General features: G+C 35.2%; 1 protein-coding gene and 1 non-coding gene across 2 annotated transcripts; one reads left to right on the top strand and one right to left on the bottom strand.

Annotated features, from left to right (window-relative positions):
• The first annotated feature begins 33,157 nt into the window (after nucleotides 1–33,157).
• LOC128282308 (small nucleolar RNA R71) lies at nucleotides 33,158–33,263 on the top strand. Its single transcript, XR_008272535.1, has one exon. It is a non-coding gene; the product is annotated as a small nucleolar RNA R71 (small nucleolar RNA).
• A 22,841-nt stretch (nucleotides 33,264–56,104) lies between these two features.
• On the bottom strand, nucleotides 56,105–59,591 carry LOC108464621 (zinc transporter 1-like). Its single transcript, XM_017764992.2, has 3 exons — nucleotides 58,856–59,591; nucleotides 58,527–58,676; nucleotides 56,105–56,641 (listed from the first exon to the last, which is right to left on the bottom strand). Exons 1-3 carry the CDS (start codon nucleotides 59,459–59,461, stop codon nucleotides 56,336–56,338), a joined length of 1,062 nt encoding a protein of 353 aa, XP_017620481.1. The 5' UTR covers nucleotides 59,462–59,591; the 3' UTR covers nucleotides 56,105–56,335.
• Between the last annotated feature and the right edge of the window lie 12,498 nt (nucleotides 59,592–72,089).

Here is a 72,089-nt window from a genome sequence, read left to right as displayed (position 1 = left end):
CGGTGAAATATTATAAGTCTATGCCTAAAATACTTTATGTTGATGTGATAAATGAATACAATGAACGAGCTAAAATGATCAGGTACGTGATAGTTGGAATACCTATTTGAAAACATGATGAATTGATTGCTTGATATGTGATGAAAAACAATACATGAAATTGATGTAGTACATGTGCTAATATGATAAATAAATTTGATCTTATAATTGTACATGAATGTAATGTTAAACTTTGAGTGATGAATATATGTCTTAAAATATATATGTATATTCGATTATATAAGTCAATGTGGTTTCGAAATTTGAGAACATATTGGTGATGTATACTTGTATATTCAACCAAAGAGAAATTGCCTAATGAAAGTATATGTTATATATATGTGTGGAATTAAAAGTTTGAAAATAAAGGTGATTAAAAATGCATAAGTTGATTTATTTAATTGAAATGATTACTAATTGAAATGTTATTATGCATTAATTGTTTAATTTGCTTAAGGCTTACTAAGCTAAGTTAGCTTACTTTGTGTGTATAGGCTGAATGGTGTTTTGACATGATGAACCTTGGTTTTGTATAAAAGCCATGTGAAAATGGCTTATTTAAACGCTTGAATTTAGTTTTGGTATAATGATGGTTTGAGTCCATTTTTGTTATTATGCAATGTGTCAAGGATGAATGATACTTGTGATATCTATTTGAGCGTTGTACTTGCTTGGTAAATTTGGATGTGTGCATTGGATTGATTCGGTTATGGTATGCATAGATAAGAGACTAATTAAATTTTTGGTTGTTGTATTTGGTCAAAGTGTTAAATATGATTTTGCATTAAAGGTTGTTTGGCTATGTCCGAGCATGATATAAGTTTTTCTTGATATGTTCATTATATGATATGGAAGATTCATGTTTTGTATATATAAATATATCTATTTGTAGTTAATGGCTTACTCTTGAGAGGTATAAATTGTAATATGAGTTGGTTTGAAAATTATACAATAATGTATTGTGAATTCGGATATAAGATAAAGGTATATGAGATGGTTATGACTAACTTGTGATTCGGCATTAGCTTATATACATATTGATGCATATGATGAATTGACTTGATATGTATCTCATCTAAAGGTATTCTACGTAATAGGTACGTAATATGTAAAATTATTTGCGTCCTAGGCAAAGTTTAGATGACCAAATTGATGACAAATAGGTTAGTTGTGTATCTGCATTTTTGGCATGTGAAATGAGTGCATTTCAAATCGTTACTTGTGTTATAAAATGGTTAATTATAAATAAATGATTGAGTATGATTTTAGTTTGTGAATTAAACTTGATAAGTTTCATTTTTAATGTTCAATTATAGTTCATGTTTAATATGGTTAAAATGTATATAAGGTTTATTTGTTTATTGAAACATATTTGGCTATTTGTGAAGATATGAACGTTGTATATGCTGATGATTAAATTGTCATGTGTTAGATCTTTATTTGATTTAATTTGTACATGTTTTGAAAAATGTCTTAATATGATTTGATGTTTATTAGATATCCGAATTTGACTTGTATTTGTATTTTATGTAATGATAAAATTTCAATTAATATTTAGTTGGACATTCGTATATACATATGAATATGACTTGTGTGAATATTCAGAGTTGTGCTTTTGTTTAGTAATGCCTCCGGACCCTAATCCGGCGACGGATATGGATTAGAGGTGTTACAACTAATATCATACAAGCATTCCATTCTTCATGATAGCATACTTTCACTCAGATAAAATCATCATTCATACTTGCATGCAAACTATCTCCTTAACAAAAAAATGTCTCTAAACATTCATTTATTAAAACATACTTATGAAAGAAATGATTGAAACATACTTGAAAATTTTAAAAATTACCCCCTTTAAAACTGAACAAAGTAATGAATGAAAACTGAACACCAGGTACGGTTGAAAAGAAAGAGAGGTGATCCATTAAGACTGCTTAAATACCAAGTCTTTCCTAATAACCCAATCCTAGACATGTTCATTCCCATTACCACATCACTTAGTATTTTTCTTTCTAAAGAAGTGTTAAGTTTATTCATGCTTGCTATGTTTTATTCTGCAGAAATGAAATCCTAATTACGAAAGAAATAAATTCCTAAAGACCTAAAAATAATTGAATAAATAACAAGACAAGAATCCCCCTTTTATTTTTCTGACTCATTCCCCTTGTCTTTTTCAGCTCCATCTCCGCTTGCATAGTCAGTACCTTTCGTCCATGTCTCAAAGATAGTATCTGGGAACTTAGGAACAAAAGTATTAGAGATATTCTTAAAATTATTTTGAATTAAGTCATCTATAATTTTTGCATATTTCTAGTAAGTTTGTTGTTGATTGTGCATGAACTTGCACATATCCATCAAAATTGATAACTCTGATTTCTTTGAAGCACTTGCAAAAGTCGGCATAGGAGTTCTAGATTCAGGTTCAACATTTAGCTTGACTGGTTCTTCTTCTGGCTCAACCCTTGGTTCAGAGGTTGCAGATCCTTCAACTGGTTTAGGACTGTTTGGTTCCTTATCAGATTCTTCTGCTTCAGTGTCTGTAACTGAATTACCTTTAGTTTCTGTTTCATTTGTTGGCTCCTTGGTATCTAGCTCAATTTTCTCTTCTTGCTCACCTTGATCCATCTCATGCACCTTCTCTTCTATCCTTTCAAGATTATGATTTGTAATGCACCCTTGAACATGTTGCCCCTTCAGATTTTCTTGTGTTTTAACATGGGCCCTTAAGCAAAGTGAAGTGATTAATTATGGGAAATAAGCACTTACTGTCTACTTTTTAGCACAATCAGGAATCTCTTTGAGGATAATTTTCCCAACATTAATGGACTTTTCTGTCAAAATTGCATAGAAAAAGCATCCGTTCCATCGATATGGTGGAACTATCTGAGATAGGCATAAAACTGTAGCGAACGAAATAAAACCATACCATTGCTACTGGTTTTAGGTATTCCCATCGGCAAGAATGGCTCCCATACTTTCTTATAATCCATTGGGATCCCGAATTTGTCACAACATCAAGCACTTGTTGAAGAAAATCCCAATTGATATTGTTCATCATAGGGTAGTACTCATCTTCTTCAACATCAGGTAAGTTAAACAAATTATTGATGGACTTAGAAGTAAGAGGTACCTTTTCTTTTGAATGATCACCTTAATAGCATCTTGCATAGTCAAACTACCATAGAATTCTAGAACTAGTTCATCATCGGGAAGTGAACAAGCATCACAAAATCGTTCCCACTTGAGAGCATTGATTGTAACACCCTTAACCTGTATCTGTTGCTGAACTAGGGTTAAAGGCATTACCAGACAAATCAGAACATTTTATGAACAATTCATATACATCTTTACCAATCATAGTCAAACAATACCATAGAGTCCCTTATTTAGGTCATCGAGACCTTAAGCATGCATTAGAAAGAGGTCGGGACTAAACTGAGCTCATACAAAATTTTTCAAAACTTAAACATTTTTCAAAGTTGTACAAGTCATACGCCCATGTGAACAGACCGTGTACCTCACACGGCATTAGACATGCCTGTGTGTCTAGGCCGTGTCTAAACAGGGCATACATACTGACTTCTCCACACGGCCATAAGACAAGCCCGTGCGCCAAGCCATGTGAAAATTAGGGAGGCTACTGACTTGGGACACACGACCAGTCACACGCCCGCATGTCTTGCCCGTGTTTGAAATTGACTTGGCCACACGGCCTAGCACACGCTTGTGTGTACGACCGTGTCGTCTACCCAGGCTCATTTTGAAATGGCCCTCGAGCAACATGACTGAGACACACGCCTATGTCCCTGCCCGTGTGGGCAAAAGTAGGCCGTTTGCAAGGCCAAATTGCCATCCATTAAGGGTCCTCCCTACAAGCGTCAAATAGGAATCTAAAGCATCATATTTTCAACCAATTTCAAACCCAAAATCGTACATCATTCATATCATATATTCGCCAACCTATTTCATTCATAATTCACAAATCAAAACATAACATTCATAAGCCAAAGACATACAAAAACATATGATTTGTACCATCAATTTACCTCATTCATTCTCATGCCAAATTCTTACCAAATCCAAAATCAAACATATACCAAAAACTTACCAATTTGACCATTTCTTTTGGCCAACCAAAAACACCTCATAATAGCAACATTACATCACATATCATATACCAAATTCAAACCATAAATTTAACTATAATCTAGCCATATCACATGGCATGATATACACAATACAAAACATATTCTAATGCTTCTAGCCTACACATGCCATACTCCAATAATTACACTTTCAAAAGGTATGAAAATATAGTTCGATAGTGTGGTGATGATCCTCGATGATTCTCGAGCTTTTGGTAGCTTTGATATCTATAAAACAGTTGAAAGACACACAAAGTAAGCTTTCAAAAGCTTAGTAAGCCATATACAAATAAAATTAACAATATAAATATATAAGCATCATAATATACATATACTCCTTAGCCAAATGCTATCATAAACCACATAGCTCAATTACATTTCATATATTCCCCCACCATTTACACATATAGCTTATTTTCCCATACTTTTGTCACATATAATCATTTGATCACAAAGATTCATATACTTACCTTTCAACATCAAATATGACATACAATTTCAAACGTACCTGAATCGAATACACATTTTATATAATCATTTGTTTCTCGGAATGCCCCTTGAACCATTCAGAATCATAAGGATACACAGATAGCTCGGAAAGCTCATACAATGCCAACAACCCAGACGTGGTCTTAGATGTAATCAAATATTGATGCCACTGTCCAGATAGGGCCTTACATGAAATCAAATACGATGCCGATGTCCTGGACATGATCTTACACGTAAATCATAAGTCGATGCCAATGTCCCAGATGTGGTCTTACACGAGAACACATATCGGATCCTATGTCATGACATAAGTATCCTAATTATTCCTAAGGTTCGTACGGGGCTTTTCGGATGTCAAAACTTTGTCTATACTTCCTCGGATGTCTCATATTTCTCAACTCATATTGTCATTCATCATAGTTCAATAACATATAATCAATAGTAATTCAATTCATACCACATCTATTTGTATATAGACTTACCTCGTACGGATTCGAATAGACAAAATCAGCTACTCGACGACTCTCGACTTTCCCCGATCTAATTTTGTTTTCTTTGGTTCTTGATCTAAATAAATTCAAACTTAACTTATTCAAACTCACATTCATTCAAATCAATCCAAAAACACATATTTAGGGCATTTTACAAATTATCCCTCACATTTTTACATTTTAACACTTTAGTCCCTCTTTCACAAAATCACAAAATACACATGTCAATTTTAGAAATTGTTAAACCAACATCAAACTTCCATGTACTATATCATCAAACTTCCATGTACTATCATCAAACTTCATAAAACTCATAGTTCCATCAATGGCTCAACTCAAAATCATTAACAATTTTAGAAATTCAAATATGGGCTTGATAGAACTCTAAGCAACGATCACAAAAACGTAAAAATTATCAAAAACCGAGCAAAATACATGCCTAAATCACCAAATCTCTTATCCGAACCCTAAGCTTGAGTTATCTTTCTTTTTCCTTCGATATATTTGGCCAAATGATGAATAAATGAAGCCAATATTATGTTTTGTTTAATTAATAAACATTAATACACAATTTACTATTATAACCTTATAATATACATTTAAAATTCCACCAATTAATGTCCATTAATGCCGTTCAATACATTCCATAGTCAAATAACCACATAAGCACCTCACAATTAAAGAGACCTAGCAATTAGGCACTTTAACAAATAGAATGCAAATTTTGCATTTTACACGATTAGGTCCTTTTATCAAATTAAGCATACAAACGATTAAATTTTCATACAAAACTTTACACATGTCAATTCACATATTATGAGCATGGAAAATAATATTAAAATATTTTTTTGACTCAGATTTGTGGTCTCTAAACCTTTATTCTGACTAGGGTCTAAACCAGACTGTTACAACTCTCCCCCTTTAGGGATTTTCATCCCCGAAAATCTGACCATTGAACAGATTCGGATATTGTCATTTCATAACATCTTCAGGCTCCCACGTAGGCTCTTCAACTCCGTGTCAATGCCACATTACTTTTACTAACGGAATTTTCTTATTTCTCAATTCTTTAATCTCACGAGCTAAGATACAGACCGATTCTTCTTCATAGGTCATATCGGATTGAATCTCAATCTCAGACGAAGAAATCACATGTGATGGATCAAATCTATACCTTTGAAGCATCGATATGGAAACAATAATCTATAAGCAACCGGCCCGATACGCTCGATAATCTCATACGGCCCGATGAACCTTAGACTCAATTTGCCTTTTCTGCCAAATCGAAGTACTTTCTTCCATGGGGATACTTTTAGAAACACTTTGTCACCAATCTCAAATTCAATATCTTTTTGTTTCAAATCTACATAAGATTTCTGACGATCGGAAGCTATTTTCAAATTTTCTCGGATCACTTTTATTTTATGTTTAGTCTTTTTTATCAAATCGACCCCGTGTATCTTATTCTCACTGAGTTCAGTCCAATACAAAGGTGTACGGCATTTGCGACCATATAAGGCTTCGTACGGTGCCATTTAATACTCGATTGAAAACTACTATTAGAAGCGAATTCAATCAAAGGAAAATATTGTTCCCACGTACCTTCAAACTCAAGAACGTAAGATCTCAACATATATTCAATAATCTGAATAATCCACTCCGATTGACCATCCGTTTGTTCTTTGAAAAGCAGTACTGAAGTGCAATTTTGTACCCAAAGCATCTTGCAATTTCTTCCCAAATCGCGATGTGAATCTCGGATCTCTATCTGACACAATAGACAATGGCACACCGTGCAATCTCACAATATCGGAAATGTATAACTCAGCTAATTTATCAAGCGAGTAATTGGATCGTACTGGAATAAAATGAGCTTCTATCAACCACAACCCAGTTAGCATCTTTCTTTCGTGGAGATAGGGGCAAACCCAAAACAAAATCCATCATTACTTTATCCTATTTCCACTCAGGAATCATAATCGGCTGAAGTAACCCAGATGGAACTTGATGTTCAGCTTTAAATTGCTGACAGATCGAACATTTTGCAACAAATTTAGAGATATCATGCTTCATACTAAGCCACCAATAAAGCTATTTTAGATCGTTATACATTTTTGTACTACCCGGATGCACAGATAAACAACTGTCGTGAGCTTCGTTCAAAATTATCTGAATCAATTCTGGATTTCTCGAAACATAAATCTGATCTCAGAATCTCAAAAAATCATCTTTATCAACTCTAAATTCTGAATTAAAATCTAAATCACACCGGGCTCGTTTTGCTAAAAATCTCATTATCAAGTTTCTAAGCTTCATAAATCTGTTGTAAGAACAAAGGTATCGCTTTCAATTTAGCTAAAACCAAACCACCATCAGATAAAACTAAATGAGCATTCATTACACGTAAAGCAAACAATGATTTTCGGCTCAAAGCATCAACAACAACATTGGCCTTTCTTGGATGGTAACCAATAACAAGCTCGTAGTCTTTTAGCAGTTCTAGCCATCTTCTCTGATGTAGATACAAATATTTCTGAGTCATTAGATATTTCAAGCTTTTGTGATTGGAATAAACGTGACATTTCTCACCAAACAGATAGTGGTGCCAAAATTTCAAAGCAAACACAATAGCTGCTAACTCCAGATCGCGCTTTGCATAGTTCTTTTCATGCGACTTTAACTGTCTCAAAGCATAAGCAATGACTTTGCCTTCCTACATCAAAACACATCCCAGACCATTCAACGAAGCATCATTGTAGATCACAAATTCTTTACCCGATTTGTTTTGTACTAACACTAGAGCTTCAGTCAATAGGGCTTTCAACTGATCAAAGCTTTTCTGACACTTTTCAAACCATTCAAATTTCACATCTTTCTGAAGTAGTTTCGTTAATGAAGTTGCAATCATCAAAAAGCCTTTTACAAACCATCAGTGATAATCGGCAAGTCCTAGAAAACTACGGACTTCAGAAACATTTCTCGGAGGCTTCCAATCTAAAATAGCTGAAATTTTGCTTGGATCAACTCGGATACTTGATGCTGACACTATATGGCCCAAAAAATCGACTTCTCGTAACCAAAATTCACATTTGCTAAAATTCGCATACAGTCGCTTTTCTCGCAAAGTCTATAGCACTATTCTCAAACGCTTGGTATTCTCAGATTCATCACGCGAATAAATCAATATGTCATCAATGAATACGACAACAAATTGATCTAAATATGGTCTGAAAATTTTGTTTATCAAGTCCATAAAGATAGCAAGTGCATTCGTTAATCCGAAAGGCATAACTAAGAACTCATAGTGTCCGTACCTTGTTCGAAAAGCAATTTTCAAAATGTCTAAATCTTTTACTCTCAACTGATAATATCCCAATCTCAAATCTATCTTCAAAAATACTGTAGCTCCTTTCAACTGATCAAACAAATCATCAATTCGAGGCAGAGGGTATTTACTCTTGATAGTCACTTTGTTCAACTGACGATAATCAATGCACATTCTCATCGTACTGTCTTTCTTTTTCATAAACAGAACAGATGCACCCCAAGGCGAGAAACTTGGTCTTGCAAATCCTCTATCAGTCAACTCTTGTAACTGAGACTTTAATTCTTTTAACTCGGTCAGAGCCATTTTATACGGAGCTATCGAAATTGGAGTAGTTCCCAATACTATCTCAATACCAAATTCAACTTCTCGAATCGGAGGTAATCCTGAAAGTTCTTCAGGAAACACATCAGGGAATTCACAGACAACAGGCACTGATTCAACTTTCTTTTCTGTTACTTTCGAATCAATCACATAAGCAAAGTAAGCTTCACCACCTTTTCTGACAATACTTAGAGCTTTCATTGAAGATATCACAGCTGGCAACCCATTTAAGTCATTAGATTTAATTCGGACTATCTCATCATTGTTGCATCTCAAATCTATAGTTTTTCGTTTGCAATTCACAATAGCATCATGCAAAGTTAACCAATCCATACTCAGAATTATATCAAACTCATCAAAAGGTAATAACATTAGATCAGCCAGAAAACAAATGTCTCTAAACATTAATGGACAATTCTTGCAGACTTTGTCAACCAAAACACTTTTACCTAGGAGGTTCAATACTCTAATCACAAATTCAGTAGACTCTATAGGCAAAGTTTTACTATTCACCAAGTTCATGCATATATAAGAATGGGTCGATCCTGGATCTATCAAAGCAATCACAGAAGTATCGTAAAGAGTAAAAGTACCTGTAATCACATCTGGAGACGAAGCTTCTTCACGAGCTCGAATGGCGTAGGCTCTGGCAGGTGTGCGAGCCTCAGATTGAACAGCCACTCACATTTCCAGTATTTTTGGGTGGTCTAGCTCGAGTTAAGGTGTTACACAGTCTCAGATTTTGTGCTATCTCTTGTTCAACAGGCTTAGGACAAACTCGGATAAAGTGATCTAAAGATCCACATTTGAAACAAGCCCAATCATACAGTCTACAATTGCCAGGATGTCTTTTACCGCAGTGTTTACACTCAGGTCGACCAGATCTAGCATTTCCAACACTAGCAACAGAAGCAGCTGGAACTCTGAAGCTCGATTGCGATCTAGCACGATCTCTACTCGGATGTCCCATATTAGTCTTTAAACGGCTATAATCAACTCAGAATTTCTTTGATGCAGACTAAAATGGTTTACTTGCAGATCTCTTTCTCACATCTCTAGCTTCAGAATCGGCTTTTCTTTTCTCTTTCCCGAGTTCTTCAGCTTTACATGCCCGCCCAACAAGCACAACAAACTCTTTTATCTCTAAAATCCCGACTAGAAAACGAATGTCTTCATTCAAACCATCTTCGAATCTTTTACACATTATTGCTTTGGTCGAGACACATTCTCGTGTATACTGGCTCAATCTTATAAATTCTCACTTGTATTCTGTAACAGACATACAGCCTTGTTTCAATTCAAGAAACTCTTTACATTTTTAGTCGATAAATCTCAGACTGATGTATTTCTTCCAGAATTCAGCTTGGAAGAAATCCCAGGTTACCCAATCTCTCGAAACCACTGATATCAGTGTTTTCCACCAATGATAAGTCGTATCTCTCAGAAGTGAAATGACACACTTTCGGCATTCATCCAAAGTCAATGACAATTCATCAAATACTCTTATCGTATTCTCTAGCCAAAACTCAACTCTCTCAGCATCATCATTCGTAGAAGCATGAAACTCTTCAGCCCCATATTTTTTAATCTTATCAACCGGTGGCTTGCTTAACTGAATCGGATTCGCTTGTGGCATAGCAAGGACTTGCGGAGGATTAGGCGGGGTTGAGGGTTGTTGAACAGCCGGATTAGTTCAGATATATTGGGTGAACCAATCGTTCATCATCTAATAGAGGGCTTCTCTAGCCTCTCCATCATGGCCACTCATAAGCGATCTTGAATCGGATGGCGCTGTCCCTTGTACGGGAGCAAACGCATTACTCTCGACATAGTTAGCTACGGCTCGTTCGGGATACATTTACTATATAAAAACATATTTTCATTGTTAGAATTCATCACACTATCACAGTTCGTAAATATGGCATGTATAACTAGACTCACATACCTACGTTAGTCCTAGAATTGACTAAATCGTTGCTCTGATACCAACCAAATGTAACACCCCTAACCCATATCCATCGTCGAACTAGGGTTAAAGGTGTTACCGGACAAATCAAAACATTTTACAAACAATTTATAGACACCATTATCAATCATAGTCAAACAATACCATAGAGTCCCTTATTTAGGTTATCGAGACCTTAAGCATGCACTAGAAAAGGGTCGGGACTAAACTGAGCTCGTACAAAATTTTTCACAACTTAAAAATTTTTCAAAGTTGTACAGGTCACATGCACGTGTGAATAGGCCGTGTACCTCACACGGCATTAGACATGCTCTTGTGTCTATGCCATGTCAAAAATAGGGCATACATACTGACTTGTCCACACGGCCACAAGACACGCCCTTGTGTCAGACCATGTAAAAATTAGGGAAGCTACTGACTTGGGTCACACAGCCAGTCACACGCCCGTATTTCTTGCCCGTGTTCTAAATTGACTTGGCCACATGGCCTAGCATACACCTGTGTGTGCGACCGTATGGTTTGCCCAGGCTCATTTTGAAATGGCCCTCGAGCAACACTGCTGAGACACACGCCCATGTCCCCTCCTGTGTGGGCAAAAAATATTCCATTTACAAGGCCAAATTGCCACCCATCAAGGGTCCTCCATACAAGCATCAAATAGGCATCTAAAGTATCATATTTTCAACCAATTTCAAACCCAAAATCATACATCATTCATATCATATATTCGTCAACCTATTTCATTCATAATTCACAAATCAAAACATAACATTCATAAGCCAAAGACATACAAAAACATATGATTTGTAACATCAATTTACCTCATTCATTCTCATGCCAAATTCTTACCAAATGCACAGACAAATATATACCAAAAACTTTCCAATTTGACCATTTCTTTTGGCAAACCAAAAACACCTCATAATAGTAACATTACATCACATATCATATACCAAATTCAAACCATAAGTTTAACCATAATCTATCAATATTACATGGCATGATATACACAATACAAAACATATTCTAATACTTCTAGCCTACACATGCCATACTCCAATAATTACACTTTCAAAAGGTACCAAAATATAGTTCGATAGTGTGGTGATGATCCTCGATGATTCTCAAGCTTCCGATAGCTTCGATATCTATAAAATAGTTGAAAGACACACAAAGTAAGCTTTCAAAAGCTTAATAAGTCATATACAAATAAACTTAACAATATAAACACATAAGCATCATAATATACATATACTCCTTAGCCAAATGCTATCATAAACAACATAGCTCAATTACATTTCACATATTCCCAAATCATTTACACATATAGCTTATTTTCTCATGCTTTTTTCATATATAATCAATTGATCACAAAGATTCATATATTTACCTTTCAACATCAAATATGACATACAATTTCCAACGTACCTAAATCGGATACACATTTCATATAATCATTCGTTTCTCAGAATGCCCATTGAACCGTTTGAAATCATAAGGATACACAGATAGCTCGAAAAGCTCATACAATGCCAACGTTCCAGACGTGGTCTTACATGTAATCAAATATCGATCCCATTGTCCCAAACAGGGTATTACACAAAATCAAATATGATGCTGATGTCCCAGACATGGTCTTACACGTAAATCATAAGTCGATGCCAATGTCCCAAACGTGGTCTTACATGAGAACACATATCAAATCCTATGTCATGACATATGTATCCTAACTATTCCTAAGGTTCGTACGTGGCTTTTCGGACATCAGAACTTTGTCAATACTTTCTCGGATGTCTCATATTTCTCAACTCATATAGTCATTCATCATAGTTCAATAGCATATAATCCATAGTAATTCAATTCAAAACACATCTATTTGTATATAGACTTACCTTGTACGGATTCGAATAGACGAAATCAGCTACTCGACGACTTTCGACTTTCCCCGATCTAATTCTGTTTTTTTTTTTTGTTCTTGATCTAAATAAATTCACATTTAATTTATTCAAACTCACATTCTTTCAAATCAATCCAAAAACACATATTTAGGGTATTTTACGAATTAGCCCTCACATTTGCACATTTTAACACTTTAGTCCCTATTTCAAAAAATCACAAAATACACATAATTTCTTTGCACACATTCCTAGCTGAATATTCATAGTGTTCTTATATGCCCCCACATTTCATTTATTTCATATTTTAGTCCCTTAAAATTCTTATTTTTACAATTTAGCCCAAATTACTCAAATTCATCAAAAATTCAAAGACAAAAGTTGTTAACCCAACATCAAACTTCCATATACTATCATCAAACTTCATAAAACTCATAGTTTCATCAATGGTTCAACTTAAAATCATCAACAATTTCAGAAATTCAAATATGGACTTGATAGAACTCTAAGTAACGATCACAAAAACATAGAAATTATCAAAAACCGAACAAAATACATGCCTAAACCACCAAATCTGTTAGCCGAACCCTAAGCTTGAGTTTTCTTTCTTTTTCCTTTGATATATTTGGCCAAATGATGAATACAAGAAGCCAATATTATGTTTTGTTTAACTAATAAACCTTAATACACAATTTACTATTATAACCATATAATATACATTTAAAATTTCACCAACTAATGTCCATTAATCTCATTCAATATAATCCATAGTCAAATAATCACATAAGGACCTCAAAATTAAAGAGACATAGCAATTAGGCACTTTAACATATAGAATGCAAATTTTGTATCTTACATGATTAGGTCCTTTTATCAAATTCAGCACATAAACGATTAAATTTTCATACGAAACTTTTACACATGTCAATTCACATATTATAAGCACGAAAAATAATATTAAAATATTTTCCTAACTCAAATTTGTAGACCCAAAACCACTATTCCGACTAGGGTCTAAACTGAACTGTTACATTGATTTTCTTTCTAATCAGTATAGGAATAACCATTAAATCATTACTCTTCAAGTCAAAACCTTTTTCTGGCATAATAGGTTGATACTTGAAGATTGAATCAAATCTCTCTTTCACTTTTTCATCGATCAAAATCGAGTTTTCAGGAGTAGTCTTTGAAGGTCTAGTTCTTTTACAAGACATGGTATCTTTTCTTGAAAATTGGAAAAGTTTATGCACAAGGAAAAAAAAGAAATCAGCAAATTGTTAAAGACTTGCTACGGTAAAAATCTTGCGATGGTAAGAATAGTGTGGCAGTAATGACGGTGTGCGACAGCAACGGCAGCGCTTCGACAATCTTCTTGCGGTGGCAATAGATGGTTTCGGCAAAAAGGGAAGAAAACTAGAGTTTCTTTCAGGATTTGAGGTTGACAGCAAAAAAAAAAATGAGATTTAGGGATTTTTCAGGGGTTAAGCAAATTGCTTTGAGGGATATGAAAATTAGTAGAATGGAGAGGAGTTTATATAGGGAAGAATTAGAGTAATATGTAATGAAAAATTAGCTACATTAGGTTTACTTGGGTGGCAAGTAATGGGAGTGGCAGCTAAGTATGGATTTTTCCCTTCTTTTTACTATCTTGGGCCTCAAACTCAGACTGCATTTATAAACTTACTTAAAAAAATTGATTGTACTTAGGCCAAAATTGACCCCCTTTATTAACATAAAAATTTAAAATTTAAACGAAACAAATGAAACTTAAAAATTTTAAATCTTAATTAGAAAATTTCTTCTTAACAAATTACATTAAATTAATTCCCAGGAAAGGTTGGAGGGGTCACAGTGGTCCCGCTTAAGTTCCAATCTCCTTAGACAATTAATTACATATAATAAGTAAGAAAATAAGTTCTAATTATTTATTTATTTACAAAATGAGCACATGAAAAATGAAAGGTCTGTTAATTTGAACGAGGATTCAACTCGCTCAACTTCAGCATCCCAGTAGTGTTTGAGATGTTGACCATTAATTTTAAACCTACCTCCGTAATTGTCGTATAATTCAATAACTCCATAAGGATGAACTTGGTAGATGGTAGAGGGTCCTTTCCATCGAGATTTAAGCTTCCCAGGAAATAACTTCAACCTTAAATTAAACAACAAAACCTTCCAACCTTTTTTAAACTCGCAAGGTTGTATATGACTATCGGGCCATCTCTTTGATCTTTCTTTACACATTTTGGCATTCTCATAGGAAAACAACCTCAGCTTTTCCAACTCATCAAGTTGTAACATCCTTCTCTCACCGACTTGCTTAAGATCAGAGTTCAACTGCTTCAAAGCCTAATGAGCTCTATTCTCCAACTCTAATGGCAAATGACATGCCTTTCCAAAGACTAACTGATAAGAAGTCATTCCTAACGGTGTCTTAAATGTTGTTCGATAGGCCCATAATGCATCATCAAGCCTTCGAGACCAATCTTTTCTGCTAGGGCGTACAACCCTTTCAAGGATACCTTTCATTTCATGGTTCACTCTTTCAACTTGCCCATTAGACTGGGATGATAGGCAGTAGCAATCTTGTGCTTCACATCATATTTTTCAAGCAACCACTTAAGCCATTTGTTCACAAAGTGAGAACCTTCATCACTAATAATAGCTCTTGGTGTCCTAAATCGTGTAAACACATGCTTATGTAGGAATTGCATGACTACATTAGCATCATTTGTAGGGTATGCTTCAGCTTCAACCCACTTGGGTACATAGTTCATAGCAACTGAGATGTATTTGTTCCTATTCGAAGAAGGAAATGGGCCTAAGAAGTCAATGCCCCATACATCGAATAATTCAATCTCTAAAATGTTTATCAAGGGCATCTCCTTTCTCCTTGATATATTTCCGGTCCTTTGCCATTTATCACAGTTCTTCACATAAGCATAAGCATCTTTAATAGTGTAGGCCAAAAGAAACCTGTTTGCAAAATCTTTGCTGTAGTCTGTGAACCACCAAAGTGTCCCCTACTTGGAGATGAACGGCAATGATACAAGATCTTAGCAATCTCACTTTCAGCTACACATTTTCGGATTGTATTATCTACACACTATTTAAACAAAAATAGATCCTCCAAAAAATAATACCGACTATCATAAAGGAATTTTTTCCTTTGTTGATATGTCATTTTTCGAGGAATTATTCCACATGCAAGACAATTGGAAAAATCAGCAAACCAAGGTATTTCATGAATTTGACTTACCTCAAAAAAGTGTTCATCTAGGAAATTCTCGTTGATAGGCACACATAATCTAGTTACCTCGTCCTGCTCCAACCTCGACAGATGATCAACTATTCGATTTTTAACACCTTTTCTGTCTTGGATCTCAAGGTCAAATTCTTGGAGTAAAAGTATCCAACGAATTAGCCTCAGTTTTGCATCTTTCTTTATGAGCAAGTATTTAATGGTCGCATGGTCAGTAAATACTATAACTTTGGTACCTATAAGATATGAGTGGAATTTGTCAAAAGCAAAAACTATAGCACAGAGTTCCTTTTCAATTCCTATATAATTGAGTTGGGCTCCCGTCAAAGTTCTACTTGCATAGTAAATAGGGTGAAACACTTTGTTTCTTCTTTGAACCATCACAACTCCAACAGCATAATCACTTGCATCACACATCAACTCAAAAGGTGATCTCTAATCAGGTGTAACAATTATTGGGGCTGAGATTAACCATTTTTATAGATCTTTAAAAGCTTCCAAACATGCTTTGTTGAAATAAAACACCGTACCTTTCTTTAACAACAAACACAATGGTTTAGAAATTTTTGGGAAATCTTTGATAAACCTTCGGTATAAACCGGCATGGCCTAAGAAACTTCTGACTCCTTTCACATTAATTGGGGCCAGTAATCTTTCAATTACATCCACCTTTGCTTTATCAACTTCAATTCCTCTCTTTGAGATTTTATGCCCTAAGACAATCCCTTCCTTAACCATAAAATGACATTTTTCCCAGTTAAGGACAAGATTCGTCTCTTCGCATATCTTCAGTACCTTAGCCAAATTACTCAAACAAATATCATAAGTGTTACTAAAAATAGGAAAATCATCCATGAAAAGCTCAACAAAATTTTCAACCATATCAGTGAATATTGCCATCATGCATCGTTGAAATGTTGCAGGTGCATTGCATAAACCAAAAAGCATTCGCCTAAAAGCAAATGTACCACATGGACATGTAAAGGTTGTTTTATTTTGGTCCTCTAGAGCTACAACTATTTGGTTATATCCCGAATAGCCATCTAAAAAATAATAGAATTCATTACCTGCCAATCGATTTAACATCTGATCCATAAAAGGCAATCGAAATTGGTCCTTCCGAGTGGCTTTATAAAATTTTCTGTAATCAATTTAGATTCTCCAACCAGTAATAGTTCTCATTAGAATCAACTCGTTATGCTCATTTTCAACAATCGTGATCCACCTTTTTTTGGCACATGCTACACCGGACTTGCCCACGAACTATCTAAAATAGGATAGATGATTCCAGCATCTAACCATTTGATCACTTTCTTTCTCACGACTTTGTTCATAATAGGATTGAGCCATTTGCCCATCAATTCGAGCTTTTTCACATTATTCTAATATAATTTTATGCATGCAAAAAGAATGGCTTATACCTCAAATATCAGCTATGGTCCAACCAATTGCTTTCTTAAATTTCTATAAAACAGCAATTAGTTGCTCCTCTTGATCTTTCGTCAGTTCTACTGAAATAATCATAGGCAAAGATGAACAATCACCTGAATAAATGTATTTCAAATGGGAAGGAAGTACCTTTAGTTCAAGTTTAGGTGGTTTTTCAATTGACAAATTAAGTTGCACAAATTTTCTGACTTTTAACTCCAACGATTCAAACCGTGAAGATTGAATAACATTTCTCGGATTGGCTTCCATCAAAGCCATTTTTGCTTCACCTTCTTCATCCTCCAAAGGGTCAAGATCTAAGGCTTTCTCTAATGGATCTTCAACATTGCTTTCCATAGAAACTAAGGTTTCTATCTCTTCCATCACTGAACATCCTTCTACCAGATTGGTAAATTTCATCGTTTTAACAATGTTAAAGGTTACCTGATCATCTTAAACTTGCATGGTGACTTGACCTTTCTGCACATCAATTAACATTCTTCTTATGGCTAAGAAATATCTCCCAATGATGATCGGCACTTCCTTATCTGCTTCAAAATCTAAGACAATGAAATCAGCAGGAAAAATAAAGTTATTGACTCTTACCAAAACATCTTCGACCTTTCCTTCAGGATATGCTAAAGATCGATCTGCGAGCTGAAGCGTTACAGTTGTAGGTCTTACTTCACCTATCCTGGCATCTTGAAAATAGACTTAGGCGTCAAGTTGATATCGCTCCTAAATCACACAAAGCTTTACCACAGTAAAATTCACCAATGTTACAGGGTATAGTAAAGCTTTCTGGGTCTTTCAATTTCGGTGGCAGATTTTTTTGCAAGAACGCACTGCACTCCTTTGTCAAACAATACTCACTCAGTCATTTCTTCTTGGACAGTATATCCTTTATAAACTTCACATAATTCGGCATTCGTTCTAAAGCCTCCACTAAAGGAATATTGATATGTAACTGCTTCAGAACATCCAAAAATTTCTTGAATTGCACCTCGTGTTTCTGCTTGTGTTAATGCAATCTTTACGGATATGGAGGTGATGGAACTTTTGGTTGACTCAGATAACTCTTCTGAATAGGTAAATCTGCATCCAAAGAAGATGTTAAAGTGTCTGAATTCACTAAGTTAGGATTTACCTTGTTAGTCTTTGCAGATTCTGACTCTTTTGGTGCAGGAATTTCAACAGCTGGTTTGTGACAGCCCAAAATTGACCCTAGTCGGGAAGTGGTTTCGGGACCGCTAAACTGAGTCACCGAAATGTTTGAACGTAATATTTATTGTCTAGAATATGTAATTATGAATGTGTGAAAATTTCAAGCTTCGATTTAGCCGATAGCATGTGAATTCAGTTAGTAGGACTTGTGTGACACTTTTGAAAAGTGATAGGCTAATCTATAAGGACCTAATAGTGCATGTAGCCAAAGGGGAGGACTTGCATGTCAAATTTCCCCCTAATAGTTAGTGGCCGCCATGACAAGAGATTATGGGTAAAACATGTCATAAAACATGTTGGGACAATGGTGTATGTAAGAAAAAATAAAATAGTGAGCATGGGAATTTAATAATGAAAGGGAACAAAAAAAAAGAGAAAAATGGTCTCATGCATGCCCATTGCCGTGAGTGTGGAGAAGGAAAGAAGAATTTTTGTTCATCATTTTTCATTTCCTTTGGGCTGAAAATTCTAAGGAAGAAGGAAGGAATTCTTGTTTCATGTTGGTTTGGAAGAGGTTTAGGAGGAGGTTTGGCCATACTTGTACCTAGATTAAGGTAAGTTTGATGTTTTGCCATGAGATTCATGTATATTTTAGTTGCTAGCTTGATGTTCTTGTTAGCCCATGGTTCAAATCTTTGTTATGTCATGGGAATGAAATTCGGCCAAAGTGAATATGGTGTTAATGCCATTGCATGCTAAATATCAAGCTTGATAATGATTCATGTGATGGTGGATTGAGGATTCTTAGATTTTCTTTTAGCATTTTTGAATGAGATACTAAGTTCTTTGTTTAACCATGACCAAATTGAAACGGTATGGTGTTGTGGTATTCGGCCATGTTATATCCATAAGTATGATTCATGCATGTTGCATGGTAAGTAAGATTTAAGCTTTGGATATGTGTGTATATTTGGATATAAGCCACTTGAGAATTGGCCATTGCACCTACATGAATATATGTTTGCACATGATGAATTGGTATGACATGTATACTATTTTAAGGTGTCTATTTGCTTGTGATGTTGTTTGGTTATGAAATAAATGAGAGATGTGTATAGAACTACAATATGTAATGCGTTAATTAGGAAAATGTATGCTGTTTTTTTGTGTAGTATTAAGTGTAAAATTGGCCTCCACATAGACATGCATATTCGCCAAAGGAAGTAGATTGGTGTGCATGTATTCGGTTAGAGGCAACCATATTGAAGCCTTATCTTGGCTTAGATTGTTGACCAAATGGGTAATAAGTGAGGATGGTTGCGAATATACAAACATACATATGCATGTGTAATTGAATTATGAATGTTTAGCAAGAGGGTTAAACTAGTTGATTTATTGATTAAGCTCAAGGAGTTAAAGAAGGAGAATCAAGCAAGGGAAAGACGAAGGTCATCGAGTAGCCGACTTGGACTGTTTTACCCAACACAAGGTAAGTCATTAAGCGTATATTTGGTGTTGATTTAAATGATCAATATATATATGCAAATGTGTTTAAATGAGTTGGTGTGTAAATGGAAATGTATGTGTATGGAATGATGCCATTGTTGAATGTATAAAGGCAGCAAAATACATAAGGTATTGGTCTCGGCACTAAGTGTGCGGGTATAAATGGACACGGTGACAAGATTGGCACTAAGTGTGCGGGTTTAAATTGTACAGCACTAAGCGTGCGAGTTTGATTATATAGCACTAAGTGTGCGAGTTGAATACATATAGCACTAAGTGTGCGGATTCACTATATGCTCTTGCATTACAATTGGCACCGAGTGTGCAACATCATCGAGCTAATCCGGACAGCGGATCGGGTAAGTACCTCGAGCTCATGACGAATAGAAAATATGTTCATGCTCGGGGTTGAATTTGGTAAGCCTTAAATCTATGTGATGATTGAAATTGTATGATTGTGGTGGAAATGAGTTAGTGTGTGAAAATGCCTCAAATATCTTGTTGTGTAGAATATGAAATGTGGATGTATGACTTGGTATGAGATTGGACCGAAAGGTCCGAGGAATTATGGTATAGATTCGATATGGATGAGTACCTAGCCTCGTTTATTGTTTCATGTTGTAGTAACTTTATCGATGGATTGATGAATGCTTATGACTTCTTGAGTTGTAAACTCACTCGGTGTTTTTCTTGTCACCCATTTTAGGTCTCTCGGACTCGTATTGTTTATGTGATCGGGACCGTCGTTGAAGTCATCACACCGGCTGAAATCTTGTGGTATTGTTTTTGTTGTTGAAGAACATTTGGCATGTATAGGCTATTATATTTTGTCGAATTGTGGGTTGTAAACTTTAAGCCATGTGAAAATGGCCTATGTGGTCGTCGAGTGGGATGCTAGAACCTATAGCCACGAGTCTTAGAAACTCAAATTTTGATAAGGTGGCCATAATTTGTGTCATGTATGGTGGATGATTAAGGCCAAGGAAAAATTCATGAAATTGGCATAGTCTCTGCAGTAACTGTTGCGGACAGCAGCAGTGAGATGAGATTGAAAATCACTAAAAATAGTAGAAGTAGAATTAAATAGTGAGTAAATTATGGAACTGAACCTTGATGAATCTATTTTATATGGATGAAACGAAATGACCATACGAGCGGTATACTGAGAAATATTAAGGTTCTCGTGAGACAGGGCCAGAACGGTTTCTGGGTCCCCTGTCGCGACTTTGAAAATTTACCATAAATTATCCAGAAAGAATTAGGAGTCATGCCTTATATTTAAAGATTCCATTTTGAGTCTAGTTTCATTAGAAACAAACGGCACCAGTATTAAAGCCCTGTACAGGAGATATTCAAGTTGTAACGCGAAGGTCAGAGTAGTCGGTCCCTGTAACATGGGTGACTTTAACTAATAAACTGTACCAATTGGCCCAACCAAAATTCTAAAAATAAATCCATGGATGGGTATATGAGTCTAAATTCAGGAAAATTTACGAAACCAGTTTCCGAGTTTTGAAACTCGAGATATGATTTTAAGGCGACGGTGACGCAGTTTTCCAGCCTGACTGGTAACGTCAAATTGGTTGGTATTTAGAGAGGTTTGGCCGTTAACCCTCGTGTCCGACACGGCGTCGGTCACGAGTTAGGTGTTACAATTTTATTGGTATCAGAGCTATGGTTTAGTCGGTTCTAGGACTACCATAGCGCGTGAGTCTAGCTATACATGCCAAATTGTTAGCGCTTAATAATGTGATGACTTCGACGGTTGGAATTTTTGTTTTGATTAGCAATGGAACCCGGTAGAGAGACCCTTGGTGGATGACGTTGAAAGTGTAGCGGCTGCTCTGCGCAAGGGACACCGCCCGTTGAGCCTCGGTCATCCGCGAATAATCAAAATGAAGGCGAAACAAGCCTTCTTCACCATGATAAATGAGTGGGTCGCGAATATGCCCGAACCAACCCGGCTGTCCAACCATTCCCGAATTTAAATACTCCACCCCAAGAGCCCGCAATGCCTCCGATTCTCGATCCTGTGAGGTGAGTAAACCACCGTGGACTTGATTAGGAAGCGTGGGGCGAGGAGTTCAAGGCCATAGTTACCGATGATGCCGAAAAGGCCGAGTTCGCTCGATAACACCATTAGAGTGTTAGATGAACTGTCATGCACACCGATGAATGTCTTAAGTGTGCTATATCCTTGTTAAGAGACTCACTTACTATTGGTGGAGGACTTTAATTTCCATAGTCCCAAATGAACGAGTTACTTGGGATTTCTTCCAATCCAATTTCGAAGAAATACATTAGTCAACGGTTCATCGATCGAAGCGTAAGGAATTCTTGGAACTCAAGCAAGGCCGGATGATCAGATCTCGAATCTGAACATGAGTTCGTAAGACTTAGTCGGTATGCTCGGAGTGTGTGGCTGATGAGGTTGCGATGTGCAAAAGATTTGAAGAAGGATTGAATGAAGAGTTAAAGTTACTAGTGGGAATTTTGGAGATAAAGGAGTTCGTGACACTAGTCGAACGAGCACGCAAGGCGGAAGAACTTGGGAAGGAGAAGAAGAAGGCTGAATTTGAAGCAAGAGATTACCGTAAAAGATCGACGAGTAAAGCTCCGTTCTCGGCTGTAAAGAGGTTCGTGGAGGACACCAAGAAGTCGAGGACGATCATGGGAATTTCCATTAGAGCCCACCATTGACGGACTCCGAGCTACTTCAGTAGCTAGTGTGGGCAATAATCGTCAAGAGAGACTGAATGCCCCCAATGTGGAAGACGACACCTAGGTGAATGTTGGGGTAAGTCATTAATAGGGCTTGTTATGGATGCGGTTCAAGGACCACTTCATTAGAGATTGCACGGAGCTAGATGAGAGGAATAAGACGCAAGGTGCAAGACCTAGTGGAACGACGGTGGAGGTAGGCCCCGAGAATCTCTGGAGGTAGGGGTGGTAATCGAGAGGAGCCTCTAATACGGCTGTCCGATCCGAGACCAGACTCTGCTAGAGCATATGCCATCCAGCAAGACGAGAGGAGGTATCCTCCCCGACGTTATCACCGGTACTTTTACTCTCTTTGATACTATTGTGATTGCATTGATTGACCCCGGCTCTACTCACTCATATGTATGTGAAACCTTAGCATCCAAGAAGACTCTACCGTTGAGTCTCTCGAGTTCGTAATTCAGTGTCAAACCCTTTGGGTCAATACGTGCTCGTTGATAAAGTGTGCAAGAGATGCCCCTAATAATTCGAGAGTCCTGTTTTCGGCCGATCCGATGCTTCTACCATTTAATGAATTCGATGTTATTCTTGGTATGGATTGGTGACCGTACATGATGCAAAGTGGTGGACGCAAAAGGAAAACCATTGATTTGAGGAGTGCAAATAATGAGGTAGTCCGAGTCGAGTCTCTCGATTTAAAAGGAGCGCCAATGATAATATCTTCTATGACCGCTCGGAGGTATGTGAAAAGGGTGTGAAACATACCTTGCGTATGTGTTTGGAAGTAAAGAGACGGAAAGGAAACTCGAATCGGTACCGTGGTTTGTGAGTATTCAGATGTTTTTCCGAGGAGTTACTGGGATTGCCACCGGTTCGAGAAGTGGAATTCGCATCGGTTGTACGGGTACTACGCCGATTTCAATAGCCCCGTATCGTATGGCATTAACGAATTAAAGGAATTGAAGGTTCAATTGCAAGAATTGACGGATAGAGGTTTCGCTCGACCGAGTTTTTCTCCATGGGCGCTTTTGTATTGTTTGTGAAGAAGAAGGACGGAACCATGAGGTTGTGCATCGACTATCGTCAACTCAATAAAGTGACGATAAAGAATAAATATCCATTGCCACGAATTGACGATTTGTTTGATCAATTAAAGGAGCCTCGGTGTTTTCAAAGATAGATTTGAGGTCGGGTACTATCGGTTGAGGGTCCGAGAATCGGACATACCAAAACCGCTTTTAGAACGAGGTACGGTCACTACTAATTCTTGGTGATGCCGTTTGGGCTCACTAATGCCCTCGGTGTTTATGGATTTAATGAATAGAATTTTCAGGCCATACTTGGATCGGTTCGTAGTTGTATTTATCGATGACATTTTGGTCTATTCGAGATGAAACTCGAGCATCTTGAACACCGAGGCTAGTGTTGCAAATCTTACGAGATAAGCGATATATCGCAAAGTTCAAGAAATGTGAATTTTGGTTGAAAGAGGTTAGTCTGTTTGGGGCACGTGGTGTCCGTGACGGTGTCGGGTGGACCCAACAAAATTCGCCATAGTCGATTGAAACCACCAAGGAATGTTACCGGTTAGAGCTTTTTGGGGCTTGCGGTTATTACCGACGATTTGTAAAGGCTTCTCAACGATAGCCACGCCGATGACGGCTACTCCAAAAGGACGTTAAGTTCGAATGGACGGAGAAATGCCAAAAAGTTTCGATCAATCAAAACTTATTTGATGAAGCCCCAATTCTAGTGCAACCCGAGTCCGGCAAGGAGTTTGTCATCTATAGCGACGCCTCTCTACTTGGGTTAGGTTATGTATTAATGCAAGAAGGTCGAGTTGTGGCCTATCGTCGAGGCAATTAAAGCCACATGAGAAAAATTATCCGACTCATGATCTCGAGTTGGCCGCCATCGTATTCGCCTTAAAGATTTGGCGACATTACTTATTTGGTGAAAGGTGCCATGTATACTCGGATCACAAAAGTCTCAAATATTTGATGACCCAAAGAGACTTAAATCTGCGACAAAGACGTTGGCTCGAGTGTTAAAGGATTATGAGTGATCATTGACTATCACCCGAAAGGCGAATGTGCTTATGGATGCCTTGAGTCGTAAATCGTTATTCACTTTACGAGCGATGAATGTGCACTTGTCTGTCCGATCCGACAGTGTGTTAGTGGCTGAATTGAAAGCCAAACCATTATTGACACACCAAATTCGAGAAGCTCAGAAAGTCGACGACGAGTTGGTTGCAAAACGGGCTGCGTGTGTTCCGAACAAGGACTCGGAGTTTCAAATTGACGATGACGATTGTTTGAGGTTCAAAAGTCGTCTGTGTGTCCCAAAGAATTCGGAACTTATTCCAATAATTTTGAACGAAGCCCATTGTAGCCGAATGGCAATCCACCCGGGGAGTACGAAGATGTACAACGATTTGAAACGTCGGTTTTGGTGGCATGGTATGAAACGGGACATCTCCGACTTTGTTTCGAGATGTTTAATATGTCAACAAGTGAAAGCGGAACATCAAGTGCCTTCAGGATTGCTTCAGCCGATCACGATACCCGAGTGGAAATAGGATCGAGTCACAATGGACTTTGTGTCCGGGCTGCCATTGTCGGCTAGTAAGAAGGATGCGATTTGGGTTGTTGTTGATAGACTAACTAAGTCGGCTCACTTTATCCCCGTGCGTACGGATTTTTCATTGGATAAACTAGCCGAATTGTACGCTTCTCGATTGTGAGATTACACGGGTACCGATTTCTATTGTGTCGATAGAGATCCGAGATTTACCTCGCGATTTTGGAAGAAATTTCAAGAAGCTTTGGGTACCAAGTTGCATTTCAGACCGCCTTTCACCCCCAAACCGATGGTCAATTCGAACGGATAATTCAAATACTCGAGGATATGTTGAGATGTTGTATCCTTGAGTTTAGTGGTTCATGGAACGGTATCGCCTTTGATTGAATTCGCTACAACAATAGCTTTCAATCAAGTATTAAGATGGCGCCTTACGAGGCTTTATACTGGTCGTAAATGCCGTACCCCATTATTCGGGTGAACTTAGTGAAGGTAAATTCTTCGGTTGATTTGGTTAAGGATGCCGAGCAAAGAGTTCGAGTAATTCGTGAAAGCTTGAAAGTCGCCGGATCGCCAAAAGTCGTATGCGGTTTGAAAAGAAAAGATATTGAATATCGGGTTGGAGACAAGGTCTTTCTCAAAGTTTCACCTTGGAAGAAGGTGCTTAGATTTGGCCGTAAGGAAAATTGAGCCCGAGGTTCATCGGGCCATATGAAATATCTGAACGAGTCGGTCCGATCGCGTATCGCTTGATTTTGCCCCTGAACTTGAAAGGATTCACAACGTCTTCCATGTTTCGATGCTTGACGTTATAGATCGACCCGTCACACGTAATTAGTCCATCGAGGTTGAAATTCAAGCCGATATGAGTTATGAAGAAGAACCGATTCGTATCCTAGCTCGTGAAGTGAAGGAGTTGCGAAACAAAAGAGTTCCATTAGTAAAAGTGTTATGGCTCAAACACGGATGGAAGAAGCTACTTGGGAACCCGAGAACTCTATGAAAGAGCGTTACCCAAACCTATTTACGGTAAGATTTTCGGGACGAAAATTTCTTAAGTGGGGAGAGTTGTGACACCCAAAATTGACCCTAGTCGGAAGTGGTTTCGGACCGCTAAACCGAGTCACCAAATGTTTGAACGTAATATTTATTGTCTAGAATATGTAATTATGAATGTGTGAAAATTTCAAGCTTGATTTAGCCGATAGCATGTGAATTCAGTTAGTAGGACTTGTGTGACACTTTTGAAAAGTGATAGACTAATCTATAAGGACCTAATAGTGCATGTAGTCAAGGGAGGACTTGCATGTCAAATTTCCCCCCTAATAGTTAGTGGCCGGCCATGACAAGAGATTATGGGTAAAACATGTCATAAAACATGTTGGGACAATGGTGTATGTAAGAAAAAATAAAATAGTGAGCATGGGAATTTAATAATGAAAGGAACAAAAAAAAAAAGAAAAAATGGTCTCATGCATGCCCATTGCCGTGAGTGTGGAGAAGGAAAGAAGAATTTTTGTTCATCATTTTCATTTCCTTTGGGCTGAAAATTCTAAGGAAGAAGGAAGGAATTCTTGTTTCATGTTGGTTTGGAAGAGGTTTAGGAGTAGGTTTGGCCATACTTGTACCTAGATTAAGGTAAGTTTGATGTTTTGCCATGAGATTCATGTATATTTTAGTTGCTAGCTTGATGTTCTTGTTAGCCCATGGTTCAAATCTTTGTTATGTCATGGGAATGAAATTCGCCAAAGTGAATATGGTGTTAATGCCATTGCATGCTAAATATCAAGCTTGATAATGATTCATGTGATGGTGGATTGAGGATTCTTAGATTTTCTTTTAGCATTTTTGAATGAGATACTAAGTTCTTTGTTTAACCATGACCAAATTGAAACGGTATGGTGTTGTGGTATTCGCCATGTTATATCCATAAGTATGATTCATGCATGTTGCATGGTAAGTAAGATTTAAGCTTTGGATATGTGTGTATATTTGGATATAAGCCACTTGAGAATTCGCCATTGCACCTACATGAATATATGTTTGCACATGATGAATTGGTATGACATGTATACTATTTTAAGGTGTCTATTTGCTTGTGATGTTGTTTCTATTATGAAATAAATGAGAGATGTGTATAGAACTACAATATGTAATGCGTTAATTAGGAAAATGTATGCTGTTTTTTTGTGTAGTATTAAGTGTAAAATTGGCCTCCACATAGACATGCATATTCGCCAAAGGAAGTAGATTGGTGTGCATGTATTCGGTTAGAGGCAACCATATTGAAGCCTTATCTTGGCTTAGATTGTTGACCAAATGGGTAATAAGTGAGGATGGTTGCGAATATACAAACATACATATGCATGTGTAATTGAATTATGAATGTTTAGCAAGAGGGTTAAACTAGTTGATTTATTGATTAAGCTCAAGGAGTTAAAGAAGGAGAATCAAGCAAGGGAAAGACGAAGGTCATCGAGTAGCCGACTTGGACTGTTTTACCCAACACAAGGTAAGTCATTAAGCGTATATTTGGTGTTGATTTAAATGATCAATATATATATGCAAATGTGTTTAAATGAGTTGGTGTGTAAATGGAAATGTATGTGTATGGAATGATGCCATTGTTGAATGTATAAAGGCAGCAAAATACATAAGGTATTGGTCTCGGCACTAAGTGTGCGGGTATAAATGGACACGGTGACAAGATTGGCACTAAGTGTGCGGGTTTAAAATTGTACAGCACTAAGTGTGCGAGTTTGATTATATAGCACTAAGTGTGCGAGTTGAATACATATAGCACTAAGTGTGCGGATTCACTATATGCTCTTACATTACAATTGGCACTGAGTGTGCGACATCATCGAGGTAATCCCGGACAGCGGATCGGGTAAGTACCTCGAGCTCATGACGAATAGAAAATATGTTCATGCTCGGGGTTGAATTTGGTAAGCCTTAAATCTATGTGATGATTGAAATTGTATGATTGTGGTGGAAATGAGTTAGTGTGTGAAAATGCCTCAAATATCTTGTTGTGTAGAATATGAAATGTGGATGTATGACTTGGTATGAGATTGGACCGAAAGGTCCGAGGAATTATGGTATAGATTCGATATGGATGAGTACCTAGCCTCGTTTATTGTTTCATGTTGTAGTAACTTTATCGATGGATTGATGAATGCTTATGACTTACTGAGTTGTAAACTCACTCGGTGTTTTCTTGTCACCCATTTTAGGTCTCTCGGACTCGTATTGTTTGCGTGATCGGGATCGTCGTTGAAGTCATCACACTGGCTGAAATCTTGTGGTATTGTTTTTGTTGTTGAAGAACATTTGGCATGTATAGGCTATTATATTTTGTCGAATTGTGGGTTGTAAACTTTAAGCCATGTGAAAATGGCCTATGTGGTCGTCGAGTGGGATGCTAGAACCTATAGCCACGAGTCTTAGAAACTCAAATTTTGATAAGGTGGCCATAATTTGTGTCATGTATGGTGGATGATTAAGGCCAAGGAAAAATTCATGAAATTGGCATAGTCTACTGCAGTAACTGTTGCGGACAGCAGCAGTGAGATGAGATTGAAAAATCACTAAAAATAGTAGAAGTAGAATTAAATAGTGAGTAAATTATGGAACTGAACCTTGATGAATCTATTTTTATATGGATGAAACGAAATGACCATACGAGCGGTATACTGAGAAATATTAAGGTTCTCGTGAGACAGGGCCAGAACGGTTTCTGGGTCCCCTGTCGCGACTTTGAAAATTTACCATAAATTATCCAGAAAGAATTAGGAGTCATGCCTTATATTTAAAGATTCCATTTTGAGTCTAGTTTCATTAGAAACAAACGGCACCAGTATTAAAGCCCTGTACAGGGAGATATTCAAGTTGTAACGCGCGAAGGTCAGAGTAGTCGGTCCCTGTAACATGGGTGACTTTAACTAATAAACTGTACCAATTGGCCCAACCAAAAATTCTAAAAAATAAATTCATGGATGGGTATATGAGTCTAAATTCAGGGAAAATTTACAAAACCAGTTTCCGAGTTTTGAAACTCGAGATATGATTTTTAAGGCGACGGTGACGCAGTTTTCCAGCCTGACTGGTAACGTCAAATTGGTTGGTATTTAGAGAGGGTTTGGCCGTTAACCCCTCGTGTCCGACACCGGCGTCGGTCACGAGTTAGGGGTGTTACATGGTTGATTCTTCTCAACGGGCTTATCTTCAACATCAATCAATTGGAGTTCCAGAATTTTACCACTTCTCAATGCCACTGCCTTGATATGTTCTTTACCCAAATTTATTAGATTTCCAGTATTACTCGGCAAGGTTCCTTGCAGTCTATTACGAAGCTCCGTAGATAACTAAACCATTTGGTTTTCCAAATTTTCCAATGTTGCTGCTTGGCTTTGGATCAAAGAGTCATTCTTTGCCATGTACGCTTTCAACAAGTTCTCCAAACTGTTTGATGCCTCAGCTTGAGGTGGTTTTGGAGCTTGCTAATTAAACCTTTGAGATTGGTTGGGTCTATGCTACAAAAAGTTGTTATTCGATTAATTTCCTTGGTTGCTCTAAGAAAAATTAGGATGATTACGCCATGAAGGATTGTAGAAGTTGGACTGGGGTCCTTGTCCACTCCTATTTTGATGTTGGTTCCCCACATAGTAGACTAAGTCGGGATTTGATGGACAATTCTAAAAAGAATGACCTTCCTCACAGTACACATAGGAAACTACTTCAAACGGGCTTGGTGGCTGAGCTGTAACACCCCTTACCCGTTACCGTCACCGGAACAGGATACAAGGTATTACCAGAACATAACACATACCATTAAACATAACCGAAATATAAATATGTCATCCAATTTGATAGTGCATCGTATAATATATGTCTTGAACAATATTAGCCAACTTTAATGGCTTGTACAAATTAGCTGGTCGAGTACTGTAACTAATATTTTAAACCTAGACAAATATGACACGTAACAAAATAATTAAGCCTACTATACATGCCATAATTCAAAACGTTTAGTTCAAATACCCTAAAGTATGATAGTGCGGTAGATCTTCCCGATCCTTAACTCCCGAGCAAGCGAAGAACACTATAAGACAAAAGAGAGAAACAAAGTAAGCTTATAGCTTAGTAAGTAAGTATGTAAATACTAATTAAAAAAAATCTAACATGTTTACACAACAATTCAAGTATATCTACTTTAACTTCACTATTCATTCCACTTTGATTAAGCTGTCTCTGCTGCGTCATATTCACTAAATAAATCATAACTCGAGTTACAAAACTTGAAATTCAAATCCGTAAAATTTACCTGAATCTAGACTCATAAAGCTTTTTGCTAATTTTTTTCTATAATTTTTGGTTCAGCCGATTAGTACAGTTTATTAGTTAAAGTTTCCCCTGTTACACAGCTCGACTGATCTGACCTCTGTTCACTACAAATTGAATTTCTCTCAGTACACAATTCAAACAACCCTGAAGTCTGTTTCATTTAAAACTAGTCTCAATAAGGAATTTAGGCATGTAAACTATATTTCTTAATTTGATTTGTACAATTTTAATGATTTTTCAAAGTTGGAACAGGGGATCACGTATTCATCCTGAGCAAGTCACATACAATTGTAAATATCTCAAAATATAGAATTCCTTTGCTTGCTCTGTTTCTTTTATATGAAAGTAGACTCATTAAACTTTAATTTCACATCTCATTCAACCTCTAATTATATTCCTCCTATTTTAGTGATTTTTCAAAATCACGTCATTGCTACCATCTAAAAACAGTTTTAATGCTAATTTCACTCTTTCACACATTCTTTATGCTAACCTCATTTTATCTTATATATGTATATACCACAAATCATTTTCACCACATTTCATTCACCATAAGTGTAGGTCCAAACCACAATATCACCACAAAACCATCCTGTTGAACAATTGGATCAATCCTCGATATTTAATGGTTTCAAAGACACAAATTTCACCATCATACTTCGTTTAGTTCGGCTCTCTTGTACACATGGTGAACACTTAGTACCACTCATGCGACCCAACCGATTTGTCTCGTAGCTCTCTTGTCTACATGGTGTCCTTCACTTGGAATCACGCATGCGACCTAGCTACATTTATCTTTCACGTAGCTCTCTTGTCTACATGGTGTCCTTCACTTGGAATCACGCATGCGACCTAGCTACATTTATCTTTCACGTAGCTCTCTTGTCTCGTGGGATACATCTCGTATCACACATGTGACCTAGCTACTACAGGGTGTCTCGTAGCTTTCTTGTACACATGATGTGCACTCAAAGCATCATACATGTGACCTAGCTACGCCCTCTATTTCATTCGATCTCTCCGAATGTTCAACCGGATCTCTCTCTATATTTATTTCCATTCTTCCAATAGTCGATTTATATTTTAACATCAGCTAGTATATTTATATAATAGGCTGAAATATAAGAATGTACATGAAATTATTGTAATATTTACATACAAAACTTACCTTGGTGCAAAATGTGGAAATTTTGCAATTTAGTCCAAAACTTTTTCCTTCCCCGCTCGAGATCAATTCCGTCTTTCTTGATCTATAATAACACATTTAGCTCATTTAATACTCATACTATTTATTTCAATCCAAAAATCACATCATGGAAAAATTACATTTTGCCCCTAACTTTTCAAAATTACAATTTTGCCCCTAGGCTCGGAATTTAATTTCAGCCCTTATTCTTATATTTTATGATATGCTGAACATTTTCTCTTCTACAACAACATCAAATTCTCACTCTATCATATAGTTATGAACAATAGGTATTTTTACCGATTATGCTGCTTTTACTCGCTTTCACTTAAAACCGAGTAGCACAAGTTATTTAACATAATTTAAAACCTCATATTCTATCATAAAACATCAAAATACACAAATTTCACCTATGGGTATTTTTCCAAATGTGAACCCTAGGTTAAATTATTACTAGCATAAGCTTAATCGAGCTTAAGGATTCCAAAAACGTAAAGAACATTAAAAGCGGGCTTGGAATCACTTACTATGGAGCTTGAAAATTGAAGAAACCCTAGCTATGGAGAGAGGGAGAATTCGGCAGCAACTAAGGAGGATGATGATCAATTTTGTGTTATTTTTCCCATTTTATTTCATTTAATATCCAAATGACCAAAATGCCCTCCTTACTAAACTTTCAAAAATTCCTTCCATGTCCTAATTTTGTCCATGAACTTAAAATTGGTCAAATTGCTATTTAAGACCTCCTAATTAATATTCCAAAACAATTTCATACTAAAAACTTCTGGGATGCAAATTTTGCAACTTATTCAATTTAGTCCCTACTTTCAATTTAAGCACTTTAGGCATAGAATTTCATCACGAAATTTTCACACAATCATGCAATCATATCATAAACCCCAAAATAATTATAAAACAATTATTTCTATCTCGGATTTGTGGTCACGAAACCACTATTCCGATTAGGCCCTAATTCGGGTTGTCACATGAGCTACAAAATTATTAGCACTATTAGCAGTAAACTGTTTTAACTTAGAAGAAATAGACGATACCTGAGCTGATAACGAAGGGAAGGCGTCAACTTCATAAACTCCAGCTACACTTCTTTCTGAAGCTGTACAATTTGTTGGCCATTAATAGTTATTACTCGTTATCCTCTCGATGATCTCATAAACCTCATTATATGATTTAGATAAAATTACACCATTCGCAGAAGCATCTACCATCAATCTTGTATGTGCATTGAGACCATTATAGAATATCTCCAACTAGATACAATGAGGAATCCCATGATGAGGACACTCACAAAGTAAGTCCTTGAATCGCTCCCAAGCCTCATACAAAGACTCTCGTCCAATTGTTGAAAAGTTGTGATCATGTTCCTCAACTTAGCATTTTTGCTAGGCGAGACATACTTAACCAAAATTCTTTCTGCTAATTCTTGCCATGTAGATATGGAACTTGGTGGCAATGAATTGAGCCATGCACGTGTTCGATCCCGTAATGAGTACGGAAATAAATTCAACCTTAGTGCATCTTTAGTCACATCGGCTATCTTAAATGACTCACTCACCTCTATAAATAATCGAAGGTAGAGATATGGATCTTTTGTGGCCATAAAATTGAATTGGCCCACCGTTTAGAGCATTTACAACATCACTGGTTACAATTCAAATTGGGTTGCCTCAATATCTGGCCTTCAAATTCCTGGATTTAACTCACTGAAAAGTGGCATAGCATATTATTTGATACATCGATCCCTATCATCGATAATGAGGATAGGATTTCGTACATGATCGGCTTCATTACCTTGGTCTTGATTCTGATTTCCAAGGTCCATCTTGACTTGTTTTTGAGCTATTCGTTCACTTCTTCTTTGACTAAAAGTTCACTCAATTTCAAGGTCTATAGGGAGTAAATTGATAATCTGATCTATGCTCATAAACACATGAAAAGAAAATCACAAAACTTAAAAGGAATAAGTTAGAAATGTTAAAAATAAACCAAATTAGAAGTAAATAATTTCACAAAAAAAATGACTATGGCAGCAGTTAACAATCCCCGGCAACAGCACCAAAAACTTGTAACGCGTAGGTTTGTGCAAGTGTGCACAATCGTTATCAAGTAATAAGAGTATCGAGTTATTGTCTCCATAGGGCTTGTATTTGTGTTAAATCACTTGATTGTAAAATTACCCTTAACAATTTGGTAAATAAAAACACAATATGGTTGAGAAGTGATGAGTAAAATATATTAAACTAAATGCAATTATCCCTAATGCAAATTATCCTAAGTATGCAAACTAAATGAATGGAATAGATTTTAGCAAAATTAAACACAATTTGTAACAATTATAACATAAATAAACTAGGACAATTACTTTAATTAAGCTCAATTTATTATCAACATGCTTAATAACATTCGAAAAAAATTCTATGGCAACTTGATCTTTCATGATTTTGGAAACCACTTTAGGTCCTTTCAGAATCCTTTACTTAGTAAATACGCATTTTACTTATCTTTATTTACTCAGGGTTTCTTAGCATTTGGGTGAAGTAACAGGGACGTGTTACGTTTGAAACAGTTTAATCACACAAATGTAAAAACTATGTAGATAACAGAGCTTACTTAGAGTTGTTATGCAACCTGCAATTTAATCGAGTTAGGATCTAAATTGAGCATGCACATTTCAATTATGTGTCCGCTAGTCATCCTCTGGTTAGGATCGCTCAACTAATTCAGGTGCATTTTAATCACGTATGAACAAAATACAGACTTGATTTTAATTGAAAACATGATCGATTGCGGCACAAACATTATAAGCATGAATCAAATTAATATTATTTAATCAAAGCAATCATCCTACCTTAAATAAAATTAAGCTAACATTGTTGTAAACAAAAACAAAGAACACATAGCAAATATTTTTAGATTAAATTAAAAAAAAGAAAGATTAAACCCAAATCAAAGTGGCTGTCACGAAAGACTCTGACTGACGAGGCTCCTTCGCTTCTTCACTTTGCTCCTTTGCTAGCTCTCCAAGGTGGCCAACAAAAGGCTCTTTAAGAGGCTTAATTGCTAAAATCTCTATGAAGAGATGATGCTAGGCATGGGAATGGAAAATGGTAAAGAGAATTGAGAGAGAAGAGAATGATGAGGGATGAGGGATGATGAATAAGGGAATGAAGGGGTCTTATTTATAGGTGAAGAGAGGTGGGTAGTTTGCTAAAAATAGCTAGGTTTAATCTCTTCAAATTCTTCCATGAGTGGTCGGCCACAATTAATGGAATTTGAACTGATTTTTACTTGATTTTTAAGCAATTTAAATGCCATAATAACTCAAGACTGAAACTTGGTCAAATGTAAATCTTTGAGCAAATCTCTAATTTCTTCAACAATGTAAGGATCTTGTGTAATTAATCCAAAAATTGGACAGCCATGTGTAGCTGAATTTGGGTTCACTTGGTCTTCAATTTGGATGATTTTTTTAATCCAACAAAGCTATCAGACCTGTCCAAAATAAATCAATAAGTTAAAGGACCAAAGAATAAAATTTATCCAATTTAAATAATTAATTACAACCCAAATTATTAATGAAATATTTAAAATGATTTATTAAATATAATTTTATATTTTATTATTTAATTTAATCATGCATGGCCCAATTTATGTCTTAAAAATTTAATATGTTCAAATTAATATAAAATAAGCCATTTTATGTATAAAAACTATATAATAAAGCAAAAAATCACATTTTAATAATTTCTATGCCCTAATTTCATATTTTCACATATTTCATTAATTTATTAAACAATTACTTAGTTTTAACAATGAATTTAAGTAAAAAGGTGATAAATTACATAGGAAAAATCCTATATATTTTTCAGTTTACAATTAGCTTCTGACAAGGAGACCTAAGTGCTAGACAAGAGGGAATAAAGAGATTCAGTCGAGTTGTCTAGGAATAGTATTCTCCACTCGATTCTTTCTTCTTTCTTTCTAAATGCTGGTGATTACTCTCTGTTTTCTATTTGTATGGAAGTAAACATGAATTCTTGGTTAAATGTTATCTTATTCAATCTTACTTTTATTGTTTAATCTTGGGGTTTGAATGTTTCTTGACATGGAAGTGTTATTGCAGTCACTGACACTAGAAAGTGCAGTGACAATTTGAGCCAACAAGCATTACAACGAAAGTTCAGTGAGGATTAGAGGAATTTAGTCCACTTATTCTTAATAGTGTCATATTTCTATCATTGAAAGATGGGGTTCATGTGCATATTTAAGTCTCAAATAAATTGAGGAGTGACGTTTGGTAGGATATACATTGAAATTTATTGCCTCGACATCACCTATCCTTTTATACCTTGTGAGCACTTAAATTCTGCTGAAGATTCATGTTAGGGATCCCAATTTATCATTATCAAATTTTATTTTATTGTTTTCAATTGTTACTCCGACAACTATTCTTACAATTTATCTCATTTCTATCTAGTTATTACACTGACATTAATAGACAAAAATACAACTATCCTTGTGGGATCGATATCCAATAGAAACATCTATTTACTTTGCTTGTATCGACAGTGTACGCTTGTACATTATTGCTGTGGAGTTGAATAGCCGATCAATAGGCATGTACATGAATGGATTATGCTATATTTATATTAATGTTTGGAAATGTATGTTTTTATGTTACGTTTTTACGGTAATGCTCTGTAACCCTATTCTGGCGATGGATACAAGCTAGGGGTGTTATCTTTAGTGGTATCAGAGCTATGGTTTAGTCTATTCTCAGACTGAACGTAGCATGTACGAGCCTAGAAATACATGTCATTATATAACCTGTGATAGTGTGATAACTCCTGACTTGATTGGAACTATGTTTTCATATAGATAAAATGTCATCCAACCAAGATGATTCTAATAAGATTGAAGGTAACGCACAAGCTTCCATTCACGGAGCAACGTCTAGTGGTAGTAGGCCCTCATCTGAGGGCCGGGGAGGAGAGGCTAAGGAAGCATTCTTCTAAATGATTACTGAATGGTTTATCGAGTTCGTATGAACGAACCCAATGGCTAAACAACCTCCACCCTTACCTGTTCCCTAACCAATCCCGGTAGCTCTTCAGGGTTTGGAACCAGTACGAGTGAGCAAGCCTCCAGTTGATAAAATCTATAAATATGAGGCTAAAGAGTTTAGAGGTACGTCTAAAGATGATCCAAAGAGAGGTGAGTTCTGTTTGGAAAATACGAGCAGAGTTTTCAATGAATTATCATGTATACTGACAAAATGTGTGAAATGTGATGTATCATTATTTAAAGATTCAACTTATCAGTGGTGGAATACCTTACTTTCGGTTATGCTGAGAAAATAGATAGACTGGTAACTATTTCAGACTGGGTTTTGAAAGAAATATGAGTTAGAGATTTCTTGATAAGAAACGTAAAGAGTTTCTTGAGCTGAAATAGGGCCGAATGACAGAATCTAAATATGAAAAAGAATTCATTTGACTTAGTAAGTATACCCGAGAATGTATACCGACAGAGGTTGCTATGTGTACACAATTTGAAACTGAGTTAAATGAAAACATCAAGCTATTAGTTGAGATCCTTGAATTAAAAGAATTTGTAGTTCTAGTTGACAGAGTTCACAAAGTCGAAAGACTGAGTAAAGCAAAGAGAAAAGCCTATTATGAGACTCATGATTTGGGAAAGAGATTGGCAGGAAAGTCAAACCAATCACCATCGAAGAAGTCGAAAAAATATCACGATCATTCGTCAGCATCAATGAGTTATTCAAGTAAAGATAGAGGAAAATAGCATGCAAGCTCGAAACCTCAGGCTACATCTGTAGCGAGCGTAGGTAGTGTTAGAAAAAAACAAGCCTGAATGTCAATAATATGGACGACGACACTTTAGTGAATGTAGAATGAAGACGGGGCATGTTTTAATTGTGGTTCATATGAACATTATCTCAGAGATTGCCCGAAAAGGTCTGACAAAGAAAAGGCTCAAACTACTCGACTAAGTAACACTATTGCAAGAGGTAGACCGCAATGGAACACTGGAAATGTGGGAAATAGCTGTAGTGGGAAAAAATACTCTACTATGAAATCTGAGGTAAGAGTGCCGGCTAGAGCTTATGCGATCCATGCTCGAGAGGAAGCTTTAGCGCTAAATGTTCTCACTGGTACATTTTCTATCTTTGATACTAATGTTATTGCTTTGATTGACCTGGCGTCAACACATTATATGTATGCACGACTTTAGTGTCAGATAAGAAATTGTCTTTCGAGTCTACTGAGTTTGTGGTTAAAGTGACGAACCCCCTAGGTCAGTATGTGTTAGTTGATAAAGTTTGTAAAAACTATCCTTTGATGATTTGAGGTTGCAACTTTTTAGCTGATTTAATGTTACTACCCTTTAATGAGTTTGATGTGATTCTGGGTATGGACTGGTTAACTTTGCATGATGTTGTTGTGAATTGTAGACAAAAGCATATTATATTGAAATGTCAGAACAATGAAAAGCTTCGAATTGAATTAGATGGACTGGATAGTGTATCTAATGTTATATCGACTATGTCGGTACAGAAATATGTTAGAAAAGGTTGTGAAGCGTATCTCGTTTATATATTTGATTCTAGAGTTTCAAAGATGAAGCTCGAATCGGTTCCAGTGGTATGTAAGTATACAAATGTATTTCCAGAGGATTTACCCGGGCTACCAACTAATCAAAGAGGTTGAGTTTTCTATTGAGTTAATGCTGGGAACATCTCTGATATCGATAGCTCCTTTCAGAATGGAACCTACGGAGTTGAAAAAATTAGAAGTACAGTTGCAAGAGTTGATAGATAGGGGTTTTGCTCGACCCAGCTTTTCTCCTTGGGGTGCTCATGTGTTATTTGTTAAGAAAAAGGAAGGACCCATGAGACTATGTATAGACTATCGGCAGCTCAACAAAGTCATGATCAAGAATAAGTATCCATTGCCACGTATAGAAGATTGTTCGACCAGTTGAAAAGTGTGATAGTATTATCAAAGATTGATCTTCGTTCTAGTTATAATTAGTTATGATTTAAAGACTCAGATGTGTTGAAAATCGTGTTCAGAATTAGGTACGAGCATTATGAGTTTCTTGTGATGTCATTTGGTTTGACTAATACACCTGCAGTATTTATGGACTAGATGAACAGAATATTCAAACTGTACTTAGACAAATTTGTTATTGTATTCATTGATGATATTCTGATCTATTCACGAGATGAGATAAAGCATGCCCAGCATTTGCTAATTCTTTTGCAAACTTTACACAAAAAACAACTATTCCTTAAGTTTAGCAAATATGAGTTCTAGCTTAGAGAAGTTAGATTTTTGGGACATGTTGTATCGACCGATGGCATTAGAGTTGATCTGAGCAAAATTTTAGCTGTGGTAGACTGGAAGCCTCTGAGAAATGTATCTGAGGTCAGAAGTTTTCTGGGTTTAACCAGATATTACATAAAATTCATCAAGGGATTTTCAATGATTGCTACACTGTTGACGAGATTGTTGCAAAAAGATGTTAAGTTCGAATAGTCCGAGAAATGTCAAAAAAGCTTTAATTAGTTGAAAGCATTGTTAACCGAAACACCTATGTTAGTTCAACTAGAATCCAGTAAAGAATTTGTGATTTATAGTGATGCTTGTTGAATGGTTTGGGCTATGTTTTGATGCAAGAGGGCAAAGTGATAACGTATGCTTCTAGATAGTTGAAACAACACGAAAAGAATTATATGACGCATGATTTAGAACTTGCAACTATTGTGTTTGCTTTGAAGATTTGGCGATACTATTTGTACGGGGAAAAATGTCATATCTTCAGGAATCATAAATGTAACATCCTGAATTAGGGCCTAGTCGAAACAGTGGTTTCGAGACCACAAATCCGACATAGTAAAATTTGAAATCCTCGTAACAAGATCTACTCATCTCTACCCATATTTTGAGCTAGGGTTTGTGTTTAAAAATTTACCCATGGATGACATGCGTGTGCTTTTATGTCTAATGGTAGAAAATGAATGCTCAGTGTGTAATAAACAACTTTTACTAAGTGATTTTCGGTGAAATTGTCAAAAAGGACCGTTTTGCAAAAGTTACAAAATTTGTCATAAAAGTGCGATTTAGTGGAAATTATGGGCTGCTATAGTTATGAAAATGATTCGGCTAGGCTTAAAATGCAAGGAAATTGGATAAAAGTGATCTTACGAGCCTTGGGACAAAAGTACAAATATGTGAAAGTTTAGGGGTCAAAATGCAAATCTGTAAAAATATGATTTTTGGACCCATATGAATAATGTGACTAATTAGTAAGCTAAATGTGATATTATAGATCAAAGAAAATGAGATTCGGGCATAGATTGGAAATGAATGAGATTATGGACTAAATCAGAATATATAGCCGTGCTCGCATTCAAGGTAAGTTCGTGTGTCAATAATATTGCAATGCTATGTTTGAATTGAAAATTCTATATTATTATTGCACGAATGGCATGATTTAATATATTGAAAAGTGATGAAAGAATGATATATAAAAATTGTAAGAACAATGATATATGACTAGTAGCACATAAAATGTTGGATGGTTCAATTATTGATGGCTTGCTATATGATAGCTGAATATATTGAGAATTTGATATAACGTGATGTTTTATTAAGTTGGATAACTTGTGAAAGAGTGAAAAGGAAGGTAAGTTTGTATGTAAATAATATATCATTTTTATTTATGTTATAATATTTTGTTATTATATGAGATGTGGTTGCATATTGAGTGATCACTTGATGTAAATTATGAATTAAAATTGATTATGGATAGATTGGAAAAAGGTTGAAAAGTGAGGAACTTCCCGGTTGGACCTTCAGAATAGAAAAGATACAAATAATCCGTTGTGAGAACACATTTGTAGTACTATGTGCAAGCTACTATGTGTTTAAAATGGTTTTAGGTCACATGTGTAGTACTAAGTGCAAGCTACTACGTGTACCCGATAGCTTCAATCACGTGTGTAATACTAAGTGCAAGCTACTACGTGGATCCGATGGTTAAGTCACGTGTGTTGTACTAAGTGTAGGCTACTACGTGTACCAGATTTTTAGGTCGCATGTGAAGTACTAAGTGCAGGCTACTATGCGTACCAGATAGCTTTGGTTACAAGGGTGGTAATATGTACAGGCCACTGGGTATCTGTTATTATTCCAATGAGTTCAACGGGAAATTTACTAAGTGAAAATACATATTAACATGAATATGCGATGAATAAGTGAAGGTTTGTGTGTGTAAACTTATGAGCAATGTGCTCGATATGTGATCGAACTTTGGTAAGATTGATATGGAGTAAGTGTTACAATGAAATTTACTACAAAGAAAACATGAAAGAGTGAAATTTAGTAATAAAACAGTTTTGGACAATATCAGTTGTGTGACTTTGAAAAATCACCAAAAATGGTGGAAATCGAATTAGAAGTTGGATGAGATATGAAATAAAATCTTATTGAGTCTATTTTCATATAAAGGAAACTTTGTAAGCAAAAGAATTTCATATTATGAGATATTTGAATTCTTGTGAGACAGAGTCAGAATGAGTTCGGAATCCCCTATTCCTAATTGGGAAAATCACTAGAAATTGTACAAAAATAATAATGGGTTATAAATTATATGCTTAAAATCCTTAATGAGTCTATTTTCAAGGAAAATAGATAAGAGAATCATCTGAGTCTCGTACTATGAGATAATTAATTCGTAGTGAAGAGAGGTTGGAACTATCAGACAGCAAAATAGGGGTAAATTTAAAGAATAAACTGTACTTATTGGGTAGACCAAAAATTATGAAAAGTTTATGGAAAGAATATATATGAGTCTAGTTTCTGGTGAAATTAGCGGTTATCAATTTAGAGTACCGTAGCTCCGGATATAAATAATTTAGTGACTGTGACTTGAGAAAACAACTTAACTAGACTTTGAATAAATAGAGAGGAATTGAAAAATAGCATGTTAATACATTGCTTATTATTTTTCATGCGAGCTTACTAAGCGTAAAGCTTACTCCCTTATTTCCATTTCTTTTAGTGTTGTCAGGTCAGCTTGGTGTTGGAGATCATCAGAGGAAGCATCACACTATCAAGCCAATACCTTTGGAGTATTGATACATATGTTAGAAGTATAAAGTGAGTGGCATGTATAGGGACCTAGTTCTATGACATGTGTTATTATGATTTGGCTAAATGTATTGGCCTATATTGAGCTATTGTATATGGCCATGAGAGGCGGCTCATATTGATTATGGTTTGTAATTCTAGCTAATCATGTTACATTTTAATGCATATGATGTGATGATATGAATATGTTTGTTTGTTTGCCATGCATGGTTGGTAATATGTCATGTGTGTTGAATGCATGTTTTATGACTAATTGAGGTGGTCATGACCATGAATTAAACTTGTAATATGGTAAAAAGATGATAGTGCCTTAAGCATGGATGTCTGATGTATAAATTAGTAACCATAGTTTAATGGTATAAGTGATTAATAAGATCACAAGGTCAAATGAATGTGTAATAATGTGGCTAGTCTAGTTTATCTGAGTAGGTGGAACATATGTATAATGATGAGCTAATTTTGAATGTGTGTTATAAAGGGTGTTTAATCACTAAAATGATGCCATGAGTTGTGAGTTTGATGTGTATAAGGTTGTAAAGTGTAGCGCCCCGAATTTGGGCCTAGAAGTATTGGGCCTTGTATATGGATCCGTAAGGAGGTTGTATATAAGCATTTAATTGTACAAGGAAATGACACAATTAAATTTCTGCTTTACTGGTTAATGGCCCTGAGAAGTGTTGGAGAAATCTTGGGTTCAAACTTGGGCTTTAGCAAGTATTCTGGTTTTCAGTGAATAAAACCCTAGGTGTTTGGATGAAGGCCTTTTAAATTATTGTGGTAAATAAATGTCACAAGGAAGCATGTGGTCTAGTGGTTGTGGCATCATTAAGGTTGTAAGAGAGCCTGGATTCAAGTCTTGGCTCTTGCAATTTATTTTGGTTTTTCTTTTAAAGGAACCTGGACTCTGGCCTATAGACCTTATATTTAATTGAGGATAAATTATGACACAGAAAGAGCTTGTGGAGGAGTGGCAAGGTGGCGTGTTGTGTAACTGTGAGGTCTAAGGTTCAAGTCTTAGGATGCGCAATGGTGTATTTATTTTGCTGTTTGAGCTGTGTAAGAGGTGGAGTTGGACTGGAACTCTGTGGTTGAGGTGGTCATAAGAAAATAAGGAACTTTCCTAATGGTTGAAAGTAATCCCACATCGGGAAGCTAACATTGGAATTGGTGAGAAGCTGGCTTTAAATAGAGCGAACCAGATGAGTTGGGGAAAAAGAAAAAGGTGATTAAGACCCAATGCAGGATGTGCCAAGGTTGGTGATCGTGGACTTCGGCGCGTTCTCATAAACAGGTGTGTATTCACGCCCTTCTTTATTAAAAATCGGCAAAAGTTGAAAGCTGCCACGAGCGTTCTCGTGTGCTGGGGCTGTTCTGGGCCTTAATGGGCCCATGGGCCCGCTTGTGTAAATTTAACTGGTAAGTGGGAAGTAGTTGGGCCTGATGGGCCATGTGAACGAGATTGGGCCTGATGGGCCATGTGAACGAGATTGGGCCTAAAGGGGCCAAATGAATAAGTGTGGATCTATTAGTGTTTAGTAAATGGGTTGTGGACCTAGTTTTTGGTAACTACTCAAGCAGACATAAAACTTAAATAATTAATTAATCGCGACCATGGACGAATCATAAGGTTAAGGTGTGGCAATGGGTATATGCATGTCCAGGATTGGATCTAGGGAGAGCTTGGTACTTAAGCGGTCTTAATGACTCACCTCCTCTTATCTGGAATCCTGCCTGGCGCATAGTATCTATTCACTTTAGCCAACAAGGACTTGTTAACAGGCCAAGGTAAGTAATAAACCCTTAACAAAGAGAAATTACCGAAATACCCCCAGTTTGTAAAATTACCGAAGTACCCCTGATTTGTAAAATTACCAAAATACCCCCGATTTGTAAAATTACTGAAATACCCTCGATTGTGAAATTACTAAAAAACCCTTGATTTGTAAAATTACCAAAATACCTTCAATTGTGAAATTACTGAAATACCCTCGATTTGTAAAATTACTAAAATACCCTCGATTTGTAAAATTATCGAAACACCCTTGATTTGTAAAATTACCAAAATACCCTCGATTTGTAAAATTACCGAAATATCCTTGATTTGTAAAATTACCAAAATACCCTTATTTGTAAAATTACTTAAATACCCTTGTAGTGTAAAATTACCAAAATACCCTTGTAGTGTAAAATGACTGATATACCCCTATAGTGTAAAATGACCGACATACCCCTGTAAGGTAAAATGATTGTTTTGCCCTTGAGGGTAAATGACCGACTTAGACTTCGAATTTGACTGATTGATTATGAATGTGTGATTGCATTTTAATTGACTTGATTGTGGTTGTATGACTGATATGCTCTTAATATATGTTTAAAAGACTGTTACTGAGTATTGCCATTTTGCATACACGTGTGATGATTGAGCATGACATACACGACATTTTGCGTGGGCTAGGAATTATGGAATGGAGGAAGTATATGAGGATCGCATGGTTGCTTAACGATCGTGGGTCCACCGATGGCTATTAAGCCTAATATTTGATTAGCAGCTTGCTGCAATGAAGGTAGTACCATAACCGGGCTACATTGATGTGTATCAGATGGGTAGGTCGATATTTATATCCCCACATGATGTGTACCGGGAGACGGAGTTGGTGTGTAGCGATTGGATTATTGGGGTAGGTTGCACAGCATTGCATGTGTGATATTATTGTGATATTATTGCGATATGGCCTTCGGCCCAACTGAGGCTAAGATGGGCTAGGCCCAATTGATTCTATTATGGGCTGTGACCCAAATGATATTGTAACGGGCTTTGGCCCACGTATGCTCTAAACTGGACTGTACTGTTACTGTAATGGGCTCCAGCCTAGAATGATTATAAATTCTGTCTGTTTACTGACTGTTAGTCTAGTAAGGGGATTACAAACTAAGTTTTCGTAAACTCACCCTGTTTATTAGCTGTGCAGGTAATCCTCAGCGTTAGGTGGATCGGTGTCGCAGAGGGACTTGGAGACGACCACACAACTACACATGTTTTGCCATTTCATTTATTTAGTTAAGCACTTTGGTTTTTGATTTGGGTTGTATTAAGGCCTCTTTATTTTCTTAACTTTTTATTTGGGAAATTTATTTAGTATGCTTAATATCTGTTAGAAGTAGGGCACAGTTTTCCATAAAAACAACTAGTTTTCAAAATATCACGTTTTCGCAACTGTTTAAAAGTAAGCTTCCGCAGCAGGTAAGGTTTTAAGGGAATTAACGTTTCACAAGTTTTAAAATGGCCAGAGGTTTTGAGTAGTAAGAAGGGTTTTTAATGAGAACATGGTTTTCAAAAAAAACACTTCAACGTGACACACCAGATTCGGGCTTAACTTCTAGGGCGGGTTTAGGGTGTTACATAAAGGTTTATGGGAAACATGAAGGCTTGGAAAATAGCCTAAGTGTTATCCACACGGGCAGAGACACGGCCATGTATCTCAGCCATGTGGAGGACACGGTCATGTGTTTCAAATTATTTTTTTGATGTTACAAACAGAGAGTTACACGGGCTGAGGACACAAGTGTGTCCCAAGCCACACGGGCGTGTGTGACCATACGGTTCAACACACACGGGCGTGTGACTCTCCAAAGCAAGAATTTGCTAAGTTTTCTAAAGTTTATCGAAAGTTCTCGATTTAGTCCCGAACCACCCCAATGTATGTTTTCGGCCTCGAAGGCCTATATAAGGGACAATATACATGTTTTGAAAAGTTTTAATTTGGATGAAAATTTTATGGCCCGATTTTGCATGTTTGTGAATGTTTAAGTCCGGTAACGCCTCGAACCCTATCTCAGCTTCAGATACGGATAAGGGGTGTTACATTAAAAGCCTAAAGTATTTGATGTCGCAGAAATATTTGAATTTGAGATAGCGTAGATGGCTTGAGTTATTGAAAGATTATGACTTGATTATTGATTATCATCTAGGAAAGGCTAACATTGTTGTTGATGCATTGAGTAGAAAATTCTTATTTGCATTGCGAGTGTTGAACACACAGTTAACGTTGATTGATGATGGTTAGATTTTAGCTAAATTGAAAGCTAGACCGACGTTTTTGCAACAGATTTGTGAAGCTCAGAAATGTGATGATGTTTTGATAGCTAAATGAAAATAGATTGAGACGATATCTTATTCAGATTTTCTTGTTGGTTCCAATGATAGTTTGTATTTAAAAGGCAGAATCTGTGTTCCGAGAAATTCTGATCTTGTTTAGAAGATATTACAGGAAGCTCACAGTAGTAGCTTGTCTATTCACCCCGGTAGCAATAAAATGTTCGGTGATTTTAAACAAATGTACTAGTGGCCAAGTATGAAACGATGAATTTCTGAGTTCATAACGAAATGTTTAGTTTGTCAACAAGTTAAAGTCAAACATCAAGTATCTTCTAGTTTGTTACAACTAGTGATGATTCTAGAGTGGAAATAGGAACGTGTCATGAAGGATTTTGTATTGGGGTTGCCTCTGTCATCGAGAAAGAAAGATGATATGTGGGTCATTGTTGATCATTTGACGAAGTCCGCGCATTTCATTCCAGGGCGTATGAATTTTTCACTCGCGAGATTTACAGAGTTGTATGTGGCTGAGATCGTTAGATTGCACGGTGTGCCTATTTCTATTATTTCTAACGTAGATCCATGGTTTATGTCTTGATTCTGAAGCAAGTTACATGAGGCTCTAGGTACTCGATTGCATTTTAATACCGCATTTCATCCTCAAACCGACGGATAGTCCGAACGAATAATTCAAATACTTGAGGATATGCTTAGATGTTGTATTTTAGAGTTTGAAGGTAACTGGGAAAGATTTCTATCGTTTGTTGAATTTTCTTACAATAACAGTTATCAAGCAAGTATTAAGATGGCACCGTACAAAGCATTGTATGGTCGAAAGTGTCAAACTCCGTTCTATTGGATTGAGCTCAGTGAAAGCTATCTTTTCAGGGTTGACTTGATACGAGAAACAAAGGAAAAGGTTAAAGTGATACGTGATAGTTTGAAAGCAGCTTCAGGTTGTCAGAAATCCTATGTAGATTTGAAAAGGAAACCTTAGTCCACGGTTTATCAGACCGTATAAGATCATTGAGAGAATCAGGCCAGTAACTTACAGATTAGCCTTGCCATTAGAGTTAGAAAAGGTTCATAATGTATTCCATGTATCTATGTTACGATGGTATCGATCAAATCTTTCATGCTTGATTTCACCTATTGATGTTGAGATTTAGCCAGATATGACTACGATGAAGAGCCAATCAGAATTTTAACTCAAGAGGTTAAAAGATTTAGAAATAAAAATATAGCTTTAGTGAAATTTCTCTAGCAATGTCATGAAGGGGAAGAAGCTACTTGAGAACCAGAAAAAACTATGAAAGAGTAATACCCGAACCACTTTTCTAGTAAGATTTTCGGGGACAAAAATTCCTTTAGGGGGAGAGTTGTAACAGCTTGTTTTTAGTGAAATCGAAACAGTGGTTTCGGGACCACAAATTTGATGAGAAAATTTTTATTTTATTATTATTTTAATTTCTATGGAATGTTAGTAAGGTCGTATTAAAATTTTGTTAAGAAATTTTGACGTTTGCATGCTTAATTAAGTTAAAAGGACTAAATCATAAAAGCTAAAAAAGTAGAGTTCTATTAATTAAAGGTATCAATTAGCTATGAAAATTAAATGTGAAGTGGACAAAGATGGACACAAATTAGGTGATTTTTAAGGTTAATTAAAAAAGATATTAAAGTAATTTGATAAATAATTGAAAATGCAAAAGAATTAAAAGATGAAAAGGTTGTCATCTTTCTTGATACCTTCAACCATGGCCAAAATACACCATTAAAGGGGAAGATAAGTTCGGTCAAGCTACTTCTTTGCATGTAAGTGTTATTTTGTCCTGTTTTCAATATTTTTTATGTTTTTGTTATCCTTGTAGCTTAATCTAGCTAGCCAAGAGACTAATTTGAAAAATAATTAAAGATTTAGGGTTTTCCATGAATATGCTTGTATTGTTTTTGATGTTTGATGAAAGATTATGAGTCGTTGTTAAATAAACAAGTTTTTTAAAGGGATTTTTTATGAAATTGTCCTTTACGGACTTATTTGTAAAAATGACAAAAGTTTAAGTTAAATTCATGAAATGGTGATTCTTATGAGTTGGTAGAGATCTTTAGTGTATTCGGCTAGCATGAATTAGGGATGAAAATGCTTAGATTTTAATTTACGAGCTTAAAGACTAAATTGTGAAAAAGTTAAAATGTTAAGGGCAAATTTGTAATTTTGTAAAAATATGAAATATGGGCTGAATTGAATAGTATAAGTATTAAATGGACTGAATTTGCCTATTTAGATTAAGATAGACCTCATACGGATCTAGATCAAGGAAAAGCTAAAGTATCGGATTAGTTGATCTCGTTTCTACGTCTTTGTCTTCAAGGTAAGTTCGTATATGATTAAATAACGATTTAATGTTATATTGATCACTATGTTCATGTATTACTTGCCATGTAACTAAATGGTGTAAATCCAATGATGTCACAATGATATTTGAGCCCCGTTTGAACTTTAGGAATACGTAGGATACAAATGACATGTCATTAGGGTTTTCATGTTTCGGCCGTTGGTCTTAAATGTCCTACCGCTGGCTGAGGTCCTACATTTGTTGCAGATACTCTACAGCTTGTGTGGGCAACATTGTGTAACTTACATTCCAACCCACAGCCTGTGTAAGTAGGCCCATTTCACAATTCGTGTGAGCAACAATGTAAAGGAAAAGGAAAGTTTACAGTTATATGTTTAGCACACTTCGTGTGAGCTTTCTGGCGTATTTGATGTTATTCTAAATGGTTCAACGGCCATGAAAAGGAAAGGAACAGTAAGTGTCCAAATGAACTGAAGGAACAGTAAGTGACCAAATGAACTATGTCATGAATCTATGAAAAGGTTTTAAATGGAAATGATCAATGAAAGTATATCTATGTTCATGGAAAGGATGAATTCAAAAGCATTATATTCATGTATACCTAGCTTACCATATGATAATTCAAGTGAATTATGTGTTAATGCACTAACATGTGGTGTTGATGGTGCTTAGGCTTGTGACAAGATTATGGTTGGATTATATCATGTTTAATTCTAATGTTATGCATTCAAATGATAAGTTATTGTAACACCTCTTACCCGAGACCGTTGCCAGAGTCAAGCACGAGGCGTTAGCAGACTTATCTTACCTATTTGGGACATAAAAAAAATTTACTTTTAAAAAAATATTAATTCGCTCACATTCATCCAATAAATCCCTAAAAACGACCCTCGAGGCCCTAAAACATGCAATTGGAACGGTTTGAGACAAAACCGGGAACATTAAAAATTTTTCGATTACTTACACAAATCAAAATAATTTATTTCACTATTCATAATAAAACTGTCAATCTGCGTAATAGTCACTAAATTAATTATAACTTGAGTTACAAAACTCAAAATTTAAATCTGTATTTTTTTCCTAAAACTACACTCATATATCTTCTTACCATAATTTTTCCAGAATTTTTGGTTTGGCTAATTAGTACAGTTTATTCATTAAAGTTTCCCCTGTTTTGCAGTTTAGCAGATCTCTTCACTAAAAATTGATTATCTCATTATACAAAAATCGGATAATGTTTTTTTTTTATTTCTAATGAAAATAGACTCACTAAGGAATCTATAAATATAAATTTTTACGTATAATTATTTTTTTACAATTTCTAGTGATTTTCAAAATTTGGAATAGGAGATCACAAAGTCACTCTGAACCAGTCTTACAGAAATTTAAATATCTTAGAATATATACTTCCTTTGCTTGTTTTATTTCTTTCCTATGAAAATAGACTCAATAAGATTTAATTTGATATTTCATTCACCATTTAATTCCTATTCTAAAATTTTTAGTGATTTTTCAAAACCACGTCACTACTGCTGTTTCCTAACTGTTCCATGGCCAACTCTTACTCTTTCATAGTTTCTTTGCATCAAATCTCATTTAGGCATATATAATACGAAAACATGTTCTTATTTAGCTATATCATAAGCTAGTCATTACCAAGTATTCACATGCCATTCTTTAATCATATCATAAGGACATATACACAAAATAGCCAAGTCCCTATACATGGCATAACTTAAAGTATTTCTAGTCACAAAATACCGAGATAACTTGTTGATAGTGTGAGGCGATCTTCAACGTCCTTAGAATTTTTTGAGTTGGCTTTGCAATACTATAAAAAAAGAGAGAAAAGAAAGGGAGTAAGCATAAAGCTTAGTAAGTTTGCATGTAAATAAATAACAACATTCTAAATGAATTATCAAGATAACCTGAACCTTTCGAACATGGACTTATCTTACCTTCCCTTTGGTACACTCTTTGAATTTTCTATTGAATCATTTGGAATACTAAGGATACACAGGCACCTTTCCTTTTTAAACTTACCATTTCCATGTTTTGACATGGTCTTACGTGGTATCCTTGCCTTATGAACTCACCATTGCCATGCCTTGACATGGTCTTACATGGGATCTTTGCCTTCTAGTAGTTTATCAATGCCATGTCTTCACATGGTCTTACATGATATCCTTGTCTTGTAAAACTTACCAATGTCATGCCTTGGCATGGTCTTACTTGGTATCCTTAAACCTAATGTCATGACATTTGTATCCTACACATTCCTAAAGTTCAACCAAGACTTTTACGTATCATTTCTCCGTCAATTCTTGCTTGAATCATCAAGGAATAAATTTACAAAATAAGTATATAGATGCTGAAAAATAACATCATTAATTATAAATAATAAAACATTGCATTTATTTACCGCAAACTTACCTCGATACAAAATACGGTCAAATATTTTGATTTAGTCCTCAACCTTTTTCTTTCCTCAGTCTAACCCTGAATTTCGTTATTCTTCATTATGAAGCTTGGAAGCTTGACAAAACCCTAGCTCTAAAGAACCCTTGAAATTTCAGCCTAATGAAGAAGATGGGCACATTTTTGCCATCTTTTTCCCTTTTTTAATCTTTTAATTACCAAATGACTAAAATGCACTTCATTAAAACTTTAGTTATTTTTATCTATGTATGTCCATTTTTGTCCATGAAAATCTAATGGTCTAATTATCATTTAAGGACCTCTACTTCAATTATACTCTTTAATTTAATCCTTTAGCATCTAAAACTCATATTTATCAACTTTTGCAATTAAGCCCTAGTAGGTAAATTAAGCATGCTATCTATAAAATTTTTCATCGATACTCTAACACATGCATCTAATCACTCGGTAAATTATAAAAATTAATCGGAATAAACTTTTCTATCTCGGATTCATGATTTCACAACCACTGTTCCATTTAAGCCCAATTTTGAGATGTTACAGTTATGTTCATGTTTTACGAATTTACTAAGAATTATATGCTTACGTAGTTTTATTTCCTATGTTTTATAGATAATCAGAAGCTCGATTGGTTTGGAAGCTCGTCGGAGATCTATCACACTATCTAGTGATTATATCAATAGTTTTTGATGTTTTAGCCAAGGTTATAATGACATGTATAGGTGGACTTGTGTTTGATTGTTATTTAATGAGTTTGGCATGTATATGTTATTTTGGATTGATGTACTTTTGGTACTTTGGATGCCTTGTTGGTATGTGTTAATATGACTAACCTTGATGCATGTTTTTATGGCCAATATGGTATGTGAGGGAATAGTTTCAAAATGGTCAAGATAAGCTTTGCTTTGGAAAAGTATTGAACTAGAAGGTTATGAATGAAATGTGGTAAAATAGGCAAATGTTTAGGTATGTTGTATGTTTGCTTTTGAGGTGCCTTGTATGGCATATTGGTTTTATGGAATTAGTCTTTTTTGAATGGGTCATTTCATGCATGTTTTGGTAAGGTTTTGAAGCTTTGATGTTATGCACAAAATGCTTGTAGGTACATGTTTGGGTTGGTGATGGAAATGGCTTGATTTTGACCAATTTCTTGTCCACACGACCTGAGACACGGGCGTGTGACTCAGCCGTGTGTGACACATGGCCATGCGACACAGCCTTGTGTCCCCTATACGTTTTAAGGATTGCAATTCAGGCTGTTACACGGCCTAGCACACGGACGTGCATACGGACGTGTGGGTTAGCCGTGTGACCCAATGATGCGATCCCGACCACATCATGTTTCGACACACTTCGACAACATCAAGATTGGCCTAAACGCGAGGGACCTAAGTGCAAAATGAAATCTAATTTCAGTTTGTTAATTTGTGTGCAGGCCTTAATTAAGCGAACTTGGGTTGGAAACCATTGCTGGACTAATCTAACGATCAAGGATGTTCAATTCAAGTGTTCCATGCAATTTGCTACAAGCTCATTTAGCTCGTTCATAGCTCATTCGAGTTTATTGAGCCCAACATTATTCGGTTTTAGCTTGTGCATCAATTTACTAGAATATTTAATTTGGTTTCAGCTTAATTTTAGTTTTGTTTAGTTTATGTGTTCGAGCTAAATAATTGTTGGATTGAACTTTTAATATGTTTAGTTAATTAATTCAGTTGTTTTAATTGCTAAAATACTTAGTTTAATTAATTAAATTGATGGAATAAATTACTCATCTTAGTTAATTGAGTTCATCTTAATTAATTAAGTTGCTGGAATAAATTATTCATGTTAGTTAATTAAGTTCATCTTAGTTAATTTAGTTGCTGGAATAATTTTAATGATACATGTGTTTTTTTAAGTTTTAAGTTTATTTATTTAAGTGTTTAATGTGTTTTATGTGTTTAATATGTCTGTTTTAATGTGTTTAATTTCAGGTGTCTTTTCAGCTAGAAACCTTTACATTCAAAGGCTGTTACAAATTGATTAATATGACTTTTCAAGTGAATTTCGGTTACATACAAGGGGAAACATTATTCTTCATTAAAAGGAACTGTTATCATTCATTAAAGAAAGCATTACACATTCTTAAATTTGGCAGCAACATCTTTCATCTTCCATAACTGATTGATGATTAAAGTGATCATTTCATAAGTTAATTTTTCATTAAAGTTGCTGGTGCCCATTCGGCTTACCAAGGAGACTTCAAAGGTTTTTCCTAAGCATTCAAGACCAATGATTCAGCTAAATTGAAGTGTATTGAAGGTTGGAGTTATTTAGTTCGGCATTCCAATAGTTTTTTAGCTTTATTTCAGCTCATTATTAGCTCATTAAGATGATCATTGTGACTATTCGGCTAGACCTCTTTGGTACTATAAATATGTGTAATCAACCTTTTGTAGAGAACCTTTTTGCTGAATTTATGCTATATTTGAGTTTCGTGGGTTATCCAATTCTCTTTGTTCTTTCGGAACTGATCTGACTTATCAAGCTTTGCTTGTGGCGTCTATCCTTTCCTTGTTAACCGAACTTATCACTTTTATTTGAGCTCATTATTAGCTCATTAAGATGATCATATGTGACTATTCGGCTAGACCTCTTTGGTACTATAAATATGTGTAATCAGCCTTTTGTAGAGAACCTTTTTGCTGAATTTATGCTATATTTGAGTTTCGTGAGTTATCCAATTCTCTTTGTTCTTTTGAAACTGATCTGACTTATCAAGCTTTGCTTGTGGCATCTATCCTTTCCTTGTTAACCGAACATATCACTTTTCTAAGTGTGGCATTCAACCTTACCTCTGGTTCCTATCTTGCATAGATAGTGGGTCAAGGTTTTTATCAAACTATCCCTTATCATTTCCACCAATTTCAACCTAAGTGCTTGTCTAAGTTTAGGGTCAACAATCCAATAATTGTTGGTTCACTCTTAAGCCTTAGCCGAATTCTATTCTTTAATTCCATAACCATTTTGAAACCATTCCATTTGAGTCTATCTTTTATAATTTTAAACCACTTTTTGCCAACCGTTCAGATTTACTCAAATTTACGATCAGGCAACATTACGACTCGAATCATCATCGAAACGAGTTCGTATCACCCAACTTCGAAAGTTACATGGGCACAGACACAGGCTAGGACATGGCCGTGTGTCCCTATTTCAATTGTTACACGGCCTGAGACACGGGCGTGTGTCCCAGCCATGTGAGTCACACAGCCATGTTACCCCTGCAATTCAATTTTTCTAACTTTTTCCTAAATGTTCCAAATGTTTCCTATTTAGTCCTAAATTGTTTCTAAAGTGTTTTTAAGGCCTCGAAGGCTCGAATAAGGGATGATAGGCATGTAGATGAATGGATTATGCTATGTTTATATTAATGTTTGGAAATGTATGTTTTTATGTTACGTTTTTACGGTAATGCTCTGTAACCTTATTCTGGCTATGGATACAGGTTAGAGGTGTTACAACTTGTGACTCTAGCTCTCTTTGTATGTAAAGTGTCATATTTAATTCATCACAAAACGTGTTAGCATGTAGAAATAGGTAAAGTGGGATGTTTTGAGTATGTTATAAGGCATATGAAGGTTTTAGAGTAATCCATAAAGGATCAATCACCTCAATGATATGTGGAGACATATCCTATATGCTCTTGACTTGTATTAACCATGAGCATTTTATCAAGGGAATTTGGTCGAGTTAGTACAAAAGTTGCAAGACTAACTGAAGGCAGACATCGTGCTATTCCTTTTAACTAAAATGAGATATATGACGAAATGATCAAATTAAATATAAGTATTGGGCACTGAAAGGCTAACTATTCTAATAATCAGAAGTCTTTATGGGTTGTTGATCCCGCTCATGATCCAACATAATTGTAAGCATAATGGGTAATACACGTTTATAGAATTTTATAAATTGAAACAAGATGTACTTAATTGAAAGTTTAGTAAAGTTCTAGAGATATGTGGCGTAAATATCCAAGAGTTGGTTAAAAAAGCCTACCGTATATATACAACTTACGCCGCCCCTAATAGCTTTGAAGAAATTTTCTTTGTGATTTTGATTTAAGCTTGATTATCACGATTTAGGGCCAGTTTGGCAATGCTTTTGAGAAGTGCTTTTGAGAAGTGCTGTGGAAAAGTGCTTTTGAGAAGTGCTTTTGAAAATTTAAGTGTTTGGTATTGCTGTCAAAAAGTTTTTTTGAGAAGTAAAATGTCCATTTTAGACATGATATTATAAAGTAACAAATATGTATTTAAATAATATTTAAATTAGTTAATATTATGATATTTTAGCAAAAATATAAAAAATAATTTATTATAACTTATTGTTAATATTTTAATATATAATATTAATTTTAAATATTTCTAAGTAATTAATATTAATTATTTATTAAATTTCATAATTATTTCATAAAATCAAAGAGAGAAGAATGGAAGCAAAAGATAAAACTTACTGGTAGTGAGAAGAGGAACAAACCAGAGGAAAAATAAAGTTCAAACAAAAGAGAAGACAAAAGAGAAAAGGAGAAAAAAATGTCTTGTAACGTGTAGAAATAGTAAGGTTAAAAAGATAAATTAATAGTCAAAAGTGCTTTTTGGCTGAGAAAAGCCAATTTTTCCTGCTTCTAGAACTGGCCAAAAGCACTAAATTTAAGTCAAAAAAAAGTTGGCCATTGTTAGTTGTTCTTTGCTGCTTTCGAAGAAAAAGCACTTAATTGTACATAAGTCCATCTCAAATAGAATGAAGAACGGGCCCTTAGAGATTGAAATCAATGAGATTTGATCCACATGATCAAATAGCTTGCACTATTTCGGTAAAGTAGATTTTAACCTTGATTTTTTAAAATATTTTTTATATAAATAATCAGTATCGTTTAGAGTTTGATATAGGTACAAAAGTTGAGAAAAGATAGAATAAGATGATGACCATCCTTGTTGGAGGTATGAAAATTCTCTTTTACTTGTTTTCATACGCTAATGATGAGCTAAAAAAAATCAAAATAATGTTAGTAGAATCTGTTAAAATTATACATTTGTCTATATTTGTTAAAAATCAAAATATTGTTTAAAATTTTAAATAAATAAAGGATTCATCCATACAATTTATTAAGCATTGAAATTAAAATATTCTGCTTTCTTATTAAGCATTGCATACCTCAGTTCATTACTGAGATGCCAAATCCATTCAGAAACTTTAATGCACAGCATTGCTCTGGACTATAGTCAAGTCATGGATTTGGATTTGGATTTGCATTGCACACTTTATCAACCCATAAGTATTTATTTATAAAGTACAAACAGGAAAAAAGAAACAAGGGATGGTAGGTAGGAGATCAGGACCATTTAGCTAAGAGTGACATGGAAGCTGCCCCGAGGAGGAGTGAAAGATTTGATCCAAGCAGCAATTTTAGATTGGTTTGCATTAAAGGGTTCATGAAATCTACCCCAAGGAGGTCAACCAGTGACATGTAAATTAAAATTCCAGCGGAAAGGGAGTTGAAGATTCCTTCCACCACTAGGGCTTTGGGGCTATTCTCATTATATATCTTTGATATTCCCATGCCTAATGCTATTCCCATTGGAGTAGTCAGGGAGAAGATAACTAACATCATTGCTATGGCTCTGCTCTTGAACTTTGCCTGCACCCCATGTCATCAATCCATTATCAGCATAACAGTCATTATTTGACAAATATTAATATTCCTCCACTACTACTCTACTTTTACTATACGCCTTCATTTTTCTTTTCTACTATTATCATCATCATTATTATTAAGAAGAAATCATTTTTCCCAAAAAGACGAAATCAAAATGGAAAATATAGTAAATTAAAGTTATTTTGTGAGTATTATTATTATTATTATTATTATTATTATTATTATTATTATTATGTGAGGATACAAGTAAGCCTGCTGATTTATTGGACCAATTTATGCATGTTGTGATATGCACCCTACCGTAACTCACCTCATCCATATTCACATTAAGGGTGTTCAAACTTTGGTTAAAACCGAATTAATCGGTCGAATCAATCTAATTTTGTTAATCGGTCACTTAACCAATCTAATTCGGGTCGGAGGTTTGTTAAAGAGTTTTTAGAATTTCGGTTAATGGTTAAATCAGCTCAAAATCGGGTAAGTAACCGAACTTAATAAATAATATTATATATTATATGTATTATGATATTACTAATTCGGTTAATTCGGTTAAATGAACACTATCAATTTATTTTTTTGATATGTTTTATACTTGTTTTAACTAAAATAAAAATATATAAATTTCAGTTAATTTGGTTAATTGAAATATTTCGGTTCAGTTAATTACTTTTAAAAAAATTCAATTCGATTAACAATTAAAAGATTAAAAATTCGGTTAATCAATTAACACTAATTCAATTCACCCCTGCCCACACATGCAAATTATCTTTTCCTGTTCAACAATTACTTCTTTCATTTATTTAGCAGAATAATAATTTATGTGGTTGTTTAATGTTACCAAAAATAATTCTAGTCTTACATTTAATTTTTATTTTTTTAATATTTAATTTTTTTGTCAAACCACCTCAAAATGAATTTAAAAGTTCTTTTTTACTTTCTTGACATGACATACATGTAAATTATATAGAATAACAAGTCAACATTTAATTAATTTTATAATTTAACAAGTTAAAAAATTATAAAATTATTTTTAAAAATAAAAAATTGAAATTATAAAAAATAATTTCTAACTTTAAAAATTAATTAAATACAAACATGTCATCCACGTGGCAATTCATAGGTACGTCAGCAAAGTTAACAAATATTAACTTTTCATTCACTATGGGGTGATTTGACAAAAAACTACAAGAGCTAAATGAAGCGAAAAATTAAATAGATGGCTAAAATGATCTTTTTAAGTTGGAGGACCAAAAAAATCATTATCTCTTATTTATTATTATTTAAGTATATAAATATTATACTTAAAATTTCTAACTTAGTATGAGTTTAGATGGGTGGTACATTTACCTGCTGTTAGTGTAAAAATAACAGTTACAGTAAGATTATATACTCTAACGATACTGAAGCGTGTGACAAAAAGTAAACTAAACGTCTTGCATCACCCAACCAAACCTAGACTTAATTGATGTTAACGTTAATTGAGTACCAACTCAATAAAAGAAAAATATTAAATAATTATTTTTATAAACTAAATTATATTATTAAAAAATTTTATTTTTTTAATCAATAAAACACAATCATAAAATTTTAATTTTAAATTTTACCATCTCAACTAAAACTTTTTCTAATTTTTACTTTAAAAAAATTACACAACCCACATTAATGTTGTGAGATGTAGGTTTCGTATAAAGGTTTTCATCATGATATCCAACGGCTGATAATAATAAGTAAATGAAGAGAGTTATATTTTGTACAACAGTAGTGCTATAGTACTACTATTAATTGTTTTTTCAATTGATAAAATGAAAAAGCCAACAACTTTTCTTCCTTTGAATTGAGAAATGAGTAGAGTTGAGAAGAGATTTACCTGAGAGATGCAGCCACCAAGACCCATGCCTTCAAAGAATTGATGGAAAATCAATGCTGCTACAAGAGGCTTGATTGTCTTTGCACTTTGAGATGCACCCAATGCCACTCCAATTATCACAGAATGAACTACAATCCCCACCTCCAACACCTACCATTCATTGCTATCTTTTACCAGATGTGTCATTTTTAATAATATTATTTGCTCAGCATACATACATCCACAACTATTTCCCACTCTACTTGCATACATTACATCATGAAAACCATAAATTACCTTGTAACACTTACGTTTGGTTAGAATGAATTGGCAGAGAAACCAGAGGGTACCTGTGAAATAATACGTTGGGTGATCATAAGATGATGAGATGATTCGGTAGATCCATGAGCATGACCGTGAGTGGGATGCGTATGAACATGAACATGTCCCTCATGCTCCCCTAACATCTCCTCATCACCATTCACTTGCAAAGCTTTGTCGAAATGGGAACTCTTATAGAAACTTGTCGCAAATGTATCCATCATCATTGTGAGTATAGCAGAAACCATGGCTAAAAAGCCGGTGAAAGGGAAAACCCCCCAAGGCTTTTCACTAAGGCAAGGGCTGGTTAAAGACTGGTATGCATCCGGAAGTATGTGTACAAAAGCAGTGGCAAGTATCACTCCACCCGCAAAGGCTTTTATCAGAAAGAAAATATTATTTTGGGGTCCAAAGGTTGGGATTTTCTTGACCATAATTGGCAGAGAAACTCCTACAGCCCCGGCCATCAAGATTGATGAAATTGCCACAAATTTGTATTTCAAAGCCTTGGTTTTGTTGCCCGTATCCTTGGACAACACCTCATTTTCACAACTACACTCTGCAGTGACCAAGACAGGAAGGTAAAGAAGACAAATAAATAGAGAAGAGATAAAGGAATGCTCCTTCGTCTTCATCTTACATGGCCGGTGGAGAGATTCGTACTAATGTATGTTGATATTTGACGATTCATATAGAAAGGAAAGAGAGCAATAAAAACTGGATTTTAATGGTAAAGCTAATAGGATGAAAAACACTACATAAATAAAGATGTTTAAAATGGCGACATGCAACTCCATGCAGTGTGCAAGAGACTGTGTTTGGTGTTGACAAGTGTATGGTAAGTGGACTGAATGGCGACATTATGAGAAATCCCAATAATGAACTAATTCCTTAAATTAAGTACCTTTTTCTTAGTAATTAATCTCTTGTCTTTATGCTCTTAGTAGAAGGCACATCACCTTCTCTCTCCAATGTTGCGATTTTAGGACAAGCTTTCTTAATTTGTGTAAAGTTGTATGTTGGAGAAACACCTCTTCGCCTTCTTAATTTATGAAAAGCTTTATTCCAATTCTAAGTTGAACTATTATTCTCCATTGATTTTCTACCTAACCAATTTTCGCTAAAATGTTAGAATTTGAGATTTTGAGCATTCAATTTCAAATATTAACCAAGTAAACTAAGCGTGGATGAGTTAATTTCAATTAATTTAGTTTAAGTATAATTATAGTTTTAGTTTTTAATATTTTTAATTAATTTGGTCATTTTTAATTAAATTTTGTCATTAATTTTTAAAGTCAAATTATTTTTTAAACGAATATATTAACTAAAACATTGAATTAATTTTTAACCAATGTTTGTGTGCCAACTTGTGACATACACATGTACCTTATACTAATATGGTATTATTTGTCTTTATGTCAAATCAATAAATAATTTAAAATCTAAAAAGAAATTTAAATTTATAAAAGTTCATAATTTTTTTAAGAAAAAGGGCATGAAGTACATTTAGATTAATATGAGGGTTGTTGTGTTTAAAAATTAATATTTTAGTTAATATTTTCATTAAAAACGATTTAACTCTTTTGAAAAATTAATGTTAAATTTTAAAAAGACTAAATTAACAAATTAATATTAATATTGATGATTAAATTCATTATTAAGTCAGTTATTGATTAAAATGATTATTTTTATGATAACTGTCCACATAATTATAACTTATAATTTTCGTCAGTAGTTTACTGATGCACATTTTCCTCTGGAACTCGTTTTCATATCATAATTGATCGTGGGCCTCTTCTATCTCGTGCAATGCGAGTGCCTTCTCCAACTACGATTGAAACTTGCCTATAAATTTATGAATATTTGATATAATTTTTAAAAGGTAACTTTAAAAAAATCAGAAAATCCATTAAATTTTTATAAATAATACATCAACTTGAGTCAATAAAAGAATAATTTGATCTCTTCCGCTAATAAAATCATCTTTTATTTAATATTATCATTAATCATAATTAATGAAAAGTATGAGAAGTTGATACTTAACATGTTATGTGAAAGTTACATCAAGTAATTTTATAAAATTAAAAATAAATTAATTTTTAAAAAATTACATTCAGAATGCATCAAGTCTATATGTCCACATTCATTCTAAAAGTGATTATTAAAAATCATTAAATATTTTTTAAAAATGATAAAAATATATAAAATTATTAAAATAAAGCATATCTATAATGAATCTAAACTACTGTATATCTCCATTCATTTGAATCTTTATATATATTTGTCTAGATTCATTTTAGACTTGATTATAAAAAATTATAAAATATTTATAAAAACATAAAAATTAATAAAATTGTAATAAAATAAAATAATTATAAATAACTATTAAAATATTCCACCGTCACTAACTTGGAGAAGGCTTTGTTTGTTGTTGACTTCTTATGTTACAAATGTAAATTTTGCTTTAATGATACAGTGTGTGGATGCAGTGGTATCATGTCTTGAAACTTGTCTAATATGTCTCGAAATCTCTGCCCAAAAATACATGAATTGCAAGAAAATGTTCTTATAGTCTCAAGACTTGTTTTTGGTGTCATAAAATATAAATGCACAAAAATAACACTACAAGTCATGCAAATGGTCCCCTATATGCTCCAGAACATATATAACATGAAACCAAATCGACACATAATTGACATATGAAAACAAGTTTAAAACACAAGATTTCATAGCATACAATGTAATACTCTAAAATCCCATTACATTTGACATTATTTTGAGATTAGATAAGTGAATTTCCGAGGATATTGGATGAGATAAAGAATTTTTATGAAAGAAGAATTTATATTGGAGATGGAAATGAGGCAAAAAGGATCAAATTATAAATTTTAAAAAGTTTGAGGACTAAAGTGAAAATTTGACCAAAATAATGAATGTGAGTTATTATTTATTAATTGGAAAAAGAATAAGTTGGAATCTATATTGGTGTGATAAAAATCACTTTTTGGACTAAATTGGAAAGACTGAGAGTACAAGGTCTAAATTATAAGTTTCTCATTTTTATTGAAAGAAGGGTAAAAATTTAAATATCATCACCCAAAGAGTATTATTAACTATTAAATATGAATTATGGAGTTTGAGTGATTAAATGCCACTTGTTATGAAGAAATTGTGCATTGAGGCAAAATAGGGTAAAATGATAATTTTGTCACATAAGGGTATTTTGGTCATTCCCTTAGAATTTTATTATGGAAATATTTTTTATAAGATAATTGATATTTGGGATTAATATGATCATTGGATGTGATTAATTTGATGAGATGAAATGTGAACCGCACAATTTTTAAGTGGGCTTTGACCAATTTAGAAAAGGGGGCAGTAATCTCCCCCTCAACCTTGTTTAGCCAACCACCATGGAAGAAGAAAGAATGTCTCTCTTTTCTTATCTTGTCATTTTCCTTCAAATCCCACCATAAATACCACACCCAAACTTTATATTATTGCATAAATCAACTAGAAAACTCATCTTCAAGCTTAAATCCACCTTCAAAACCCCCATTTTCAGCAAGGGTTTTTATGGTTCTTGTGAGAGAAAAATAAAACTAAATAGAGAAAGTTGGAGCTAGACAAAGAAAGCTTTCATAAGGTAAGAAATGGTGATTTCCACATCTCTTAACTTAATATTTGATCTTGGTTATTATGAGAATGCTTGGGAAGCTTTTGTGCTAATTTTGGTTATATTTTTGTATGTATAAGAAATGAGAAAATGTTAAGAAATGAAAATTTCAAGCTTGTTGAAGATTGATTCATGTGCTTACAAGCTTGATTTTGAGATAATGTGCATTCACGAGGTAAGTACCCTTAAATAATCATACTTATTTTATGCTAACATGTTTAGGAAAAACTTGTTAAATTTGTGAAAAAAAATGAAAATTATGTTGTAATGTATGTGTGTAAATTCTATGAATTAAAGTGTTAGAAATAAGTGATTTAGAAAGTTATGGCTTAATCAGCTTTAATTATAAAGTGTCATAATTCCTAGTAATATGATGAAAACTTGATTGTCATGGAATGACTATTAAATGTGATCGGTGACTTTTGAATAAGTAATAAATGTGTCGATAATAAGGTAATATGCTAATAAGTCACCAAATCTAATTATGTGATTAATTTTTTAATTTTTAAAAGATTGTTAATAACGTCAAAATGTTGCTATAAACATGATTTTAATATGTGGTAACATGATGTGGCCTTAATTAGAGGTTTGACTATATGTGAGGTTATAATGACCCCTTTACTTGTTTGACTATGTATAGGATGATAATTATATGAAATGGTGACCCTCTATTGGTATGAATTTGTAATAAGAATAAAGAATATGTTTTTATGGCTTATGTTAATAATATAGAAAAACGGACATGTTTATAAAGTCTAAATTAGAATATGTATTTGAACATATATGTAAAAGCACTTAAAGTGCCTCTATATGAAATGTGTAATTGGACAATGAGTTGTATATATGATACTTTAAGTCTTATGAATCTTCAAACTCTGAAACTTCTAATATGCCTCCGCATAGATGATAAGTTTGTGATTGGCCTTGATTAATATAAGTTATTCATGATTACAATGTAACAGCCTGATTTAGGGCCTAGTCAGAATAGTGGTCTCGGGACCACAAATTCTGAGTCGAATAAATTATTTTATAATTATTTAGATGTTATAGCATGTTTTTAAGAGTGCATGAAATATTTGGTGAGTTAATTGTGACGTTTGTGAGCCCAATTATGAAAAAGGACTAAATTGTATAAAAATTGGGGGTTTTTAAAGGGCAATTAGGCCCTATTGTGATAGCTTGGCCGGCCATGAGAGATGAAAAGTGTGGTAAAGTCAACATTAGGTAATGTTGATGACATAAGGTGTATTATTATAATGCCAAAAAGCCTAGCTATCATTTTCTTTTGTCCATCCTTTCTTTTGACCAAAATTTTCAGCAAAGAAATGGGGTTTTAAAAGCTTGAAATTTCCGCAACTTTAAGCCTTCACAAGTAAGTGATTTTAATGGCTTTTCTTGAATATTTTTGTACTTTTGAGACCCTTGAAGCATGAGCTTTCAAATGAGGGTACTATTTTTCAAAATGATTAAGAGTTTAGGGTTTTGCCATAAAAAGATTGGTAATATTGTCTGAGTTTTTAAGGAAGAAAATGAGTCTTGGGTGTCTAATAAACAACTTTTGTGAAAGGTGTTAGAATGAAAACACCTAAAAGGACTATTTTGTATAAGTTGTAAAATAGATGATGAATGTGTGATACAGTGAGAATTTGGAGTTGCTATAAGAGTAAAAAGTGTTCGGCTAGACTTAAAATAAGAAGAAATTCGATAAAAATCGATTTTCAAGCCTAGGGGCAAAACGGTCATTTTGTCAAAGTCTAGGGGCAAAATAGTCGTTTTACCAAAGATATGAATTTTCGATTGCTTAATTTTAATTAGTGACTAAATAAGTACATTTTTCTATTATAGATCAAAAAATACCAAATCTGAACCTAGACCGGGAGAAAGCCAAGTAAATCGACTAGTCGCCACATTTTGTAATCCGAAGCGAGTTGTATGTAAATAGTACAACTACATTATTAATATATGTATTTGAATTGTATTGAAATTATTATAGCATAAATTGCTTGATTGTGGAAATAAGAAAATGTGATGAGAATAGAGATAATAGAATTCCCGATTGAACCTTGGGAAATAAATCGGATATTCATGCCATGACATTTGGGTCACTTCTGTGAGCTAGTGTAAGACATGTTTGGGACATGCATCGGCCACATTATGAGAGCTAGTGTAAGACCATGTCTGGGACATGGCATCGGCATTGAGACGAGTGCTAGTGTAAGACATGTCTGGGACATGCATCGGCCTCGAGATGTAAGCCAGTGTAAGACATGTCTGGGACATGCATCGGCCTCGAGATGTAAGCCAGTGTAAAACATGTAAGACCATATTTGGGACATGGCATCGGCACTTGAGCCCATGTTTGAGGCTAAATGAGTATCCAATAATGTTCCAAATGGTTCAACGGTGAAAGTATAATTTCAAGTTAACAAGAAAAGTATAACCGTATTGTGAGTGGTACAGGTACCTATATGGTATGTATGAAATGTGAGCTCAATAAATGCTATATGAAGTGTATTGAATATTGATGAGTAAGTTTTGCTTATACCACTTGTTTATTAAGATACTTGTTCATGAATGGTAAATTTATGTTGTATATTTATTTATGTGCAACTTACTAAGCTTTATGCTTGCTCCCCTCTCCTTTTACATTTTCTTATAGTGCCGCCTATCTAGCTCAAGGACCAAAGGAAGTCAGAGATATCGATCACACTATCAATCGAAGCATTCGGTATAGTTTGATTTATATTTTTTAATATGGCATGAATAGGGCTTAGACTTTACTATTTTTGTGTCATTGAGAATTGGCCAAATGTGTTGGCTTGGGTTGGAAACCCTTCATTTTGTATTAAGCCAGTATCCCCAGGCCGTGTAACACTCTATTTATGACGTCAGCATAAATTTAATATCACACGGCCAAGTCACACGCCCGTGTGCTAGGCCATGTGGCAAATTTAATTTTCGCATTTCAGATGCAAACTATACACGGCCTGGGCACACGCCCATGTCCTAAGGCCGTGTCTCTGCCGGTGTACTTATTACCATGCATACTGACTTGTGAAACTAGGGTGCAGGAGACACACAGCCGGGCTACACGCCCATGGGGCTGGCTGTGTGTCACACACAGTCAGGCTACATGCCCATAGGGCTGGCCGTGTGTGACACATATCCATGGGTCTACTCGTGTGGGCAACTTTGAGGCTATTTTCCAAGCCCTCTTGTCACCCTTAACAACCCCATCACACACTTATATGCCAATGGTGGTTAACATGGCATAAAACGATTACTTAGACATCCATAGCTTTAACTACATCCATAGCTTTAACTCATGCATGATAAATTCATATCTAATTTACCTAATTGGGACTCCTTGGCTAGTTAAGTTCATTCAATACATTTCTTTACCTTTATTAATATAGTGACCATACCAATTGGCATCATTTATCCATCAAACATAAATTCCACATTTTATCAACCATTTGGCACACACCACAAAAGTAATAACACATCTCATGCATGTAATAATATTTAGGGATCTCAACCCAATAATTAATATAAGCCATATTTCATGGCCATATTCAAAATGGAATAATATACCAAAAGAAGCCATCACTTTGGCTAACAAATATGACACATATAACAAAATACTAAGTCCCCTATACATGCTATACTTAAATGTAGTAAACTAATTATACCCCAAAAGATTTGTTGATAGTGTGACTCAAGCTCCGATGTTCACGATCCCCGAGCTAGCTTGACGATGCTAAAAAAAAAGGGAAAGGAGAGAAGGGTAAGCACAGGGCTTAGTAAGTTACATGTAAATAAATAACAATATAAGTCAAGATATTCATGGATTAAACATATTATCAATTATCACCATAATAATATACTACACACATGAACGTAGTCAAAATTGACATTAAATGTCATTAACATAAAGCTTATCTTACTCCTTTCTACTCATGCTAAATTTCCCATCATGAATCGAGTTCAATACTCATGAGGTTTACGTACATACCTGTACCGTACATTCTTACTCATATCACTCCACTTCTTAATCCAACATCTTGAATGGCCCGTTGAACCACCGGAATACTAAAGGACACTCAGTATTGTCACACACCAATTAAAGTACCAATGCCATGTCCCAGACAGGGTCTTACACTGGCACACATATCATCGCCGATTCCATGTCCCAGACAAGGTCTTACACAAGCACATATATCATCGCTAATGCCATGTCCCAGACATGGTCTTACACAGGCACATATATCATCATCGATGCCATGTCCCAGACATGGTCTTACACATGCACAAATATCATCACCGATGCCATGTCCCAGACATGGTCTTACATAGGAACATATATCATCACCGATGCCATGTCCCAGACATGGTCTTACACAGGCACATTTAGCACGATGTCACAACATCCAAGTCCTAAGTATTCCTTTGGGTCACCCAGGCTTCCGAGACACGAGGCTATCACTAAACTTTCATTGGATCATCACAAGTCAATTTTATTAAAGCATACATACATGTATCATATAATGTCAAATATTAAATACGTAATATTGGAATTGTTGAATTACTTACACACAACTTACCTCGGTGCAAAATATGGCAAATTTGTTATTTAGTCCACAACCTTGCCTTTTCCTCAGTCAAGGTCTATCCCTAGTCCCTCTTGACCTATAATAGCACATTTAGCTTATTTAATACACGCATTATTCATTTCAATCCAAAAACCATAATATGGAAAAATTACAATTTTACCCCTAAAATTTTACAAAATTACAAAATTGCCCTTAGGCTCGTAAAATGAAAAGTACCCGTTTTTCTCATTATTCAAGCCTAGACGAATCATTTTCCCTCTTATACCAACCCACATTTTTCATTTATTCACACATTTACACATAGTTTCTACAACTTTTACAATTAGGTCTTTTTATCAATTTCACAAAAAACCACCTAATAAAAGTTGTTTATCACACCTCAAACCTTCATATTCTTCCATTAGACATCAAAGAACAAGCATGTCATTCATGGGTATGTTTTTGAACATGAACTCTAGCTCAAATTAAAGGTAGAAATAGCTAAATCGAGCTACGAAGATTTTAAAAATATAAATAACATTAAAAATGGGGCTAGAATGCACTTACTATGAGCTTGAAAAATGAAAGAACCCCTAGTTATGGCTTCTTATGAAATTTGACCAAGGAGGATGAAGATGGACACAAATTTTGACTATTTTTCCCTTTTAATTCTTTTATTAACCAATGGACCAAAATGCTCTCCCATTATAACTTTGATATTTTATCCCTCCTATGTCCATTTTTGTCCATAATGACATATGATGGTCTAATTGCCAAATAAGGACTTCAAGTTTCAAATCTCATCACAATTAAACCCTTAAATCAACTAGAACACATGTTTTTCACTTATTGCAATTTAGTCCTAATAACTCAATTAGACACTTTATCGGTAAATTTTCACATCGATATTTTCACACAGGCATGCATATATATCATGGACCTTGTAACATCCATAAAATGACTATTTCTATCTCAAATTTGTGGTTTAGAAACCACTGTTCCAACTAGGCCCTAATTCAAGATGTTACAATTCTCCCCCTTAGGGATTTTCGTCCCTGAAAATCTAACCGATAAACAAGTACGGGTATTGATTTCTCATGGCTTCCTCAAGCTCCCATATAGCCTCATTTATCCCTTGCCTATGCCATAACACTTTTACTAAGGCGATATTCTTGTTTCTCAACTGTTTGACTTCCCGATCCAAGATCTTGATCGGCTCTTCACCATAAATAATGTCCGGTCGAATCTCAACTTCAATCGGTGATATCACATGGGAGGGGTCCGACCTATAACTGCACAACATAGACACGTGGAATACGTTATGGATATTTTCCAATTCCAATGGTAAAGCTAACTAATAAGCTATCGGTCCTATCCTTTCGGTGATCTCGTAAGGTCCTTTGAAACGAAGACTTAACTTTCCCTTCCTCCCGAATCTTAAAACCTTTTTCCATGGGGATACTTTCAAAAATACCTTATCACCCACTTGAAACTCAATTTCTTTTCTTTTCAAATCCGCATAAGAGTTTTGTCTATCCGATGCCATCTTAAACAATCTTTAATTACTTTCACTTTGTCCTCGGTTTTCTTAACCAAGTCAACCCCGTGCAATTTACTTTCCTTGAGCTCTGCCCAATACAAGGAAGTTCGACACTTCAGCCATACAATGCTTCATAGGGTGCCATTTTTAAACTCGTCTGAAAACTATTGTTATAGGCAAACTCAACCAAAGGTAAGTATTTTTCCCAACTACCTTGGAATTCTAGAACACAACATCTCAACATGTCTTCCAAGGTTTGAATCACTCTCCCGGATTGGCCATCAGTTTGTGGGTGGAAAGTAGTATGTGCCCAAGGCTTCTTGTAACCTTTTCCAAAACTGTAAGGTAAACCTCAAATCTCTATCCGATATGATCGAAAAGGGTATTCCGTGAAGTCTCACAATATTAGAAATATATAGCTCAGCCAGTTTATCAAGCGAGTAGTCAGTACGTACCGAGATAAAATGAGCCGACTTCGTCAATCGATTAACAATGACCCACACTGCATCTTTCTTACTCGGTGTCAAAGGTAAGCCCGATACAAAATCCATGGTAATTCGGTCCAATTTCCACTCTGGAACCATGATAGGCTATAGTAATCCTGAAAGCACTTGGTGTTCAACTTTTACTTGTTGACAAATTAAGCATCTCGCAACAAACTCGAAAATATCTCTCTTCATACCGTCCCACCAATATATTTTATTCAAGTTGTTGTACATTTTAGTACTACCGAGGTATACTGACAGACGACCATTATGTGCCTCATTCAAAATCTTATGAATCAATTTGGTGTCTTTAGGAACACAAATTCTATTCCGAAACATCAAGCAACCATCAAAATAAACTCAAAAATCAGATTCAGAACCCGACTCACACTGAGTTCTCTTAACTTGCAATTCATTGTCGTTGTTCTGAGCTTTACAAATTTCTTGAAGGAACATCGGCCTAGTTCTCAACTTTGCTACAACAGCACCATCGTCTGATAAGACTAACCGAGCATCCATGGCTCTCAAAGAAAACAAGGATTTTCTACTTAGGCGACCACATTCGCCTTTCCCGGATGATAGTCAACGTTGGCTGAAATCTTACTCGGGTCAACTCTAATACTGTCTCCAGAAACAATATGTCTTAGAAACCCGACTTCATGAAAACAAAATTCGCTTTTACTGAACTTGGCATACAACTATTTGTCCCTCTAAGTCTGAAAAATAGTTCTCAAATGTCTGGCATGCTCTGCCTCATCTCTTGAATAAATCAAAATATCATCGATGAACACCACAGCAAATTTATCCAAATAAGGCCAGAATATTCTATTCATTAAATCTATAAACACGGCAGGAGCATTTGTTAACCTAAATGGCATAACCAGGAATTCGTAATGGTCATACCTCGTTCTAAAAGCAGTCTTAAGCATATCTGATTCTTTAACCCACAATTGATAGTAGCTGGACCTCAAGCCTATCTTTGAAAATACTGTGGCTCTCTTCAATTAATCAAATAGATCATCAATCCTTGGCAAAGATACTTGTTCTTTATTGTCACATGGTTGAGCTGTCGATAATCTATACATAGTCTTATTGAACCATCTTTCTTTTTCACAAATAACACAGAAGCACCCCAAGGTGAAAAGCTCAATCTCGCAAAACCCTTATCAGTTAACTCCTGTAACTAAACCTTCAACTCTTTTAATTCTGTTGGGGTCATCCTATACGGGGCAATCGAAATAGGCACAGTACCAGGAGTCAAATCAATGCTAAACTCTACTTCTCTAATAGGAGGTAACCCCGGTAATTCTTCCGGATACACATCCGAATATTCACATACTACCGATACCGACTCAATATTTAACTCAGACTCTTTAGTGTTCAGCACAAAGGTGAGGTAAGCTTCGTACCCCTTTCTTATACATCTCTGAGCAGACATGGAAGAAATCACTGCAGGCATGCCATTTAATTCATCTGGTTCAACCCGAAGAACATTACTATTCTCATATTTCAGTTCGATAAACTTTCTTCCACAATTCATTACCACATCATGAGCTGTCAACCAATCCATTCCAAGAATTACATCAAATTCATCGAATGGTAATAGCATAAGATTAGCCAGGAAACAATGGCCTCTAATCATTAAAGGGTAATTTTTACACACTTTATCAACTAACACATACTTGCCTAACGGGTTTGACACCTTTACTAAAAATTTAGTAGGTTCAACAAACAAGTTCACACCAAACACCAACTTCATGCAAATATACGAATGGGTAGACCCCGGATCAATCAAAGCAACAACAGAAGTTTCATAGATAGACGGTGTACCCATAATTACATCAGGAGACAAGGCCTCTATGCAAGCGCGAGTGGCATAGGTCCTCGCAAATGCCCTGCGCTCGGGTCTCACAGCAAACTCTCTAAGTGCACCTTTACTACTCGTTCCACTACCCAGATTCCTCTAAGGTTTTCCCTTTTAGCAGTACTATCTGACCTTATTCCTTGGAGATTTCTTCTTGTCCTCCTCTCGGGGCTGTCCTTAACAAAGTGATCAGGGGAACCACACTTAAAACAAGTTCTATCATTCCCTTGACACCCGCCAAAGTGGCATCTCCCACATTAGGGACAGCCTGATCTATCGGGTCGAACATTCCCAACACTAGCAATTGAGGTAGTTTGAGCTTTCGAAACCGTGTACTATTTACTCCTATTCTTGCTCGAATACCCAGTAGAGGCATTAGATCGATTAGTAAACTCTCTCGACTTCTTAGATGAAGATTGAAAAGATTTGCTTAGTTGCCTCTTCTTCAAGTCTCGAGACACCAAATCAGCTTTCCGCTTTTCTTTAGCCAATTTTTCGACCTTGCATGCTCTTTCCTCCAATACTACAAACTCTTTAAACTCAAGGATGCCAACCAACAATCGGATGTCTTCGTTCAACCTGTCCTCAAATCTTTTACACATGATGGCTTAGGTAGATACACATTCCCGGGCGTATTTGCTAAGCCTCACAAACTCACGCTCGTACTTGGTAATTGTCATTTTTCCCTATTTCAACTCGAGAAACTCCTTCCTCTTTTGACCCATAAACCTTTAACTGATATACTTCTTGCGAAATTCCTCTTGGAAAAACTCCCAAGTTACTTTTTCCTTCGGCACAACCGAAACCAGGGTATTCCACCACTGGTAAGCGAAATCTCTTAAAAGTGATACCACACACTTCATGCACTCCTCTAGTGTGCATGACAACTCATCAAAGACTCGAATAGTGTTCTCGAGCCAAAACTCTACTATTTCTGGATCATCATCAATGTTAGCTCGAAACTCTTCAGCTCTTTACTTTCTAATTTGATCAATCGGAGACCTTTCCCTTTTCACCATCTCAACAACTTGGAGAGCTACAAGGTAGGTTGAGGAATAGGATGGGGTGGGGGAGGTTGAACACCAGGGTTTGCCCGAACAAACTCG

The sequence above is a fragment of the Gossypium arboreum genome, chromosome 1 (genome assembly GCF_025698485.1).
Source record: "Gossypium arboreum isolate Shixiya-1 chromosome 1, ASM2569848v2, whole genome shotgun sequence".
Taxonomy (NCBI): domain Eukaryota; kingdom Viridiplantae; phylum Streptophyta; class Magnoliopsida; order Malvales; family Malvaceae; genus Gossypium; species Gossypium arboreum.
This window is presented reverse-complemented; position numbering and strand designations above follow the sequence as displayed.

Coding starts and splice junctions, on each gene's coding strand:
- LOC108464621 (XM_017764992.2), bottom strand. CDS start 59,461: ATGAAGACGAAGGAGCATTCCTTTATCTCTTCTCTATTTATTTGTCTT. Junction 58,677..58,855: donor CCCAACGTATTATTTCACAG/GTACCCTCTGGT, acceptor AATGAATGGTAG/GTGTTGGAGGTGGGGATTGT. Junction 56,642..58,526: donor TTGGTGGCTGCATCTCTCAG/GTAAATCTCTTC, acceptor CATGGGGTGCAG/GCAAAGTTCAAGAGCAGAGC.